This window comes from Geotrypetes seraphini, chromosome 16, assembly GCF_902459505.1.
Source record: "Geotrypetes seraphini chromosome 16, aGeoSer1.1, whole genome shotgun sequence".
Taxonomy (NCBI): domain Eukaryota; kingdom Metazoa; phylum Chordata; class Amphibia; order Gymnophiona; family Dermophiidae; genus Geotrypetes; species Geotrypetes seraphini.
Genome location: NC_047099.1, coordinates 30559059 through 30625540, shown reverse-complemented (window position 1 = coordinate 30625540; position 66482 = coordinate 30559059). Strand labels below are relative to the sequence as shown.

At 46.3% G+C, this 66482-nt stretch overlaps 1 protein-coding gene across 5 annotated transcripts; it reads left to right on the top strand.

Moving 5' to 3' along the window:
- Window positions 1-5740: 5740 nt before the first annotated feature.
- On the top strand, window positions 5741-37323 carry LOC117350893 (insulin receptor substrate 1-B-like). 5 transcript variants are annotated; one of them, XM_033925599.1, is made up of 3 exons: window positions 5741-7880; window positions 24127-26820; window positions 37183-37323. In XM_033925599.1, the coding sequence occupies exons 1-3, from the start codon at window positions 7535-7537 to the stop codon at window positions 37188-37190; spliced, it is 3048 nt and encodes a 1015-aa protein (XP_033781490.1). In that variant the 5' UTR covers window positions 5741-7534; the 3' UTR covers window positions 37191-37323. The 5 variants fall into 5 exon arrangements, with proteins under 5 accessions (XP_033781490.1, XP_033781489.1, XP_033781493.1 ...); XM_033925598.1 differs by having other exon boundaries at window positions 5742-7880; window positions 24127-26826; XM_033925602.1 differs by having other exon boundaries at window positions 5745-7011; window positions 24127-26826.
- Window positions 37324-66482: the final 29159 nt, after the last annotated feature.

The window sequence follows — 66482 nt, the reverse complement described above, 5'->3', positions numbered from 1 at the left end:
CCGCAGGCGGTAGATTTTCGGCTAGCGCGGGCCATAGCGCGCGCTAATCTTCTGCATGCGCTAAAACCGGTAGCGCTCCTTCGAAAAAAGGAGCCCAAAGGCTGTGTTTGAATTCAAGAAAGCGCGGGACGGCCGTCTCAGACGGTGAACGCTGCAAATGGGCAGGCCGGAGGGACTGGAAGGCGTTGCTAGAGGATACGGTAAGAGCAGTTAATGTAGCTGGTTTTAAAAAAAAGGGATTGGACAAGCTCCCGGGTGTCAGCTCACCCTTTGGGGTCACTTCTTAGGCGCGGGCCATCAGAGAGAGCGCCGATGCTGACGCGGGCAGCAACCTCGCGCTGGGGAAGTAAGAAAGGCATGAGGGAAGGCAAGGGGCACGCGTGCACGGCAAGGAGAGGAGTGGCGGAAGGAGGAGGGGTGTCGGGCCCTTAGGGAGACCGCCTCCCGCCCCCCCTCCTTACTACGCCACTGAGTGCAATTGAGATATATAGACAGGGTAAACTGAAGGCAAATTATATGTACTTTTGTATACGATGCGCTATAGGTATTCTATGGCTCTGCCATTTGCAGAGCTGTCTTTTCATAGTATAGTCTCTGCACCCTGAAGTGGGTTCAAACCCACGCTGCTTCTTCTGACCCTGGGCAAGTCACTTAATCCCCCCCCCATTGCCCCAGGTATATTAGATAGATTGTGAGTCCACCAGGACAGACAGGGAAAATGCTTCAGTACCTGAATAAATTCATGTAAACAGTTCTGAGCTCTCCTGGGAGAACGGTATAGAAAATGGAATAAACAAACAGTGCAACAAGTTTCAGCCTGTGATAACCAGAGTTGGTATTGTGATGTCATAATGCCTCATTCCACCAATGCCTAAGAGCCAACCTCATCAGTGATGTCACAATGGCTTCATTGTCCTATACCTGGCTCACTTCTACTACATTTTGATTTCTAGAGTGGCGCAGTGGTTAAAGCTACAGCCTCAGCGCCCTGAGGTTGTGGGTTCAAACCCCCGCTGCTCCTTGTGACCCTGGGCAAGTCACTTAATCCCCCCGTTGCCCCAGGTACATTAGACAGATCGTGAGCCCACCAGGCAGACAGGGAAAAATTATAAATTCATGTAAAACTGGGGAGAACGGCACAGAAAATTGAACAAATAAATCTTCCATTCTTGAATATCCAGGTTGGAAGATTGGCCTGGGACCGGCGGCTATGCTACATGATTATATTTTCCCCCTTGGTTCCTAAAATATGGAGTGCAAAAGTTAATTGATGATATTTCCTGTAAGCTTTGCCTTATTTCTGTTTCTCTGGACGTTAATTTAAAATTGTTATAAATAATGAATGAAAAATAATCGTGAGCCCTCCAGGGACACAGAAATACCTGTTCTACTTGAATGCGCAATAGCCTTCAGACTTGCAGGTCTCTTATATATTCAAGCACAGTAGTTATTTTTCTGGAGGGCTCATAATTTTTTTTTTAAAATAAATATCTCTATTATGGCAATGAGCTATGAAATAATAGGAGGCAGCCATGACTCACGACAGAACACAAAAGAGAAAACTTAATAACAGCTCTACAAATGTATAGCACAAACAATGGAAAAGAACATGCCCGACATTTTTTTCAAATCCCTCTCTCCCCACAATCTCCATCTACCCTTTATTTATTCAATTTTCTATATTGTTCTCCCAGGGGAGCTCTAAGCATTTTTCTCTGTCTGTCCCGGCGGGCTCACAATCTTTCTAATGTACCTGGGGCAATGGGGGGATTAAGCGACTCCTCTTGAGAGTGTGCCTTCTGTGGATCCCCAGCCCTGGGGGACTCGGATGAGACTGAGCCCGAGGCTCCTGCCTCTCCTCCACGTGCTCCACCACACGCGGAAAATTGGCGCTGCTCGGCCAGCCGGCACAAACCTGGCATGAAAACAGGGTTAGGAAGACCCGAGGGGGTTCATCCCTGTTGATTTTAAGCAAAACCGAGGGGGTTTTGAGGCAGATGGAGGTTTTAGAAAAAAAGATTATTTAAAATTCAAGATGGCAGCCGCCATCAAACTTGCACCAAAAACGGCTTGTGGGGACTTCCTTGAAGCACAAAAAATGCAGGGAAAGGGATTTTAGAGGTGGAAGACTTTGGCTATAGAATCCTTCAAATTTCACTTTGAGACCCCTCCCCCAGACTATAATAGCCTTACTCACTGTGCCATGTGCCTGCCTGCTTCAGCTTAGAAGTACTGCTGCCTCACAGGTTCACGGGATGAACTTGGTCATCAGGCTGCCAGTTGGACTGAGCCTCAACCTCCGAAAAACCTCACGTCGCAACGGGGGAGAGGACCATGCAGCCAGCCCACATCCAAACAGCCTGCGCTGAAGCTCCTGATAAATCAAGAATGTGAGCAGCTACTTAGGGGACAGCCCCTGAGCTCCAAAAAATACCAATGCAGGCAGGCTAGCTAGGTGTCTCCGAGGGCTGATCCTACTAGCAGCAGACTCCTGCAATGTGAGTCTGCATCTTCTCCCAGGCAAAGGTCCCAACAAGTGGGAACTCGGGTTACCGAGCTTCCAACCAAACACTAAGAAAAAAATACCCGAAAATAAAACCGCAGAGCCGAAACACTTCTGAGCAATGTGCTTGCAGAAAAAAACTGAGGGGGGCAGGAGCAGCTGCCTGGGAAAGGGGTGGAGTTCAAAGATGATTGACAGCATTCTGCAAGCAACTTGCGGGTTCAGGACTACTAGACACATTGCACTAGAACAGTGATTCCCAACCCTGTCCTGGAGGAACACCAGGCCAATCGGGTTTTCAGGCTAGCCCTAATGAATATGCATGAGAGAGATTTGCATATGATGGAAGTGATAGGCTTGCAAATTTGCTTCATGCATATTCATTAGGGCTAGCCTGAAAACCCAATTGGCCTGGTGTTCCTCCAGGACAGGGTTGGGAACCACTGCACTAGAATAGCCCTTATGCCTGCAACTGTCATCTTTATGTAGGTTTTTAGGGGCTCAAAGATTTTGTCACTAGTATACTTCTGTGTTTCCCTGAAAATAAGACAGTCATATTAATTTTGGGTCCAATAAACACACTAGGGCTTATTTATGAGGATGTCTTATTTTTTTGTGTGTGTACAACTGTCATCTCTCACTCATCCTCTTGTGCAGCATCTTTTCATCTCTCCCCCCCATCCCCCGTGCAACCAAACTCTGACGACCCGCCAACCCATCCCCCTGCGCAGCATCTTTCCATCTCTCCCTCCCATCCCCCCGTGCAGCAGAACCCCGACGACCCTCCCACCGCAAGGCCGACAGACCTCTGTTCCAAGCCACTGGGGGAGTGCATATGGGTAGTGGGGGGATCATGCTTTCATCCCTCTAGTGGTGATTCAGTCAGTTTGGGCAGCTTTTTGGCCCTTATTCATTATTGAAACAGGTTAACAGCTGATGGTTGGAGATGGTAAGATTTGAGGTACAGAATTTGGTGATAGAGCAATTGGAGGAGAGGACAAGGTCAAGGCAGTGGCCTTTCTGGTGAGTAGATGGGCTGGAGTGAGCTTTGCCGGAGACTTCGGTAGTTGGAACCTAAGCACAGTACCGGGCAGAGCTTTGGATTCTTGCCCAGAAATAGCTAAGAAGAAAAAATATATATATATATTTTTAGATTGAATCAGGTTGGGCAGATTGGATGGACCATTCGGGTCTTTATCTGTCATCATCTACTATGTTATGTTACTATGTCTAGTCTAAAATGTCCAATATTTGCCCTGATTGTCTACAATGTTCCATTATTGCAGAAAAAGTCCAGATCATAAGTTTGCCCTAATCCCTCCCAAAACACACCTGCACTGCATATGAACTGCATTGCAAAATATGGGTTTTGAAAATAGTGGTTTGGGCGTTTTAGCAAGAAAAACATCCAAATGGCCCTTTATGCCATTTTGGAAAGTTTTTTTTTTTGGGGGGGGGGGAAATTAGCCCCGTCGGGTAAATTTTACGCACAGGCAACAGACTCCTTGGATTCCAAGCCCTTTGATTTGTTCTCCTCGCTTGCTCACTTACATACATAACAAGAAGCTAAGCAGAGATGCCAAAGTGCCCAGTTCTAACAGGGAGATTTGGGGTTGGCCTTGGATTTCGTGGCAACCCCATCTTTAGGCATTAAGGGGTCTGCGGCACCTATTTCAATGGGTTGAATCAGGGTCTACAAATCACACCAGTGACATAGATAGTGTGAGTGTGTGGGGGGGAGGGGACAGGCCCAATGTTGGGGGCAACGGCACCCCTCCTCCTTTCACCCCCTTCCCCTAGTTAAAGTTGTTGTTCGCGGTGGTCAAGAGCGCGCTCTTTGCAACCCCGTCGGCTCTCCCGCTGACGTCACTTCCAGGGAGAGCAGACAGGGTCGCGAGGGGCGTGCTGTTGATTGCCGCAACATTTCCCTGTGATAATAAGGGAGGATTCCCTGAGACACTTGTAGCAGTGGTGGCAGAGACAGACTCCCCTCATAATACCCCAAACCAGTGTCTCTCAAGCCAGTCCTGTACACCTCTTTGCTAGTGAGGTTTTCAGGATATCCATATTGAACATGCATGAGAGATTTGCATATAGTGGAAGCAGGGTATGCAAATCAATCTTATGCATATTCATTGTGAATATCCAGAAAACCTGACTGGCCAAGGCCGAATTAGTAAACGCTGCCTCAGACTTTACAACCATTGACCCAGGTACAAAATAAGGGGAAAACACCCTCCAGGGATTCAAGACAAAGTTGGACAAGTTCCTGCTAACCTGGAACATACGCAAGTGAGGCTGGACTCATTTAGAGCACTGGTCTTTGACCTGAGGGCCGCCGCGTGAGCAGAATGGACCATCGGTCTGACCCAGCAGCGGTAATTCTTATGTTCTGTCCTGGGGGACCCCCGGCCAGTCAGGTTTTCAAAAAATCCCTCATGAATATGCATAAGACATATTTGCAAGCCTGTTTCCTCCATTATATGCAAATCTCTCTCCTGCATATTCATGAGGGATATCTTGAAAACCAGACTGGCTGGGGGGGGGAGACAGGATTGGGAACCTCACAGGGGTCTCACAGTTCCTCCTCGAGGGCCGCAATCCAGTCGGGTTTTCAGGATTTCCCCAATGAATATGCATGAGATCTATTTGCATGCACTGCTTTCGTTGTATGCTAATAGATCTCTTGCATATTCATTGGGGAAATCCTGAAAACCTGACTGGATGCCAGCTCTTGAGGAGGGACTTTGAGACCCCTGATCTAATATGTAAACTGCTTGGATTATAACCACAGAAAGATGGTATCAGATCCCATCCCTTTTTCCCTAAAGAGAATCAGGTTGCTGGCTGATGCCATTGCAGTCAAAATTCAGAACGTTTCAGAAAAACTTAATGATAAAAAACATTTCATGCCGGGGACGCACCGGATCACTGCACCGCAAGTGATCTAGATCTGTGGTTCCCAACCCTGTCCTGGAGGACTACCAGGCCAGTCGGGTTTTCAGGATAGCCCTAATGAATATGCATGAGAGAGATTTGCATATAATGGAGGCGTCAGGCATGCAAACCTGCTCCATGCATATTCATTAGGACTATCCTGAAAACCCGACTGGCCTGGGGGTCCTCCAGGACAGGGTTGGGAATCAATGATTAGATCTCCAGATCAGGGACTTATGCTGTAGGCTCCCGGGGAAAAGGGAACTAGTCACAGCTGATTATCTCAAGGACAAGTATTCTGAGCTGTGGGGAGCCCATGGCGTGTGACCCACAGTCCAATTATATATATATAAAAAAGCCTAGATTCGTTGCACCTATAAAATAAGGCACCCCGAAATGCAGAATCTAGAGGGCTCAACATACCAGAGGAAACTGACAACAAGGACTGGAAATGCAAGCTGTCAGTGCAGGCGAAGGAGACACAGCAGACCTAAGGGCTTTTTAGGACCCAGCAGGAAGCAGCCTGCCTTCAGCTGGAGTCTATAAATGCTGAGAATAGCAGCCAAGAGAGGGCTGGCCAGGGGTGGGGGAAAAGGAGTGGAAAAATATTGTCAGTGGCGGTGCCTCCTGCTTGCTGTTCGCACCCCCGCCAACTAGCACCCCAAATTAACTCCTTTCTCTCTCTCTCTCTTTTTTTTGTTTTTTTTTTTTAAAGTACCTCCGGATAAAAGAAAAGGATTCCAAAATGCTTTAACAACTGGCTTCAGCCCCAATGGGCTCTTTCTCTCTCTTTTATTTTATTTATTTTTTCTTTAAGTCTTCGTGGCTTTCCAAGGGGTTCCCCCCCCCCCCTTTGCATTTCTCTGTTTTTCAGCATCTGCTGACCTGAAACCAAGAAGAGGGGAAACCACCGCAACCTTAAGTAACTGCTGCAGTCTGAAGTTGGGGGCCATGTGGCACTCTTTATGCATTACAAGAACTGACTGATTCAGGCCAGGAAAGAAGAGGGCTAAAGCATTTTTTTTTTAATGCATGTCAGCTTTGGTCAAAGCGTTCGAGTCCCCTCGAAAGCTGCTTGTTGCAGAAAGAACTAAGTCAACTAATTACTGTCTAATGACGGGTGCTTCCACCCTCCCCTCCTGTCTTTGGGAGTTTTGTTAAAGAAACATGTGTAGTACTTTTTTTGTGTGTAAGCAACGTGGGTTTTGTTTGCAGCCAGAGGACGGGGATGCATAATCTAGCAAAAGAAATCTGGAAAATTGGCTAAAAAGAAGCAAGTCAGCTTTTCCACACATGTGGCATAACCAAACTTTTAGATGCTTTTTTTTTTTCTCTCTCTCTCAAGTCAGCTGGGTGCAGGAAGAAAATTTAACAAAAAGGAGGCTGAAGGCAAGCACATGGAGCGTTTAAATGGCTTCAACTTGTGCGTTCCTCGAGTTCAGCATCCAAAAGTGTTGGGTTTTTATCGCTCCCAAACTCTGGGACAATCGAGGCACTAAAAACCTCTCTTTCCACCCGTCGGATCGGTCAGAAGTGAAGCAATAAACATGTGAACGCGCCAGGCTGAAAAGGTGGGAAAGCGACCCTCGATTCCCCATCGCTTGCAATTTGCGCGCGGACTCGTTTAGGTGCGCGTTTTAAAGAGGGGCTTTGGGGACATCAGGACAGCAAACCAAGCCTGCGCTAGATGGACGCCACAGACTGAAGAGCGGGGAGGGGGGAGAGGTAGTGGCTTTTGGGGGAATGCACGCGGACAATTTGGACGCGCAGATTTGAAAATCTCTCCCTTCTTGGGGTTTTTTTTGTTTTTTTTTTTTTTTTGCAAATCGCTGGGACTTGGACGACCCAACTCTCCATAAAACGCTGTTCATTGCAAGATCAGAACTGAAGCTCCAGAACCGGGTTCCTGTCCTACGCACCCCTTTCCCAGACTGAGGTATTTAAATGGTACTTAAAGCTGCTGATTTTTTATTAGATCTGCAAAAGGGTTGAACTTTGACGTGTGCAACAGCAGATCGGACTTATCTTTGAACGCAAGGCTGCCGAAGAGGCTCGTCCACGACTCGTTTGCTCGCTCTCTCTCCGGTGCCGGCGATGGAGGCGCCGGCGCTGCCCGCCGACGTGAAAAAGTGCGGCTACCTGCGGAAGCAGAAGTCCTCGCGCCGGCGGTTCTTCGTCCTGCGGGGCGCGAGCGCGCAGGGGCCCGCGCGCCTGGAGTACTACGAGAGCGAGAAGAAGTTCCGGGCGGGCGGAGGGGGCGGGGCGCCGCCGCGGCGGAGCGTGCCGCTGGAGGGCGCCCTGGCCGTGAACAAGCGGGCGGACGCGCGCCACCGCTTCCTGCTCGTGCTCTACGGGCGCGACAGCAGCTTCGGCGTGGCCGCCGACGGCGAGGAGGAGCAGCAGCAGTGGCACGCGGCTCTCCAGGAACTGCTGTGCGGCGGTAAGGGGCGGGGTTGGGGGGAGGGAAGGAGGTGGGGCTCGCTAGTGCTGTAATAGGGTGGGGGCGGGGCCAGCACACTAGCCAGTCTGCGGAGAGTGCTAGGAAGGGGCGGGGTTTGGGGAGGAAAGGAGGTGGGGCTCTAATGCTGTAATAGGGTGGGGGCGGGGCCCGCACACTAGCCAGTCTGCAGAGATGGGCGGGGCGAGCTAGGAAGAGGGCGGATGTGGGCGGAGCGACTGGAAAGGCGGGCGGTGCTGGTGCAGAGGCTGCGTGGCAAAACGAGGATCTCTACCGCACTGCCTTAAAATGTGCTACCTCGGGGTGGGTCCCTGCGGACCCCCCTCCAAGGCCGCTTTCATCTCTGGTGGTGCCACCGGGTAAAAGCCATTTGGGGCACTGGGGTGCAAGAACCGGGCATGACAAAAGGGAGAACCAGCCATCCCAACCTCAAACAGAAAAGAAACCAGAGGCATTTGGGGCACTGGGGTATAACAAAAGGGAGAACTAGTCATCCCAACCTCAAAACAAAAAAAGAAACCAGAATCATTTGGGGCACTGGGGTATAAGAAAAGGGAGAACCAGCCATCCCAACCTCAAACAGAAAAGAAACCAGAGGCTTTTGGGGCACTGGGGTATAACAAAAGGGAGAACTAGTCATCCCAACCTCAAAACAAAAAAAGAAACCAGAATCATTTGGGGCACTGGGGTATAAGAAAAGGGAGAACCAGCCATCCCAACCTCAAACAGAAAAGAAACCAGAGGCTTTTGGGGCATTAGAGTATAACAAAAAGGAGAACTAGCCATCCCAACCTCAAACAGAAAAGAAACCAGAGGCATTTGGGGCACTGGGGTATAACAAAAGGGAGAACCAGCCATCCCAACCTCAAACAGAAAAGAAACCAGAGGCTTTGGGGCACTGGGGTATAACAAAAGGGAGAACTAGTCATCCCAACCTCAAAACAAAAAAAGAAACCAGAGGCATTTGGGGCACTGGGGTATAAGAAAAAGGAGAACTAGTCATCCCAACCTCAAACAGAAAAGAAACCAGAGGCATTTGGGGCACTGGGGTATAACAAAAGGGAGAACTAGCCATCCCAACCTCAAACAGAAAAGAAACCAGAGGCATTTGGGGCACTGTGGTATAACAAAAGGGAGAACCAGCCATCCCAACCTCAAACAGAAAAGAAACCAGAGGCTTTGGGGCACTGGGGTATAACAAAAGGGAGAACTAGCCATCCCAACCTCAAACAGAAAAGAAGCCAGCAAGGGTAGAAGTTAAAACAAGGATCCTGTGATCCCCACGGAATTAAAAGCGCATGTCCCTAAAAAAGAAAGCGGCCATGCCGAGGGGTTGTCAGGGATTCTTGTTTTTTTTAACTCCCGTGGGCCTCGCGGATCTCGCTGGAGGGGGTAAAATGAGGATATGTGGGGTAAGCGGGAGTTAAAACGAGGATCCCTGCAGACCCCCTTGGTGTGGGGTCCACAGGATCCTTGTTTTACTCAAGTCAGAGATTTCTTTGCATGCACTTGGTTGGATATATGTGGTTCTCCAGGATATGCCTACGAAAGAAAGCTTCCCAGTTACTTGGTTCCAAGGAGACTTTGGGCCAGTAGTCCTGGCTTTTTACCATCCCCATCCTGAAAAATGTTTTCTCTAACATATTTGATGGCACATGTACACATGAAAAACATGCACAAGTTTTCAGCATATGTTCAGCAAAAATTTTGTACATGGCTTTGCACTCCCTTTCTGACTCATGTGTAGGCACACAGCTTAGAGCAGGGGTGTCAAAGTCCCTCCTCGAGGGCCGTAATCCAGGCGGGTTTTCAGGATCTCCCCAATGAATATGCATGAGATCTATTTGCATGCCCTGCTTTCATTGTATGCTAATAGATCTCGTGCATATTCATTGGGGAAATCCTGAAAACCCGACTGGATTGCGGCCCTCGAGGAGGGACTTTGACACCCCTGGCTTAGAGAGTACACTGGTCTTGATGCATTATGGGACTTGGAAGGCAGGGGTGGTCAACGAGGGCCGGAATTCAGTCGAGTTTTCAGGATTTCCCCAATGAATATGCATGAGATTTAATTTGCATGCACCGTCTTCCCATTGTATGCAAATGGATCTCATGCCATATTCATTGGGGAAATCCTAAAAACCCGACTGGATTCCGGCCCTCGCCCACCCCTGCCCCAGGCAAAATAGAGCCCCTGATTCCCCTCCCCCCATGCTTATGCTTTGAAATATAAAATTTATGTGTCTGTATAACATATATGGCCAGGGCTAGTGTTGAGACATGAGGACTCAAGGGTAGAAAAGTGAGAAGGGCCCCAAATTCTCCAGGCAGGCTGTAGCTCCTTCAGCTTCAGAGGTGTAAGGCCCCCTGTGACAAGGGGCCTAGAGCAGTTGCCCTGTTTGTATCCCACTGTTCTATATTTTGGTCAATCTGGCTGAACCAGCCAGTAAGGGGACACTGGACACTGCATGACACCTTGCGCAAGCTCCAGCAAGGAACATCTTTTGTGGTAGGAAAGGAGTTTTCCACCCCAGGGTTGTATAGTAAGGTAACATAAAAAGCCTAGCGACATAGTAAATGAGGACCGATAAAGAGACCCGAATGGCCCATCCGGTCTACCCAACCATACATGCTCCAGAAATGAATCGTTCAATGGTCCTTTTTCTTAGATATTTCTGGGCCAGAAACCCAGAGCCCTGCCCGCTAGTGTGTTTTAGGTTCTATCCGCTGGAGTCTCCGTCAAAGCTCACTCCAGCCCATCTTAACCATCCCAGCCATCGAAGCCCTCCCCAGCCCGTCCTCAACTGGAACGTCCACATAACGGGACATAGCCTGTCCAATACTGGCCTTAGTTCCTTCAATATATACCCATTATTTTCTGTTTTGAAAATTCTGCATTGGTTGTTGTAGTGTTTTTGTGCCGAAATCCCCTCCCTGGTTCCATCTCTCTATCCCTCTTAACTCCCAGCAAGATCCATAATTCTTCTGCGCCAAGTCTTTACCTCAACCTCTCATTCTCTTCCTCCTGGCTTACACCCCCGCCTTTCATTCTTTCTCCTTTCCCCAGCTACAGCTATCGCTGTATCTCTCCCCCACCCTCCCCCATGGCACATCCTCGGACTTGATCTTCCCCCTCCCCACCAATCGCACGTTATGATTTCTCTGCCTGCCTCCCATCCCCATGGTACGCCCTCAGCTTTCTCTTCTTCCCCCCCCCCAAATTTCAATGGCCCACTCTCACCTTGCTCTTTCACTCTGCCCCCCACCCCGCCCCATGGCACTGTTTTGCCTTGCTCTGCGCCCCTCTCCTTGCTCCGCCTCCCCCTCATTGGAAGCAGCTGATGCTGGCTCGCTCCCTTGCCTACAGAGATCATGCGGCCAGATTTATGTGGACCACAAACAGTCATCGGGTCTAAACTGGCAGCAGAGGAGGAGGAAGCGATCCAATGGGCAGCAGTTTACTTAATTTTCCTGTTGCTTGATCACTGCAGGAAAGGGTGAAACACTGGGGAGAGTCTGAATGGCATATTCTGCAGGGCTGGTGAATTCTGCGCTGCACAGTTGTGCAGAATTTTCCCGGGAGAAAAAAAAAAGCTTGGCTAAAGGACCTTAGTTTAGGACAATGTTCTTCAATGCATGACCCGGGGGCTCATGGCAGCCCCTGGAGACCTCTGGGGCAGCCCTCCCCACCATTGTCTGTTTTTTTAAAAAATCTGGTACTCTGCCTCTCTACTTAGGCACAGGATAGAAAGGAGAAAGTGGATGAGGTGGGGGGGGGGGGGGGGCGGAGAGACAGCAACATGCATTCTCTTGTCCATCGAGAAATGCACTGGTTTAGGAACATTAAAAAAACAACCAAGCCACCAATTGAAAGAAAAAAAATGTTACCGTATATCCTTGAATATAATCCGAGATTTTGGGGCCAAAAAATGGGGGTCTCGGTTTATATTCATGTCCTCAAGTCTGCGCGTGCTCCCCCGGACCCATTGGTACATTATAATTGAAATTATAAAATTGCAAAACCAACAAAAAAAATTAAACTAGAGAGTTATTTATTGAAAGTTCTTTAAGCTCTTTATGGGTAATTGTAACCATGGTGAAACTAAAGTAGATAGAATAGAATTGCTAATCAATGCCATGGATGTGCTTGTTTTTGAGTGCAAATTAACTCAAAATGCAACTCGATAGTCGATAAGCTAACATGCATTTCATCATCCACCATCTGCACTCATTCTTTTTTATATATACAGTGCTCCCCTGCGAATTGGCGGTCCCGGTCATTCGCGGTATTTTCCGACCACGAACCGCCGACCAGGAGAGGACAGCTGGAGAGGCAGGAGAGAGGGCAGCCGGAGCGCCGGCGAGTGAAGGAAATCGCTCGCTTTATGCTCCGACCGCCTCTTCCTGTACTAAAGTCGGGCCTCGCCAATCAGGAGCTGCTTTGACACGCAGTGAGGCCCGACTTTAGTACAGGAAGAGGCGGTCGGAGCATACCCCGAGCGATTTCCTTCACTCGCCGGCGCTCCGGCTGCTCTCTCCTGTGTCTCCCGCTGCCCTCTCCAGTCTCCCCCCCACGAAAAACCGTATTCGCGTTTTTTTCAAGATTCGCAGGGGTTCCTGGAACGGAATCCCCGCGAATATTGGGGGAGTACTGTATGTGGAATTCCTGTCGGAGCTGAAAATCCGAGTTTGCAAAGATAAGAAGATCCGAACCGTGACAAAGCCTTGATTGCTTTCCTGCTCAAGTTAGGATAACTGCATCAAAAACTCAAAATCAAATTACTTGACGTTAGTTTTCGTGGACCAATCGCGCCAAAGAATGATGCTTGTCCAGGCAGCTGTATCCTTACACACACAGACGCTCATAACCTTCTGTATGCAATGCAACGTGTCATCTATTCTAGTGTACGCTTATGAAGGGAATATATAAAATAAAGTAACATTCTGGAATCTCTTTGGGGTACACGGTTTGACAGGCACTGGACTATTGAGACGGACGTGGGGTTAGCTACTGCTTCTCATGAGATCAGTAGCGTGGAATGTTGCTACTATTTGGGCTTCTGCCAGGTGCTTTTGACCTGGATTGGCCCCTGTTGATAAGAGGATACTGGGCTAGATGGATTCTTAGTCCGACCCACTAGGACATTTTCTTATGTTCTTACTCTGTTGTAGAATGCCTCAAACTGGGCTCACTTTGTCAAAACCTTGTAGAATCACGTTTCCCATCCTTGGGATCATTCCTAGTCGGCGGGAGGAATCGGGCGAGTAGACTTCCTTCTGTAGAGGGTCTTCACTTTTTTGACGAACGAGGCCCTGTAGTTTCGCTGTGGCAATACCCTTTCTTTGTACCTCCCCACCTATAGCGTCCCCCCCACTCGCGCACTCTCTCTCTCCCGCCTAGTCTGGGATTACGACGAACCTCGGCAAAACACATTTGCATGCAAACTTGCTTGAACGGCCAATTGCTGTTTTAAAATCGGCAAAAACAGTCGGCCCCCAGCGACCCGCACAAACTGTTTTGAGTGCGTCCAGGCCAGGGAGAGGAAAAATAGTCGCAATCTGGACAGATTGAATGGAGGTTCTTGTTGGCTTTCGTCAATAGCTTTGTACTATCCGGCACTCCTTTGTAAACTGGAGCCCAGGGAATGGATCTACAATTCCGCTTGGCGCAACCTTTTTGGCGTGTGGCGCAGGGGTTAGAGCTACAGGCTCAGCTCCCCTGAGGCTGTGGGTTCAAATCCCTCGCTGCTCCTTCTGACCCTGGGCAAGTCACTTAATCCCCTCATTGCCCCAGGTACACTAGATAGAGTTTGAGCCCACCGGGACAGATAGAGAAATACGATAAAGTACCAGAATGTAAACCGCTTAGGATATAAGTGGTATATAATTAATTAATTAATTAATTAATGTGCTCTGGTTTTTGTGTGCCCGTCCCTTACATTCATTTCTTGCATCAGTATATGGCCTTTGTTTCTGTCTGTCTTCACCTTGTTTTTCTTTTCTGGTTCCTGTCTTGTAAACATATTATCAAAGTCCCTCATATTAGTCATTATAATAAGACTCTAATATCGTAGCTCACTGACTAGGAACAAATCACGTGATCTCCTTCGCATATGTGGAAAATCCATACCTCCCAAAAATACCTCTCTGTCACACTTTAAGTAACTTCAAAAATTCTCCACCAAGTTTCAAGTTTCAAGTTTATTAAAATTTTTGATTAATCGCTTAATCTTACTTCAAAGCGATGAACATACTTAAAAAATAATTAAACTTACAATATATTAAAAAGTAATACATTATTTAAACATAAACATTAAAATAAACTAGACTATATACAAACTTAACAAAACAAGAACAAAGAGGTAAAGGGGATTTGAACTACAAATTATTATAGAAAAGGAGGTCTCTGGGTGAAGAAGAACTTCCTTACGTTCGTACGGAATCTATCCCCTTTTAATTTCAGAGAGTGCCCTCTCGTTCTCTCTACCTTGGAGAGGGTGAACAACCTGTCTTTATCCACTAAGTCTATTCCCTTCATTATCTTGAATGTTTCGATCATGTCTCCTCTTTTCAAGGGAGAACAGGCCCAGCTTCTCTAATCTGTCACTGTACGGCAGCTCCTCCAACCTCGATACTAGGATTTCAGGGCGGCAGAGAGCAGGAGAGTCGGCAAGGACAGTAAGCGACTGCTCCTCGGCAGTCGCTTCATTTCGGATCTGCAAACCCAATCGGTATTTCTTCTTCTGCTTAGTGAATCGAAGGCTTTCTACTTATGAATGCCATTTCCCCTCATTGGCTTGGACGGATCGGATCGGGTGGGAGATTGATCGGGTAGAAGGTTAGTGAATTGGGTCAGGGAAAAATCGCAAACTAGTCGGGACACGATCGGTGAGTTTAGTGAATCTAGGCCATAGACAAGATCAAATAAGGACTAACATGATAACAAAAAGGGTCGGAGTAGAACTTATAGGAAATTATAGGAAAGAAATGGATATTGGAAATTCAAATTAACGGGAAATGTCTGGAACCTCCTGTGATTTATGTTTCTTTAAAAAGAAACGTTATTCAGTTGAAGATTTAATTTTCAAAGGCGTCTTTATATAGGAAGGGAGCTCTTGAATCTATCAAGATTTCATTCTCCTCTGAGAAAAGAAGGCAGAGTATTCCATAACTGCGGAGCGTACAATACTCCCCTGAAATTCGTGGGGGTTCCGTTCCAGGAAACCCTGCGAATTTTGAAAAACTACAAATGCGTTTTTTTGGGGTTTTTTTTGCCTGTCCAGAGGCAGGAGAGGGCAGCTGGGGCGCCAGCGGGTGAAGAAAATCACTCGCAGTCTACTCCGACCGCCTCTTCCTGTAGTAAAGTCGGGCTACGCCAATCAGGAGCTGCTTTGACACGCAGCTCCTGATTGGTGTAGCCTGACTTTACCACAGGAAGAGGCGGTCGGAGCAGACCGCGAATGAGTGAGTCCTTGATTCGCGAACCGCGACTTTGCGGGGGGGAAACACTGTATATTTGTAAATATTTCATTTCTTCTAGTGTTAATTATTTTTAAAGAGGGGATTGCAAGCAAATTTTGGTTCTGCGGATCGTAAGGTCCTGAATGGGATTAAGAGGTTGCCGAGGAATGCTGGTAAATTTGACTTGTCGCGTTTTTAAAACAGAGCAGTATAATTTTATACGTAATTCGATGGGAAATTGGCAACCAGTGTGCATTTTGTAGAAGGGGCGTTGACATGGTCAAATTTTTTTTTAGAGTTTGTGGTGAGTTTTATAGATGCATTCTGGATTAACTGCAATCGTCTTAATTGAATCTGGGTGATGTGTTTTTTATAATGAGTTACAGTAATCCAGTTGAAATGATAAGAGAGTGAATGAGGATGTTAAGTGTGGCTGGTTCTAAGACCTTCGCGAGTGATCTTATCATACGAAGTTTGTAAAAACAGTTTCTTTTTTGATCACAGTAAGATAAGTGGTTTGTGATCTAAGATGACACCGAGAATTTTGATGCTAGGGACCATTTCCAGAGGAGTATTGTCAATTTGAATTAGTTCTGGTAGTAAGCTTGCACTGTTACTGCCTGTTCTGTGGCTGAGTCTTTTGGATTATTGCAATACAGTGTTCCCCCGGTTGTTCGCGGTCGGAGGTTCGCCGTCCCGGTCATTCGCGGTATTTTCGGTCTGCGAACCCCCGACAAAGAGAGGGCAGCGGGAGAGGCAGGCGAGAGCAGCCGGAACGCCGCGAGTGCAGGAAATCACTCACGGTTCGCTCCGACTGCCTCTTCCTGCACAAAGTCGGGCCTTATCCAATCGGGAGCTGCTTTGACACATGCTTCGTGCAGGAAGAAGCGGTCGGAGCGAACCGCGAGTGTTTTCCTGCACTCGCCACGCTCCTGCTGCCCTCTTCAGGCTCCCCCACGAAAAACCGTATTCACGGTTTTTCGAGATTCGCGGCGGTTTCTGGAACGGAACCCCTGCGAATATCGGGGGGAGTACTGTATATAGAATTCCTGTCGGAGCTGAAAATCCGAGTTTGCAAAGATAAGAAGATCCGAACCGTGACAAAGCCTTGATTGCTTTCCTGCTCAAGTTAGGATAACTACTGCATCAAAAAATCATCAAATTACTTGCCGTTAGTTTTCATGCACCAATCGCGCCAAAGAACGATGCTTGTCCGGGCAGCTGTATCCTTACGCACAGACGCTCGTAACCTTCTGTATGCAATGTACGTGTCATCTATTCTAGTGTGCGCTTATGAAGGGAATATAAAAATTCCCAAGAAAGATATGGTCAGACTTACACTGATTCAGAATACAGTGGTTAGAATGATCTGTACTGTCAAACTGTCGTAGCCCCTTGAAAATTGTTAATGTAGAATAACTTGTTTTATTGTTCTATACTATAATGCTTTTATTATGTAATTCGCTTAGATTTAATAGGCGAACCATCAAATTTTAATAAACTTGAAACTTGAAACTATTGTCTTAAAAAGTTATGACCATGTAACTCCATTTTATTGTGATTCGAACTGGCTTCCAATGGAGGCTCGTGTTTTGTTATAAGCTGGGTTGCTTTTGCAATTCTCCGTTTTATTTAGTTAATAGATTCTCTTTAGCATCGTAGAAACATAGTAGAAGATCCCATGCCCTGTTTACTTTTCCGTCAGTACAGGGCTGTAAAAGCAAGAAATTTCTTGACCATACGTTAGCATTTAAAGTGGCTTCCCATGATGGTGAATTTCGATTGTTATTGCCTGTTCTTAAAAGCATTTCAGAACTCAATTGAAAACTCATCTCTTCTCAAAATACTTCGTCAAATAATTTTTTGTCATTCTCAAATTGTCTTTAGTTTTGTAAACTGCTTAGAACTTACGGTTACGCGGTCAAGAAGTACGATGTAATGTTATGGGTAGTATGCATGTATATGCTACCGAGAAATTTATGAACCCAAATTCTGCTCACCACATCTCGAAGATATAGCAGAATTAGAAAAGCTACAGAGAAAGGCAATGAGAATAAAAGGGATGGGACAAGTTCCCTAGGAGGAAAGGCTGAAGTGGCTAGGGCTCCTCGGCTTAGGGAAGAGACGGCTCATGGGAGATATGATAAAGAGGTCTATAAAATACTGAGTGGGATGGATACATGTGACTCGCTTGTTTACGCTTTTCAGAAATACCAGGACTAGGGGGCATGCGATGAAGCTACTGAGAAGTATATTTAAATCAAGCCAGAGAAAATATTTCTTCACTCAATGCGTAATTAAACTGAGTTACCGACAGGTCTGCAGGTTTTTTGACAAGCCTGCCTGTCTTTTTTTTTTTTTAATTCATTTTTTTTTCCATGGCACAGATATTTTGCGTGTGCTACACACGCAAAATATCTGCCCCATTTAAAAAAAAAAAATGAAAAGACAGGCAGACCTGTCAAAAACACAGCCGAGGGCCCCCCCCACCCCGACAAACACGATCCCCCCTCCAGGTGACCCACAAATAGCAGGAGGGATGCCACTACCTCCTGCCACCACCCCCCGGCACGGCATGGCTCATGCCTGGCCTGAAAACCGCCCATATCTAAAAGTTGGGAGCAGGCTTCCCCCCCCTCCCCCCCCCGCCCGACTGGACCCCTGACCTGACCTGCCGGCCCACCCCTACCTCCGAGTTGGGAGCAGGAGGGGTGCTCAGTCCCTCCTGCTCCTCCAGATTCCTGCAACGCATCTTCCTGGTCCTTAGGCCCTGCCCTGGTGCATCATGTGATACACAGGGAGGAGCCTGATTGGCTCAAGCGCCTCAGGCTCCTCCCCCTTAGGAGGGGCCTGAGGCGCCTAAGCCAGTCGGGGACGTCCGGTCCGGCCTGGGGGGTGTGAGGTCTACAGAGCAGGAGGGACTGAGTACCCCTCATGCTCCCAACTTTTAAATATGGTGGGCCGTGCCGGTCGGGGGGAGGTGGGCCGTGCCGGTTGCAAAAGGGAGGCCTACGGAGCAGGAGGGACTGAGCACCCCTCCTGCTCCCAACTTTAATGGGGGTGTCGGGCCGTGTCGGTCGGGGGGTGTGCCGTGCTGGTCAGGGAGGGGAGCGCTGTGCCGGTCGGGAGGGTTTTTTTTCCATTTTTTTAAATAGGCCTGATATTTTGCGGCCTATTAAAAAAAAAAAAAAAAAAAAAAGCCTGCAGAAGCCCTGACAGCAGTGACAGGATGCTGCTTCTCCTGTCACTACTGTCAGGGTCTCTAGCGATCCGTGCCGTGGGTGGGGGCGTGTCAACGATCGTCCCCATTTGCATGCAGGCCTTTTGTGAATTCGTCGGCCTGCATGCAGTCGGGAATGGATCGGTGACAAGACTCGGGGGGGGGGGGGGGTTATTGAATCTAGCCCTTGTTCTTGTATAATAAAAGGATATAAATGAAACCAATGTGCACTTCAGGAACAATAGAAGTAACTAATAGCATTTGTACGGGCCATTCTCTAGTGTTGTATGCTTGGATAAGCTGTTTGGATTGCATGATGATAAGCACTCGAGAATAAGGCCAAGTAAAGGTGCCTGATTTATAAGGTGCTTGGGTAAACATACTGTGAATTACAGGCCTTTTGAATGAAAGGTGGGGGGGGAACCTCTGGATGGTGGCGCTGGTGTCTGGTCCAGCGACCACAGTCGGATTAATTGTCTGAGGTCAGCGACTCAGCTGGTGACAGAGGTCAGGGTGTTTATACCCTGTCTAGCACTTCCACAGAAAACTCCAAAGGTCGTGGATAAGACCCATCTGCGTTGCAAAATGAGTAAATATGCTTTATAGAAAGCGATCTGCAGCATTGTAACAGTACGCCTGTTGAATTCTAGCTTGGAAGTTCAGGTCAATCAGATGAAAGACTGACTTTTAATAGGTAACATCTATTTTGCTTACATGCCATCTCCCTTCCCATTCCCTCCTCTCCCCCCCCCCCCACACACACATACACACACATGCTTTATCAACAACGATAAAACTACATAACTCCTTTCTCGAAGAGGTAAGAACCATTAAAATCTTAGGGGTAGCAATAGACCAGAAATGAAATGACCATGATCAAATTGGCTCGGAGGTTAAAAATAGGTGTTTTTTTTTTTTTTTCAATCTTAGGATGATAAGATCACTCTCGAAGGTCCTGCAGCCAGCGGCATTAAGTATTTTAATGTACTCCCTTGCGATTTTCAAAATTAGATTACTGCAATTCCCTTTACAAAGGTGTATCGCAAAACGAAATTAGATGCTTACAAATCACCCAAAACACAGCAATAAAAATGATTATAAAACTCGAGGAAATGTGGCCACGTCGCCCCCCCACTTCTCAAAAATGCTCATTGGTTACCGATCTCTTACAGAATCACCTACAAAATAGCCCTCCTAACGTTTAAAATTCAACAATCCAAACTACCAGCGTTCTTGGATAAACTTAAAACCACAAAACCACCTCAAAATGCGCCCTAAATGAACAGAACATAAGAATTGCCGCTGCTGGGTCAGACCAGTGGTCCATCGTGTCCAGCAGTCCGCTCACGCGGCGGCTCTTAGGTCAAAGACCAATGCCCTAACTGAGACTAGCCCTACCTGCGTACGTTCTGGTTCAGCAGGAATTTGTCTAAATTTGTCTTGAATCCCTGGAGGGTGTTTTCCCCTATGACAGACTCCAGAAGAGCGTTCCAATTTTCTACCAGTCTCTGGGTTTAGAAGAACTTCCTTACATTTGTACGGAATCTATCCCCTTTTAACTTTAGAGAGTCTCCTCTCGTTCTCCCTACCTTGGAGAGGGTGAACAACCTGTCCTTATCTACCAAGTCTATTTTCTTCAGTACCTCGAATGGAACACTCAAGGGTTTTTTGGGACACTGCAAGGCCACCCATACACCACACATAGAACCACAAGCTGAAAAAGAAAAAGACACCGAAAAAAAAAGTGGAGAAAAAGCCTCAGTTAAGCTTCATATGGCTGAAAAAGCTGCACTTGTGGGTCTCCAGTGTGTGAAAAAATGAGGCACAGAAGCAGGCCCCCCAAAAACACCTCACAACCAGCACGCCAGAATTTTTTTACACAAACATTGTGTGGAAGAAGTTTGCAATCCAAAGGCACAGTCGTAGACATTGCAACTTGAGCAAGGGAAATAGAAAAAAAACGTAGCTGTCCACGAAGTCCCAGCTGTCTCCAATCATGCTTACTCACAAGCACCACTACCCGGGCTTCGTGGCTAGTCAGCCCCCCCCCCCACCCCCCGATGGGGAAATCTCCATTTCACTCTTGCTGCATCAGGGGTGTGAAACTTCCTGCACCAAAGGCAATCCAACACGACCCTCCGTGCAAATCTTTCACATATTCCACAATTGATGCTTATAACCCCTCACACCATCCCAAGGACACTCGGATCTTCAAACCAACACCTCTTATCTATTCCATCACTAAAGATCATAAACACGAGGTGTGCTGAAATTTTCTTGATTACTGCTCCCCCCCAACTATGGAATTATTTACCGATCCATCTCAAAAAAGTTTTCTCTATATAGATACTTTTGAAAAATAAGTTCATTCTGCAAGATCTATGCTTCTTCTCACGTTCAAGGCTTGTTTGCATACAGTCGGCTCTTAATTCCCTTCTCTATGTGCTTTGCTTGATAAATTGTAGTTCTACCTTTTTCCTCACCTCCAAGTCTGTCAAGGTGTGCGCCTGTCATTTATATGTCTTAAATGCATATTTTATGTTGCAAATCACTTAGAAATTTTTTATATAAGCGTTTTTATCGAATTTTAAATAAAACTTGAAACTTTTTTCTTTTCTTCTTTTATTTATTTATAAATTTTTAATCATTACATACATATATAAAGAAAAGGAAAATTAATACAATAATATGAAAATAAACATATCGATCCAAAATTTCCTTTCAAGCCCACATCAATGAAGTGCCACACCACTAGGGACCCTGATTCAATCAAACTATTTAGGGCCAAATTATTATTCCTCTAAAATCAGTTGTAGCCAGCAGAAATTGTTGTAAGTGTATAGGATCCCAAAACACAAATTCCGAATCTTGCAATTTAACCAAACATTTACAGGGGAATTTTAAATAGAATGAAGCCTCCAGAGCTATCACCCTAAGTTTTTTTTAGTTTCAAAAATTATTTTCTTTTCAATTGAGTAGCTCTGGAGACATCCGGAAAAATTCTTACCAGGTCTCCACAAAATTTTGTCAATCTATTTTAAAAAGTATAATTTCATTAACAATATCTTATCCTTCTCACTCATGCAACTTATTACCAGGGTGGAAAACTTTAAACTTTTCATAGGTCTCTTGTATGCTACACACATCTACTGTAGAGAGTTGCACGGGGACAGAAATCCCACCCGTCCCTGCCAGGATCCTCTCCGTCCCCGCCAGGATCCTCTCCGTCCCCACCCGTCCCCGCCAGGATCCTCTCCGTCCCCACCAGGATCCTCTCCGTCCCCGCCAGGATCCTCTCCGTCCCCACCCGTCCCCGCCAGGATCCTCTCCGTCCCCGCCAGGATCCTCTTTGTCCCCACTCGTCCCCACCAGGATCCTCTTTGTCCCCACTCGTCCCCGCCAGGATCCTCTCCGTCCCCGCCCGGATCCTCTCCGTCCCCGCCCGTCCCCATAAAAAGCAGCAATTACTTCTGACAAGATCATCAATTCCACAGTTTCTTTTTGTGGAATCTCTTTGGTGGAACCCTTTTTTTGTTTTGTGTTCAGGTAATTAACTTATAAACCCCTTCTTTTACTAAGGCTGACGTGTCCATTATATTATATGGATCTACCCTGCTTCCAAAGCCTTCCATCCCCGTGGGAGACCCGTTGGCCAGAGGGGGGTCCTGTGGGAGTCCCGTGGGTTAGGGGGGATTCCCGCAGGACCCCCACGGGACCCGTGGGATTCCCGCGGGACCCTCACGGGACCCGTAGGATTCCCGTGATCCCCGTTCCCATGCAGACCTCTAATCTACTGTGCATTGGAGAGTAGCATGTGCTAGATTCAACTCTTCCTAGGGGACCCCCAGCCAGTTGGGTTTTCAAGATATCCCTAATGAGTATGCATGAGAGAGATTTTCATATAATGGAGGAGACAGTCATGCAAATATGTCTTATGCATATTCATTAGGGACGTCTTGAAAACCCAACTGGCTGGGGGGTCCCCTAGGACAGGGTTGAGAACCATTGTGCTAGAATGTTCCAGTGCTCCAGCTCCCAGCCTTGATGGTGCAAACGGCACGTTCGCAGAGCAAATCCACTCTCTCCAAATTACCGTGTCCCTTTGTCCAGATATTCTTCTCCCCCTCCCCAGGTTTAAGGAGAAAATTGCTTTCATAGGTTTTCGAAACCTCTCGGAATGAATGAGGATATTTTTTCATTTCCTTTTCTTTAATTTTCTTCACAAAATTGACACTGTTTGATAGGAGGGACCATGTCCATTTGCTATTATCAGAGACAAATAAGTAGCGAAACGTCCTTATTAATAGCACTAAAGACCTCTTCAGAATGCTTTGAGAATAGGAAAATAGTATGCTCAATAATCCCTGAGCGCATTTTTTTTTTTTTTTCATTCGTTTTAAAATCAAGACCTGCTCCGAGAAAACAGCAAATTTAAGGCCAGGATAGGTTGAGGTTTTTCTCTATTCTTAATTACTTCAGAAAGAGCATGCTAGGGCCGTGAAAGCACTGCAGAGCACAAGATCGGCTGGACTGCAGGTCTTTCTTTTCCTTCTTTTCACTTCTCTCTTCCTGGTCTACTTGCCAGCTTGTTCTGTAACCTCTGGCACTTATTTCTGCTGAGCGGATGCTTTTTCCTTCTCCTCTTATTCCCCCCTCCCCCTCCCCCCTTCTTGTTTATAGTATTAAGGCAAGGTAGGCTAGGTAGTGTTGGTTATCTGTTTGTTTCATCTGGTTTTGCATTAATGTTTGCACACACTGCATCTCTAAGTACAGAAGTTTAAACTGGGTTCTACACTTGGCCAGGAGCAGATCCTAGTAAGGCCAGGGAATGTTGTAAATGCTGTTAGAGTAGCAGGGTTTAAAAAACAAAAACAAACCACGGTTTTCACAAGTTCCTGAAAGAAAAGTCCACAAACTGTTAAGATTGGACTTGGGGTTGGGGGGGGGGGAGGAGGAATCCACAGCTGCTTCCTGGGATAAGCAGCATGGAATCTATTTCTCTTTTGGGAATCTTGCATGCTTATCGGTTAGCGTACCTTAGTGAAAGAGGGGGGATCTATCTTTTAGGCCAGAATTTTATCTTTTATGATCGATTATTAGAAAAAGAAGGATCGTTAGTAAATTTCTGAAATAAATATGTTTTCGGTACTTTACGAAAAGTGGACAGATGAGAGGAAACTCTAATTATAGAAGGAAGATCATTCCAAACTTTTACGAATAAAAAAAAGAAAATGATCGACAAAAATTGGACACAGTTTTTATTCCTACTATTAATTAATTCTAGAGTACTACCAGAGTACGCAGGACTGTACAGAGTCGCAAAAGAGACAGTCCCTGCTCGAATGAGCTTACAATCTAAACAAGACGGACAAGGATGCCAGGGGAGGAGTTACAGTTGGAGGGGATGGTTAAACTGCTAGCCAGGGTGGTGAGCAGAGGGGAGTAGGGATATGAGTTGGAAGCTCTGTTCTCCCTTCTCCCTACTTAGGAAAGAGTTCTATGTGTAGAAGAGTATATTTTAATCTACTTATTTCTCTTTCCATGCAGGTACAGGCCCTGCTGAGAATGGACAGTACGGCATCCCTGCCCCAGGGCCAGCATTTAAGGAAGTTTGGCAGGTAAGCCTGCGACCTAAAGGACTAGGGCAGGCCAAGAACTTGGTGGGAGTCTACCGGCTCTGCCTCACAGCCAAGACTATCAACTTTGTGAAGCTGAACACTGATGCGGCAGCCGTGGTCCTCCAGCTCATGAATGTCCGGCGATGCGGGCACTCGGAAAACTACTTCTTCATTGAAGTGGGCCGCTCCGCAGTGACTGGGCCTGGCGAGTTTTGGATGCAGGTTGAGGACTCTGTGGTAGCCCAAAACATGCATGAGACTGTCCTAGAAGCCATGAAAGCGCTAAGTGACGAGTTCCGCCTTCGTAGTAAGAGCCAGTCGCTTGCCTCCAACCCTATATCCGTGCCACCTCGTCGCCACCATTCTAACCCTCCTCCTAGTCAAGTGGGTTTTTTCCGAAGGTCCAGGGTGCCACCTGAAGCCCACAGTTCATCTCCAGCCCTCAAGCATGATGCCCAGAGGGTGAGTATGACCACTGAGGATAATGGTGAATCCAGACTAGCCTCGGAAGAGGAAAGCCCAGCTAGCTCTACACCTACTCTTTGTGCCAAGTCCCTAAAGGGAAGTGGAGGAACTAAGCTTCACCTTCCTGTGAATAATAGGTCTACTCCAGTGCCTTCAACTTCTTCAGCCTCCCTATCTAGCCCAGTCAGGACTAACAGTCTTGGTCCAGATTGCATCTACACCCAGACCTCTAACATCTCTGTTTCTGAATCCCCCAATGACTACAGCTTTATATCCTCGGATGAGTGTGGATCCAGTCCCAGTGACTACTCCAGGCCCTCCTATGATCCGCTGAGCTACCTGCCTTTATCTTTGGAAGACAGTAACCTCAATTACATTAGTATGACCATACGAGGCTCCCTTTCTCAGGAAGGACAGTGCCATAGGCGATTGTCAAAGTGGACACCTGGCAGAGATGGGAAAACGGAGCGGAACCTGAACAGGCAGGCATCTTTGGGGAGGGTAACATTGAACATGCCTCAGAGACAAGACAGCGGAGAGTACACCAGGATGGTGCGGACACCGAGCAGGGAATCCTTCACACCTCCTGCCAAACTAGTGTTGCCATCTGATCCAGATTCTGTAGATATGAGTCATGGGGAGGCTCAGCAAGAGACTGGCAAGATTGGCCTTACAGATAATGGCTACATGGCCATGCTTCCAGGCATCTTGCCTGTTGGCCAAGGCAAGAGTGATGACTATATGCCGATGACGTCCAACAGTGTGTCTCCTCCCCAGCATATTGAAGGTACCAGGTCAGAGGTCAGTGGCTACATGGTGATGTCTCCCAATGGGAGCTGCTCTCCAGACATCATCGCCTACCGCCGCAGCTGGGCTCATGCGGATAAGTTCTCCGTAGGCAGCAACGATAGCAAAATGTCTGGTAGTGACTATATGAATATGTCTCCTCTGAGCCGCTCAGCATCCAGCACCCCACCTGATGTCAGCCCTCACCTGGCAGATGATGCCCCTAAGATGGTCTATTCATGCTACTCACTGCCATGCTGCCACGAGCACACCTCGGTTGAGATGATGGCCTGTCCTTCCAACCCATCCACCAGCTCCTCTAGTCAGTTCTCCTGCTCTTCATCCACTAGTAGCGACAGCCTGGATGAACCAGATCACCACCACAATTACAGCCAGTCGCGGCATTATCTCGCCCAGAAGGGTGGAAGCTGTGTGCCCAAGAATGGGAAGGCACACCGGCCGGTCAGCCTTTTCGTTGATGTCTCTAAAGCTAACACACTTCCCAAGGTTCGGGGGACCCCACTACCTCCAGAAACAAAGAGCCCAGGGGAGTACGTTAGCATAGCTTTCAAGGCAGCAGCTCCCAGGCGACCTCTCCCACGCCCTGTTTCCTGCATTGGAGGCTTCCACGATTTGCCCACAGTGGCGCTCTCTTCTGAATATATGAACATGGATTTGGGCCTTTCCAGCAGCTGTTCTCAAATACATGGAAAATCGATTACGGACAGTAAGCCACAGAGAAAACCCTATGGGGCTATGGTGGAGGAATGTTTGTGGCAAGAAAACGCTGAATCCTGCCTTACCTTAATCAAGTCACCCACATTGAGTGACTACACAGAGATGGCCTTCAGTGCAGGGGCTGAAACTCCCAAGTCCTCTTCACCTAAAGAATCGGAAACCAACCTGATGGAACACCTGGGGCCCCTTTCTGCCCAGAGGCTCAGCCCCAACCCCAGCCAGGGTCCAAAATTGATTCGGGTGGACTCTCAGAGTCGGAGGCGCCACTGCTCCGAGACCTTCTTGTCTGTGCCGGCTGGCACGGTTACCCTCTCGGTACCTTACGCTGATCATACCAAGCGCCACAGCTCTGCCTCTTTTGAGAACGTTTGGTCCAAGGCCGAGTCGGGCGCCACGCCCACAGCGGCAAGCGAACGATCGGGAAGCGTCCCGCGCTGCGTCCCTGCGGTCCTGGAACATGGCTTGAACTACATAGACTTGGATTTGGCCAAGGACAGTTTCCAGGAGGGCCCTCCTATGCAAGCAAGGGTCCAGCTTCACAGCAACAGCTGCGGGGTTGCTGGTCTCAACTCCTATGCCAGCATTGACTTTGACAAGTCAGAAGAGCTCCGAAGCCAGAAGAATAGCAAGGATGGTACAGGTACCTTTTTGCTTTTGGGCTGGTTTTTTTTTTTAAAGTAGAATTGGGGCATGTCAGCGTTTTGAATTGGAACTTGGTTGCAAAGAGGGAGAGTTGGCTTAACTAAGGTACTGCCTCACCTTTTAAATCGCTAACCCATTGTCCCAGCATGGCATTATGGGGGCACTTTTTTTTTCTGGTTGAGCCAGTGCTTGCCCAGCGGGTTGTTTGGAGACCTTTAACCCTTTCAGGACCATAAGGATCGTAGGCCAATTTTTGTGGTTTTGACGACATTTTTATGGTAAAAAGGGCTTGCAGATGCCAAAAAATTGATTTTTTTTGTGAAATATCGTTATTTTTATTTAAAAAAATCACACTTCTGGCTTATGGACAGTGTGGCAAGTGAATCTTCTCGTCAATCTAGCAACGACGCTAATGAATGAATGTCGGAACCAGTTTGTTTACATAAAGGTAGTATCATATGGAATCCGTACATATCAAATTTAGAACTGTAGACTATCCCAATCAAAATTTATAGGATTTTAAAGTTATGGGACAAATATGTCCCTTGGTCCTGAAAGGGTTAAATGATTTATACACTATATTAACTTGTTTTGAACTGCACTATGGCCTGGATGCACTAAATGCTCTGCTCGTCTACCGACCCAGATTTTGCTGACCCGATTTAACAAAACGGCTCACCGCGTGGTTTTCTGTCCGTTCGTACATACTCCAGCTTTGCCATGCCAACAACCTCATTACTATTAAAATGAGGTCATTAATATTTAAATGAGCCATCTGATTGCTGGTCTAACATCACAAAAGCACACATCAACCAGTAATGCTGACCCCCCCCCCCAAAAAAAAAAAATACCCGAAAAAAAGCAACACATCTGTGCCATTAAAAACTTTTAAAAAATCTTCCTGCCCCGAACAGCTGAGTGGCAGGGGTTGCTTTGGGGCGTCCCCTGCCGGCTTCTAAATGATTGATCGGATGGGATTACGGCAGACCTCTGCAAAACTCATTTGCAGGGGAAACCGTTTGAACATCGATCGCCGTTTAAAAATTGGTCCACAGCGACCCCGCACGGTCTTAACGACCATTTTTAGTGCATCTAGCTCTATATCCTTCCTGTATCCCTGCTTTGCCAATAGTGATAGGTTTTCAGGACCGAAATAACAGTGGGTCGGTGTTGACACTTTAGGTCCCAACTGAATTCTCTCCAGCACTGTGGCTTTAATGCAGTCTGTGTAGGCTAGTGGTTCCCTGTCCTGGATGATCACCAGCCAGTCGGGTTTTGGGGATCGCCCTAATGAATATGCATGAGAGAGATTTGCATATAATAGAGGCATGCAAATGTGTCTCGTGCATATTCATTAGGGCTTTCCTGGCTGGCTGGCTGGTGGTCCTCCAGGACAGGGTTGGGGACCACTGGTGTAGGAGGTAGGGTAAAGGGTTGACTGGCAGGTGGCCCAGCACAGAATTCCTCTTGTTTTAAATAAAGCAGTGTAATTCTGTTTTCTTAACTTGGCATAGCAACCTGCCCTGGCATGCTTCTGGTACAGGAGGCATGTTCTAGCAGGGCAGTTAAAGGATCGTTATCTGATTTACCCTTGTGATACAGGATATCGGTTATTTAGACTTTTTTTATGGGAGTTTCTGCACTTTCCATACTATGGCCTACAGACACACATCTGTGTGTGTTATTTTTTGTAGTACGTCGAGCTCATTGTCAGGAGTGAGGTCCCTGACGTATTTTTTTTTTTTCCAACTTCTATCCTCTTTCTATCTCTCTTCTCTACCTCAGCAATTAATGGTGGTGGTGCTGTGTTAATGGGTGACGGGACAAAAGCGTGCGAGACTTCAGTGTGCCGACATTGCATCGCCAACGATTCGGCGCAAGACACCAACGCGCCGCCTAAAAAGTGACTTTTAAAGAGTTCCGATGGGGGTGTTGGGGGTGCAACCCCCCACATTATAGAGAAAACTTAACTTTTTCCTAAAAAATCGGGAAAAACTTAAGTTCTATAATGGAGGGTTCCAACCCCTCCCAATGGCAGCGCGAAGAGTATGAAGTAAACTTGGGGGGGGGAGGGGGTTTCCACTCACACCCCATGTCGGAGCTCTTTAAAAGTCACTTTTTAGGCGGCGCGCTGGTGTCTTGCGCCAAAATGTCTGCGCGCTGAAGTCTCGCGCGCGAATGACTATGAACCGTCTTAATGTGTAGGGCATTGATTCTACAGGGGTAGGGTTACCATATTTTTACAAAGAAAAACCCCGGACACATAGCCCCCCCCCCCCCCAGCCCCTTCCCCCCTGTATTGGGCGGGAAAAGTAAATCAAATCAAAAAAATCAATTCAGTAGGCCAAATCGAATCAAACATGTTTTCCCTGAATTGGGCAACGTGACTACCTGCTGCTCGCGCCAGCCCTGGCTCTCCTTCTGATGTCACTTCCTGGTTACGGAGCAAAGGAAGTGACGGACAAACCATAGCTATCCTTGAGTTATCTTTCAGAAGGACTTCTAAGTGTGCGTGCGCTTGAAAAAGGAGATGATGGGGGGGGGGGAATATGACGTTCTTGGTGGGGGGGGGGGGTGGAGGACCTGTGATTGGTGTCAGATGCTACTGTGGGGCTCTCCTCGATACTGTGTGGCTCTTAAGACGCTTTTATGATGTCTGGGCCCATAAGTGGAAGCGGGAGGAATTTCCAGGAAACTGTCAGTGAGCTAAAGTTACACAGGCCCAAAAAACTGCTTCATCTCTGATCATACAATTTCTCTTCCCCTTCTCTGGGTTAGCTATATATATGCTCCCAAGAAAAGCAGAGAGGCCAAACCTCAGCTTTGAACAAATGTTATGTTAAAAAACTTCTTTTTTAAAAAAAAAAAATTTTAAGGAATCTGTGGTTAAAGAACTTTATGCTGGTTAGGCACAAAGCAGCCTGTATTAAAGGATCAGTTACACATTGCACAAGCAAAGAAGAAGTGGCAGCTGTCAGCCCCCTGCCAAGACTGTGGAGCAGCCTGGGACTGCGTGGCGCTGTTGGTGGTGGTGGGGGGGGGGGGACCATCAGGGGAGCCGCTGAACAAACTAAAGAGCTCGGGCAGGGAGCTTTCTCTTGGGCTCCCCCTTCCTATTCAGGCTCGTAGACTGACTCGAGAGTGACCTGGAGTCCCTTCAAGCTTGGCACACGGGGTAGTTGTCCTTGCCCACCCTTTGGTGGCTGTAGAAGGGTGGGGGGGGGGATTGTAGTGGACGCTGGCACTTCCCATCAGTCTGGCAGGGAGGATCTGCTGAGCTTATGTGCAACAGGACTTGCTCTTGCTTCAGTTCCTGATAGCGGCAGAAGTTGGCAGTTAACTGTTAACAGAATTTGAATATTTCTTATTTAAGTACTTAGGGGAGAGCAGCTGTTGCTCGGGGCCCTTCTTGTCTATCATTATCTTTTAACTGTCCTAACACTTACTCTGCCACCATTGCGTAGGCTAAGAGCCCTGAGGATGATGTGCTTTAGCCCTCGGTAATTAGACTGAAATTTAGAAGTTCCTTTGGGATATTTTTCAGCTTTTGTAAGTGCTTAAAGTTCTCCTGGAATGAGATATCTGGGATAATAGTTTCTAGTGCAATAGGCACCTCATTCTTGAACACTCAGGTAGTCAATCCCTGGTTGCGAGATCCTGTGTAGAGAGCCTCATTGTACATTTTTCCACTCCACTCCACTGCCCTGCAAGTTCCTAGTTTCTCTCTCTACCCGCGAGATGGTAGGAGCCTGTCTCTTCTGCTCATGTTTGTTTTTCTTTGATTTTGGATATTATTATCCGATTGTGAGGCTTTTTAGTGCTGTAGAGGCTCTCGGTTTCGGGACATCTCTGGCCGTGGAAGGACGCAGACTCTTTTTTTTTTTTTTTTTTTTTTTTTTTTTAAGGGTAGAATTCTATAGCCAAGGGACAGCCTGCATTAACAGTTCCAAGTGCTCAGGAGCCGTTCCCTTGAGAGCAAGGCTCACTCCAGGTTTTGTCTGCAGAGAGCTTGAACGCAGATTGAGGAGCTCCATGGAGGTTTTCACCGAGATCAGGGCTGACTGTTTCCTCTCCCTGTTCGTACCTGCACCAGCTTCAGTGGGGGGTTGAGGTTCCAGTCTGGTTGGGGGACTGTTGAGCAATCTGAAGAAACGAGCGGTCAGCTTTCCAGGCTTGTCTGAAGCAGAGCTGCTTCTTTCTGTCTGTCTGCAGTTCCAGCCTAAGCAGCTCCCAGCACAGCACTAAATGCTGAAGAGCCTATCAGACAAAATTGGATGTGTGTGTGTGTTTCTAAAATTGATTTTGGGTGGTTTCTGTAGGTAGGGACAGGGTCCCCCCACCCCTAAAATCATAATTTCTGAATTTTTTGAGTCCCCATTTAGCTCCCACGGGCTGGTTTTAGTGCCAAAATTGCTGCTGTTGTGGTGGCCATCTTGAATTTTCCAATTTTGAAATAAAAAGCCTCTGTCTTCCTTAAATTGACTCAAAATTGTGCTAGATGGACTCCTCTGTCCCATATACAGTACCTTGGATTCATGCCAGATTTGTGCAAACAAAAGGGGGGGACGGGAGCCACTGGCTTAGCTTCCCCTAGTCCCTCTGGAGGTATGGGATTGCAGATAGCCTGAGGGCCAAGTCTGGAATCCCAGTCGGAGTGGGGAAATGGAGAAAGTGTGTCCCTGGCGAAGTGCAGCCATGCATCTGTCGGCAAACCCCCAGAAGCACCCGCAGGGTCCTTATGAGCACCCTGGACAGCGTTTTGCTCCAGAATTTATCAGTATGATGTACGAAGCATATTTGAATTACAGCGGCCACAGTGACTTCTCGGGAGTCACAGTGCTGGTTGTACCAGGGGTTCCCCACCCTAAGAGCATTTTATTTTCCCCTCAGCAGAGCCCTGTGCAAGAGGCAGGGATCCAGTCAAAGGAGACCGGAGATGACGTGAATTCTGCATCTATTTTCTGTACTGACCCAGTCTAGGCCCTCAGTCAGGGATTCTTGCTTCTCACCTAGTAGACACAGACTTCGATCAGGGGCAGCCCTGGATCCTAGAGAGGACCTGACTATGTGCAGGCTATTTTAAGCCGGCAGCGCTGCTGAAGTTAATTATGGAGTCTCTTCATGAATTAAAGAGGAGAGAGACCCCTCAGTCCTCTACTGCTCAGTACTCCAAATTGGACTTAGACTTTTTTTTTTATTATTCCCCTCCACCTATACAGCTATTCAACAAAGCTGGTCAGTCAACGAATGTTGATGCAAACCAGCTATGTTGCACGACATAGCCAGTGACCAAGCTAGCTGCTAAACTCTGATATTCAGCTACCATCTCACACTGAATAAGCACTATTTAACCAGTCAGGAGTCATTCCTTGGCGGTTAAATAGCGCTGAATGTCCGATGGTCTAACTACAAGTCCATAGATGCACTGGAAGAGGGATGGGTAACACTAGGCTGAGCTCGACCTGTTCTGATGAGCTGAAATCTTGGTTACCTTACAAGAGGACGATCTTGGGCCAAGGGCTGTGGACTCTTTCCAGCAACATTGGAAAATTGTGCTTTTGTATTCTAGACGGCCCTGTCTCGCAGACCTGCCTGTAGCTACTTGCACGCTCTGGATCTGTACCTTGGAACAAATGATGAATACATAAATTTAATTATATAACATGTTGCTGTTTTTGCTCTCATCGCCCATTACAGCTCGCTATGGTTTGAGGCCGGGGCCAAGATGCCAGACTGGGCTGAATCCTTTAAAGTCAAAGACTTCTTGTCTTTCCCTGGGAGGCTTGTTAATTAGAGGTCTGTAAGGTAAAAAAAATGTAATGTGCAGAGAAGTCAGATGTGGTTTTGGGTTAGGGACCGTAGTAAGTCTTTCTTTGATATCATGGAATAATATGCTAGTTCTGTAGAGGACATGCGTCCAACATTGGTCTCCCTACCTAAAGAAGGATATAAAACTGCTGGAGAGGGTGCAGAGACGAGCAACAAAACTGGTGAAGGGTATGGAGAAACTGGAATACGAGGACAGACTTATAACACTAGGATTGTTCTCCCTTGAGAAAAGGAGACTGCGTGGGGATATGATCGAGACCTTCAAAATACTGAAAGGAATCGACAAAATAGAGCAGAGAAGATTATTTACATTGTCCAATTTGACACGGACTAGAGGACATGAAATGAAGCTAAGGGGGGACAGGTTCAGGACTAATGTCAGGAAGTTCTGCTTCACTCAGAGAGTGGTTGACACCTGGAATGCCCTCCCAGATGAGATTATTGCGGAATCGACCGTCCTAGGCTTCAAGAGCAAACTAGATGCATATCTCCTTAAGAGAGGCATATAAGGATATGGTGGACTATAAATTATGACAGGTGTACACCTGGCAGGGCCTCCGCGTGTGCGGATCGCCGGACTTGATGGACCTAAGGTCTGATCCGGAGATGGCATTTCTTATGTTCTTATGTTCTAAATACCCCAAGAGCAATTAGTCATACGGTTTGATTAGACATGGGGGCTCTTTGAAGGTGCCTCAGTTCCCCGATAAGAGTACAATTTGGGCCTTGTCTCGTATAAACAGGACGTTTGTCGTACAGTGAGAGATTAGAGAAATTGGGCCTCTTCTCCCTTGAAAAGAGGAGACTGAGAAGGGACATGATTGAAACCTTCAAGATAATGAAGGGAATAGACTTAGTAGATAAGGACAGGTTGTTCACCCTCTCCAAGGTAGGGAGAAAACGTGAGGGCACTCTCTAAAGTTAAAAGGGGATAGATTCCGTGCAAACGTAAGGAAGTTCTTTTTCACCCAGAGAGTGGTGGAAAACTGGAACGCTCTTCCGGAGGCTGTCGTAGGGGAAAACACCCTCCAGGGATTCAAGACAAAGTTAGACAAGTTCCTGCGGAACTGGAACGTACGCAGGTAGGGCTGGTCTCGGTTAGGGCTCAGGTGCTTGGCCCAGGGGCCGCCGCGGGAGCGGGCTGCCGGGCATGATGGACCACTGGTCTGACCCAGCAGTGGCAATTATGTTCTTATGTAAGGTTTCGGTTCTAGCAGCGGCATTCTGGCTTTCTACTTTTCCCTTCCCTGGGAACTGCAGGCTATTTTTAGCCTTCCCTATACGACTTTGACTTCCTACCCGCTAAATAAACCTTCATGGAAATCATTTAATGGAACTTTTCATTTATTAGATATACGAGAGCTGATAGAAAAGTAGGTAGCGTCCTTTGCATTCAATACATTAAAAAAAAAAAAATTTTTTTTTTTTTTTTTACAGCGTTTCAAAAACGATTCATCAAAGACGTTTTGCGACATGACTTTCAGTGTTGTGGCTGTGGCATTTTTCACTTCTTTCCGTGAGGTTGTTTTTTTTTTTTTTGGGGGGGGGGTTTCCCCCAGGGTTGGGACGTTTCAAGAGTTTTATTGCTGCTCTTTTCAAGTTTAACACAAAATTCAATCGCATACCTCTGGCATACTTTCACAGACAACGTTTTCCTCATCTGCCATGAAACCTATGAAGTTCTTCTGTACTAGGCTCAGGAGTGGAATGGAATTGTTTAAATATCTACGTGGTGTAAATGCACATGAGTCGAGTCACTTTCGTCTGAAAGGAAGCTCTGGAATGAAGTTAAGAGGTGATAGGCTGAGAAGTAATCTAAGGAAATACTTCCACGCATCTACCACCCTTTGTAAGTCTCCTGGAATAAGTAGTGGAGACAGAGACTGTGTCTGAATTCAAGAAAGCCTGGGATAGGCATGTGGGATCTCTTAGAGAGGAAGCGATAACGGTTACTGTGAATGGGCAGACTGGATGGACTATTTGGCCTTTATCTGCCATCATGTCTCTATAATCATAAAGTTCTATGACATCACAATGCAGGTGTAAAGAGCCTTGGCCAATAGGGAGAGGAGGAGATAATGCTTACTGCGCATGGGCAGACTGGATGGGCCATTTGGCCTTTATCTGCCATCATGTCTCTATAATCATAAAGTTCTATGACATCACAATGCAAGTGTAAAGAGCCTTGGCCAATAGGGAGAGGAGGAGATAATGCTTACTGTGCATGGGCAGACTTTTATCTGCCATCATGTTTCTTTAACCATAAAGCTCTATGACATCACAATGCAAGAGAAAAGAGCCTTAGCCAATAGGGAGAGGAGGAGATAATGGCTACTGCGCATGGGCAGACTGGATGAGCCATTTGGCCTTTTTGTGCCATCGTATTTCTATGTCTTGTATTGGGTAGGGCAGGGTCTCTTTATGCTGGGTTACATGGATCTGTGTGCTGTTCCGTGGTGCTGGTACTTTGCCTGGTACATAGTATTTGGTGGTCCCCATAAGAGTCACAACTACGCTGTGTGAGCTCTTTTTGTTTGCTATAATTTTAGAAAATGTAACTTTTAATTTAAGCTTTGAACACAAAGGCAGTGTGTGTAAATGCTCCTTATTACTGCTCCGACTACCGTCTGCTCCCAGGCTTTCTAATTTAGGAAAGTGAACCTGGGAAACTAGCCCAGATTTTGTGGCGCAACCTCCTCCTTCCTTTCCCCCGTCTCTGGCCATTTCCTCCTTTTGCTTGTCCCTTTTTTTTTTCCCTCTCTCTGTGCATCTCTCTCATTCCGTCTTCCTTGCCGTGAGCTCTCATCCCGCCAGTGCTACCAGCACGGATCCCTCAGTCTTCCACGGCTCCTCCTCACACATGGAAGTTGAGGGGAAAAAAAAATCCCAACCCCCCGTCGTGGCCAAGAAATTGCATCAGTCAGAGCTTAGGCCTTGTGGCACTGATCCTTCATGTTCACACCATCACACCCTAAGCAGACAGAATTGCAAAGTGGGTTGTTGATTATGAATCGGTCACTTTATATAGAGGTGCTTTGCCACACGCTTCCTGCAGTCACTGTTCTTTGTTGGATGCCTGATGGAGATTACGTAAAGGAAGCACGGTTGGCCATCTCCAAATTACTCTTTAGAGCTGAAACCCAAACCCCACGAAAAGACCCTATAGCCTGCCCTTGCTTATAAATGTAACTGCTCGGGAAGCAAGGAGGCCAAGGGTGCCAGAGCTCTGATTAGGTGCCTGAGCTGTGATTTATTGCAGCAGCAGCTGCATTATCCGAGTGCCTTGCTGGGAGAGCCATTCATTTCTCCTGTTTCTGTAGTGCAGCCTGGAGCTGAGCTGTAACACTTGCCGGCCCAGCTTCCAGGCTCCTTGCGTGACCTGCCAGTCTGTAGCATAGAGACCCCCGTTAAGAGAATGACAGGGAGCCAAATTTTTCCCCCATCCCCCGCAGGAACTCAATTTCCCCGTCCTGTCCCCATGAGTTTTGTCACTGTCCCCTGTCCCGTTACTGCAAGCGCTGCCTTAACCGCACAAGCCTTGAAAACACCTATGATTTTAAAGGGTTTGAGGCTTGTGCGGATGAGGACGGAGCTTAGGCATTGGTGGAATGGGGCATTATGACATCACAATCTCAGCTCTAGAATGTTGCAATTTAGGATTTTAAAGGGTTTGAGGCTTGCGCAGATGAGAACGGAGCTTAGGCATTGGTGGAATGAGGCATTATGACATCACAATCTGAGCTCTAGAAGGTTGCTACTTAATGATTTTAAAGTGTCTGAGGCTTGTGCAGATGAGGATGGAGCTTGCAGGACTAGGACGGGGACGAGGAAAAATTTGTCCCCGTGTCATTCTCTAATCCAGATCCAATGCGGATACACAAAGCTGCCTCTGCTCTTGCACCAGGATAACGAGCTGTCTCTTAATTAAAAACTCATGAGTACCATTTGCTTAGTGTGCAGAGATTTCAAAATAAATTTATGGTTCTCACACCTCAGGGCTCTGCCCTCCTGTACTGTTTGCCTCCCGCTGGTTGGTTTCAGAGTCTGGCCTTGTTCTGGTTGGGTGGCTAAATTGGAAACACTGGCGGGTGCAGACAGTTAGGATGGAGGGCGTCTGTGACCAGGTGCTTCTGCGAGATAAGAAGAGGGACTATTTTATTTTTCTCGGAGTAGCGCACCTCCTACAGCTCCGCCAGTGCACCTTGGGAGTCTCGGCACCACACGGCAGCAATCCCAGGACAGCAGGGTCAGAGGAGTGCAGTTTGTGCAATGGCTGTGCTGTATTAGCTGGGCGGGGTGCCTAGTGTATTTTGGCAATATCTTCTCCGTCTGTCTGTCTGCCTGACTGTTTTGAGCTGCTTTTATTAAAGGCTGCCAGTGCTCAGGATGATTTCGTCAGATCCGTGTAATGTGTTATTAGAAGCCTATCAGCTTTAGTTCATGTGCTAAATTGCAGTTCTATAAATTTCTCTTTGGTATCCATGCTAATCGATGATTATTATTTTTTTTTCTTCTTTCTCTGAAGAATGCTGATTTCCTTCTGCAGAAAATTGTCGGCTGCCTGCCTGCCTTCACGTCGGTGATGATACCGGAGAACCGTGCAAAACAGAAAAGTCGGTGGGGGAAGGGATGCAGCCCACCCTCCTCCAAGAGAAAGAAGACAAGCCTCTGAATTTGGTTCTGTGCCTTTCCATCTTCTTTGTGAATTTGTTTTCCTTTGATAATTTTTGTTCACTTTTTTTTTTTTTTTGCCTGCGCTGAGAGCTTTTCCGTTGCCAAGATCTGTGCCTCGAAATGTTTTCAAAGGCCAAAGTGTTGGGTGTCATAGCCCACTTTTGAACTTAATCATTTTCATTTGTGTATTATGTTGGTTGGTTTTTTTTTTTGGTTTTTTTTTTTTTGCAGGGAAGTGCCTTTTATTTCTTGCAAATTGAAAGCAGCCTTTTCTGGAATGTTCCCTTTGATGCTGTCTGGACTCTTTACCCTCCTCTCTTACGGACTAAGAAATTGAGGGGGGGGGGGGGGGAATCTGTCCAGGGTGGTCCTTGAGGGAAGTGTCTTCCCTCGCTTCTGGAACTGATGTGTTGTATACATTTCTGCAAAACTGTAATGTTCTCAAGAAAAGATATATATATTTTAATGTTGGAGATGGGGAATAAAGGAGTAGGAGACGGGAGTATTAGCTGCCCCCCTTAGATAAAGTTGTAGCCTAGGATGCGAAGGTTAAAAAAATGTTTCTTCTAATCTGGCTCTCATTTTTAAGAGTTTCAACCATATAATCAAACAAATGTGATTCTTCTGTGAGATTATTTGGAACTGGCCGTTAATAAGAATATGAAATAGGATTCTCCCATTCAGTCTCCTACAGCGGGCTCCTTTTTACCTAGCTGCGGTAGCGATTACCGCCGGGCAAACGCGAAGTTCCTGTGGCCCGTGTCGCATTTGCCAGGCCGGGGACTCCCTACCACGACTTTGTAAAATGGCCCGATGTTTGCTTCACCCGTTTCCTCTTCCTCCTCCTCTAACCCCCCCCCCAACAAAAAAGACACACAAATGATGAATTATAAGATGTATTTAGAGATGGTTGTTCAACTTTGGGCCTGCTGAGGTCTATTTTGATGATTTGGAGGGAAGATTAGAAAAATAACTCGCACCTTCTACCAAAGGTATCTAACTGTATTTTCAGTGGTTTTGCCTTAAAACTGCTGCTGAAGTCCTAAAGACAAAAATAATGTGAAAAGGAATAATCTCACTTGATGATTTTAAATGTATTTCAGAGTGATCAACTCTCTGAAGTGTATTACTTTATATAAGCTAACAAATCCACTGAAGCAGAGAGACTGGAGTCAATAAAGTAAACAGAAAAATCAATAAACAGCAATACTGTATTATATTTGTTGGGTATAATGCCACTTGCGACCCACTCACTATTGCCAGAAACTTCCAAACCGTCAACACTTTAACTCTAGAGCAGACATGGGCAACTCCGGTCCTCGTGGGCCAATCGGGTTTTCAGGATTTCCCCAATGAATATGCGCGAGATCTATTTGCATGCAAATTCACTGGGGGAAATCCTGAAAACCCGATCGGATTCCGGCCCTCGAGGACCGGAGTTGTCCATGTCGGCTCTAGAGTTAGTGCTCACGGTTTGGAAGTTTCTTGCAATAGTGGGTGGGGTCGCAAGTGGCATTATACCCAGCAAATATCATACTGGCATGTATTGATTTTTTTTTTCTGTTTACTTTATTGTCTGTCCCTTCACTGAAACTACCTCCATTGATAAGGCTGAATTATACCCCCCACCCCCACCCCATTTGAGCTATACCAGGGGTAGGTAATTCCGGTCCTCGAGAGCCGGAGCCAGGTCAGGTTTTCAGGATATCCACAATGAATATGTATGAGATGGATTTGCATGCACTGCCTCCGTGAGATGCAAATTCTAGCTTGTGCATATGTACTGTGGATATCCTGAAAACCTGACCTGGCTCCGGCTCTCGAGGACCGGAATTGCCTACCCCTGAGCTGTACGCTCTCTAGGTCAGTGGTTCCCAAACCTGTCCTGGGGGACCCCCAAGCCAGTCAGGTTTTCAAGATATCCCTAATGAATATGCATGAGAGAGATTTGCATATAATGGAAGTGACAGGTATGCAAATCTCTCTCATGCATATTCATTAGGGATATCTTGAAAACCTGACTGGCTGGGGGTCCCCCAGGACAGGTTTGGGAACCACTGCTCTAGGTGGTTCCATCTTGGCTACATCCAGGCTAAGCCAGGCCCGTTTTAACACCAACATCTTTTGCATTATGGGTCTTGGAGTCCCCTTGTAGTAGGCAAATTAGAACTGAAGTGTTTCAGCATGCAGTAAAGAGCCTCCTTCATCCTGCCTTCACAATGGCTGATTCAAGCACTTTTTCTGGCTCTGGCCCGACTTTGGCACCCTAATATTTAGGGAGACTCATAGGAGACTGATTATGTGTCCAGTTCTAAAACATTCCTTTGCTGGTCGGAAGGCTCTAGTGCAGGGGTAGGGAACTCCGGTCCTCGAGAGCCGTATTTCAGTCGGGTTTTCAGGATTTCCCCAATGAATGTGCATGCACTGCTTTCAATGCATAGTCATTGGGGAAATCCTGAAAACCCGACTGGAATATGGCTCTCGAGGACCGGAGTTCCCTACCCCTGCTCTAGTGTTACCCTGCTCGAATGCGAGTGCGATGCCAGTTTCTCAGTAGAGTCCAGAGAGAGAGAGAGCCCTTTATGTGACTTGTTGCCTTGGCAAAGTCTGAAAATATTGGTGCTAATGGCTTGTTTCCAGTCAAGATGCTACAGAAAACATGCGAACTGTTCATTTATTGCAGGGCTGCCCAAGTCCGGTCCTCGAGATCTACTGGCAGGCCAGGTTTTCAGGATGTCCACAATGAATATGCATGAGAGAGAGATTTGCATACCAAGAAGGCAGTGCAGGCAAATCTCTCATGCATATTTATTATGGATATCCTGAAAACCTGGCCTGCCTGCAGATCTCAAGGACCGGACTTGGGCAGCCCTGATTTATTGCATCTGACTTTATGCTGGGAATTGTTCTGGGAGAGGGGGAAGCGAGGAGAGGGCTGCCTGGTACAAACTGCTTCCCAGTACTCTGTTCTAATGAGGGAGCTACGTGTTAATATTACTCAGTTTTGGGGACCTTGAGAGAGCCTCGGAGCTACATCATAAAGCTTTAAAATACTTTTATAACGTGAATTAAAAACTATAAAGGTAGACCCTCTAAGTCTGCGGTTTGACCCCTGTCCTAGTCACTGATTGACCAGGGTTAGAGAAGTTTGGCTCTGGAGTGCCATGTTGCTTAATCATTGCCAAGGAAATAATGTGATGGGGTGGAAAATTATGTTTGCTGTTTAAAAATTATGGGCCCAATTCAGCCAGCGGCGATCCCGGCGTTTTGGCCGACAGCTAACGGCGGTGTTTAAACACAGACATTGAAGGCTGAGCCCTGTCTGGGCACCTGCGTTGAATTTCCAGGTTTGAAGAGCCAGCTCAAGGATAACTGGTTCAGAGCACTTTTAACTGGTTACAGATTACCACATAAAGATAGGACTGACTTGTTATGTGGTCCTATTTATGTTGGTTGACCTAGCTGTTTAAATACTGAATATTGGCACTTAACCTTCCAAGTGCCAGCTGTGGGCCCCCCTTCCTGGAACCCCTCCAAAATAGCTGGTTTTCAATACTCACTGGTTATTTTCAGTGGCTCGATCTGGTTAAGTGCTACTGAAAATTAGCGGTTAGCCCTAAGTGGGGGGACTTTTAACAGCCAGGAGCCATTTCTGGCTAGTGAAATCACGTTGACTTACCAACCCGTGTATGGTTTTCAAAAATACGTATAGATGTATTTTTATACTTGTAAAAGAAAGTACTTGGGTACCATCATGGCTGCCTCTGCTTTACAAGGGAGGATGAATAGTATTTTGGGGTTTACTCTCCTTGTCCCTTACCATTGAGATCAAGTATATAGTGTGGTGTTAGGGGGATATTTTTTTTTTTTTTGGGGGGGGGAAATATAATGAAAGAAATAAAATATTTTCACCCTGTAATTCAAGCCTTATTACTTCTACCTCTAAATATCAGTTCCACTGATCAGTGTTTTGGTTTAGCTGACGCTTTTCAGGCTCTCTCGTACCTACTAAATACCAGGCCCCCAGGGAGCGCGCCATATTGAAGGGAGGTGCAGCTGAACAGATTAAGGGCAGAATGGCTCGGGTGGGGTGGGGGCAGACTGAACAACTGCCTGTTTTAGGGTTACCAGAGGTCCAGGAAAACCCAGACGGACTTTCCGTTTTGGAAAGCCCCGGCCAGCTCCGGCTGCATCTTGAAGGGTCTCCGAGCATGCGCCAGTGACACCGCACACATCCGTGCATGCTCAAGGCCCTCCAGAAGCGGCCGGAGCTGGTCGGGGAAGAAGAGATGATGCTCTGCGGGAATGGGGCTGCAGATGGAACAAGATGGAGAGGGGGATGCGGCCGGGGTCATGCGTCTGGGTTTTTGCTTCTGAAAATATGGTGACGCTGGCGTGCGCCGACAATCCTGCGCTGACTAATGCGCACCGCCATTTCTGCCAGTTTCAGGCCTTCAGGTTTGCGCTTTGAGAGGGGGAGCCCCCCCCCCACTACACTTAGAAGTCCTGGTGCTCCCGTTGAGGGGGGTTGTGGGGGGGGAACTCCCTTTCTTCTTTCTTCAGGAGTTTTCAGTGTAGGGGGGGTTCTCTCTCCCCCCCAAGGGAGTGCCAGGACTTCTAAGTGTACTGGGGGGCTTTCCCTCCAACACCCCCCCCCTCAGAACGAAATTCTGAAGACCTGAAACCTGCTGTGCGCATTAGTCCTGAGCAGAAATGTCGCCGTGGGTTTGTTGGTGCGCTTTAGTTATGGTACTGAAAATATGGTAGCCCTATTTGGACAAATCTCAGTTCTCTTCAAATGCACAGCGAGAGTCCTCTGGCCACACTTCTCATTTTCTGTTGCTTTTCCTAATACTGAAAGCTAGTCTTGCACCCTGCCAATATCTTTTTAGCATTCAATATCACAAAACCAACCAGCTACTATCCCCTGCAAGGGCTGAACTCGGAGCAGAGGATAGGCACTAGCGGTCCCCAAAGCTTTCTGGCATTTGTGGTTGGCTGTACTCGCAGCAGGCAGATCCGGTCTGTCTAGCATATCGCTGTGTAAATACAGATACTGGTTGTTTCATAAGTGTGTCACAGGGCTACTCAGTCCTTTGCATTAGTCTCTGCTATTCAGTGGTAAGATTTGTTTTGTTACTTAATCTACTTGTCTTGGTTTAGCACTTGATCAAGGTTGGCAACTGCCATTAAACTTATTTTAAAGTCAGTAAGAGCAACAACTGAGTGTCCTGTAAATAAACCAACAACAACAAAAAAAACACCTTCATTTTGTGTCAGGAAAAACATAAGAAGCAACTGGGCTTATCTTTGGAATCATAGATTCAGTCTCTGTGAGGTTGGAATACTCAGGTGAAGGGAACTACCGTATTTACCCCAAAATAAGATGCTCATAATATAAGCCCTATCCCCAAAATAAGTCCCAGTTAAGATTGACCCCCGCAGCCCCCCTGAATGTCCAAGGGAGGAGGAGTGCCTAATTCCTTCTGCAACAGCGAACCCTCCTGCCATAGTCCAAGGCAGGAAGGATGCCTACTCCCTCCTGCCACTAGCCCCATCAAACACTCCCCGACTCCACCCTGACACCCCAGCATTCCCGAACATCCCGCGTACCTTTATCTGATGGCCGGCAAGAGGGATGCCCACTCCCTCCTGCCAGCAAGCCCGCCACTGCAACATGGCGGGCTTTCTCGGCAGGCCCTGATTGGCTCAGATGCCTAAGGCCCCAACCGGAGTTTTAGGCCTCTTTCCCAGTACATGACTAATCGGAGTACAGACACGATGCATTTGATTTAATAGTAGAGTTAAAGGGAATAATACCGGTATTTTGACCCCCCAGAAAAAAATAAGACATCCCCTGAAAATAAGCCGTAATGTGTCTTTTGGAGCAAAAATTAATATAAGACCCAGTCTTATTAAACGGTAGGAAAGAATGAATCTTGGCATAGGAAGTCCAAGTATGTATAACATTATGCTCATTCATTCTACACCAGGGGTGTCAAAGTCCCTCCTTGAGGGCCACAATCCAGTTGGGTTTCCAGGATTTCCCCAATGAATATGCATGAGATTTATTTGCATATGCTAATAGATCTCATGCATATTCATTGTGGAAATCCTGAAAACCCGACTGGATTGCGGCCCTCGAGGAGGGACTTTTGACACCCCTGTTCTACACAGTTCCAGCCATCTCTTGGCAGGTGCTCCTGCAGGAACATCTAGTTCTTGTCCTTGACATATTGTGCTTGGTTTATTAACTAAACATTTTCTTCCCAAGAAACAAAACTTTAGGGAGATGTCCCTGTTCATCCCCTTCATCTGCAGTGTCACCTAGATTACAAATTGCAAATCATAGGAATGGTATGTGTTAACGATTGCTTTCTACAGGTTCTGGTCATGTTGGGTTTAGGGACTCTAGGAGATGCATCGATGGAGAAATTCAAGTTTGTCGGCACATTTTATCCTCTGGACCTGTACCAAAGCCATCTTGAATCTGAATGCTAGTCTTTCACTACCATCATCTTCAGAGAACGGACAATCAATTAGAACATAAGAACATAAGCAGTGCCTCCGCCGGGTCAGACCATAGGTCCATCCTGCCCGGCAGTCCGCTCCCGCGGCGGCCCAAACAGGTCACGACCTGTCTGCATCACCAGAAGGGGCTCCCTTGCCACCTTGGTTTCCCATTTAAGTCCTATCTTCCCATCGTAGTCCTAACCCTCCGGTCTTGCACATGCACGACCTGTTGGGTTTCTATACTTATTTATTACCTGGTTAGCTTTCTATACCTGTGTTACATCCCAGCACCTCTCTCAGTATCCCACGATCCCTTTATCCCTCAGGAATCCGTCCAATCCCTGTTTGAATCCCTGTACCGTACTCTGCCTGATCACTTCGTCCGGTAGCGCATTCCAAGTGTCCACGACCCTTTGGGTGAAAAAAAACTTCCTTGCATTTGTTTTGAACCTATCTCCCTTCAGTTTCTCCGAATGCCCCCTAGTACTCATTGTTGATGGGGATTTTTGTGTCATTAGTTCTGTTGGTTTTATTAATGGGTTTCTCTCTTAATAAGGGGTCCCTTTTTTAAAAGCAAAACTAAAACACCCATTTTGCATCTTCAAATGACCCTTGCTGCATCGATTCGCTATCATTTTGGCGTGGGGGATGGGCTCTGATGTGCCACTCCCAGTTTATTTAATGTCCTAATAGCCGAGCCAACGAACCAGGAGAATATTCAAACTTTCTTAAAACACTAACATTTCTTAGACCATGGTATGAAAGCGAGTCTCGATCAATTTCTTGACTGCCAAAATTAGAATTTGTGGATTACGTGTAGACATTTTCACAATGCTGCTACTTCTGAATTTTTTTCCATAAGTCCACTCTCTTTTTCTGTATCCTTCCCTTCAGCTTCTGCCCTCTCTGTGCTTTGTTTAAATCGTTAAACCAAAGACTTGTGGAGAGTTGATGCCCAAGATGAAGGCTTTATTAAAGCAAAGAAATAATCCACATAAAAATGTCTAGGGCCTGAACCACTAGAAACATATGGAGCCAACACAATTCGTGTTTCGACACTATTGTCTTCTTAAGGGGTCCCTATTAGTTCTATAAGGAGGCTTGTGGATTAAACAGAAACCTCTGTGCTGGGGAGATGAACTTGATAGCACAGAGGGTTTTTTTTTAAATTAATCCACAAGCCTGCTTATAGGACCAATAGGGAACCCTGAGGAAGACAATAGTGTCGAAACACGGACCTTGTTGGCTCCCTATGTTTCTAGTGATTCAGGCCCTAGACATTTTTATGTGGATTATTTATTTGTTTTAATAAAGCCTTCATCTTGGACTTCGACTCTCCACAAGTGGAGGGATTGGGGTCAATTTTCTTGTTGTTCTTTGTTTATATCGTGCCATTGGGGCCAGAATGTGTTGATATTGCTTTCTGCACTACCACCAAGCTCAGATGCTTGAACGCCAGCCACAAGGCTGAACCAATGCCAAAACCTGAAAACTACCCATGCCTTAAGCCAGCTGCCTCATCTCCTTTCCCTGGTTATTTTGGCAAAAATTGCCTCTTGCTTTGTTCTCTTGCATTTCTTACATCCACCCCATTATCTGTGTCTAGTGCAAACCTGGGCAACTCCGGTCCTCGAGGGCCGGCATCCAATCGGGTTTTCAGGATTTCCCCAATGAATATACATTATAAGCAGTGTATGCAAATAGATCTCATGCTTATTCATTGGGGAAATCCTGAAAACCCGATTGGATTCCGGCCCTCGAGGACCGGAGTTGCCCATGTCTGGTCTAGTCCAGGGGTAGGCAATTCCGGTCCGCGAAAGCTGGAGCCAGGTCAGGTTTTCAGGATATCCACAATAAATATGCATGAGATAGATTTGCATCTCAAGGAGGCAGTGCATGCAAATCCATCTCATACATATTCATTGTGGATATCCTGAAAACCTGACCTGGCTCCGGCTTTCGAGGACCGGAATGGCCTACCCCTGGTCTAGTGCAGTGGTTCCCAAACCCTGTCCTGGGGGACCCCCAGCTTCAAGATATCCCTAATGAATATGCATGAGAGAGATTTGCATACCTGTCACTTCCATTATATGCAAATCTCTCTCATGCATATTCATTAGGGATATATTGAAAACCTGACTGGCTGGGGGTCCCCCAGGACAGGTTTGGGAACCACTGGTCTAGTGTATAATTACTAAATAAGTTGGAGATCGGGGAAGAGAACATCTGGTTGAAAAACAAAATGGAGGCTTCTGTCCAGGACTTTTATTATTTGGGTTAGAAATTGAAATTACTGCTGCACTTTTGCTGGATGTGGAGTGCTTAGTTGGGTGTCTCATATGACGGCTGTTGCTGCTGGTGTTTTTGCTGTGTGTTGACTGGTCACTGCCGTTCCTTGCTTTGTGGTATGTTGATGGTACTGTTTTGTGTTGTATGCTAAAGGGATGCTTCGGGGGGGGGGGGGGGTGAAAAAAAAACACTGTGACTTTTTTTTTTTCCTTTTGTATTTTGAAAAGGGCAGAGAGAGAATCAAGGATGATAAAGAGCAGGAGAATGTTAGCTCTTATAAAAACAGTTTACCCTTCGGTTTACATTTAAAAAATCTGGTTTTGCTTTCAGTGGAAGACTTAGGATTTTATATGTAGCCATACTGGGCAGGTCTAAAAATGTGGGGACCATCCATTGGCACGATACCCATGTTTGTATGCCTGCCTGTGATTTCCAGCTAAGATCTGTGTCACTGCTTTGTAATATTTTTTTTTATGCTTCTAATAGGCTAAAATTCACTTCTTGGCTATAATAGCAACCAATGCCTACTCAATGAGGCTAGGCGAGGAACTGGGCAAATATGCTAGGCCAGGGGTAGGGAACTCCGGTCCTCGAGAGCCGTATTCCAGTCGGGTTTTCAGGATTTCCCCCAATAAATATGCATGAGATCTATTTACATGCACTGTTTTCAATGCATATTCGTTGGGGAAAATCCTGAAAACCCGACTGGAATACGGCTCTCGAGGTCCGGAGTTCCTTACCCCTGTGCTAGGCTTTGCATTCGTGGACTGTTAAACACTTAAAATTTTCAAACTACTAAGTCCAGAAGCCAGAATGGTGGCGTGCGTATATTGCCTGATGGTTTGTAGGCATGAAGAAGTGCGTTTGTAAAGGTCAACAACCTCTCTATGCTAATTGAGGAGTGGCGGAAAAATCCAACCCTCTATCACCTAACTCTCCCCACTTCTTGTACTGTGTTTTGAAGATGTCTGCCCAGACAAAAGAAAAAGCCTCCGATCTCATGTGAACCACTGTGTGTTTAGTTCAGGGGTGTCAAAGTCCCTCCTCGAGGGCCGGAATCCAGTCGGGTTTTCTGGATTTCCCCCAATGAATATGCATTGAAAGCAGTGCATGCAAATAGATCTCATGCAGATTCATTGGGGGAAATCCTGAAAACCCGACTGGATTCCGGCCCTCGAGGACCGACTTTGACACCTGTGGTTTAGTTCTACCTAATCGATATAGGCATAAAAAAATCTTTTGCCTATGGCGTGAGTTCAAACACCTATGTGAAATCGCAAATCTAACTTAAATAAAGGTCCCTCCCGTTCCCGCTAACGTTTCATGGAAATAAGACCACTTCTTCAGGGCTGTTGGACCTCTAGTTTGGTAGTCACAGTTCTGTGGTTTCACGGGTGCTGAATTTCTGCAAGAGCCATCAAAACCGGTCACAGAAATTCAGAAATAGCATCACATACAAAGTCCACGTTCGATCGCCTTAGTCTTTTTGCTGGTACTGATACTAACGTAGGAATGTGGACTTCTGAGTCGCCTAAGCTATTTTTGACGACACTGTCGCTTTGAGCCAGTGTGTAGTGATATTACAGGCAGCCCCTAGCTGGAAATTTATAAAAATTAAACACTTGAAACTGGCATTGGGAAGGCAGGGACGCTCGTTACGGAGGTAGAGAATGACATGGGGCCAAATTTTTCCCTGTCCCCCGCAGGAACTCATGTTCCCCGTCCCGTCCCCGCACGTTTTGTCGCTCTTCCTGTCCCATTCCTGTAAGCTCTGCCTTAACCGCACAAGCCTCGAACACTTATGATTTCAAAGTGTTTGAGGCTTGTGCAGATGAGGACGGAGCTTGCAGGAATGGGGAAAAAATCTGTCTCCGTGTCATTCTCTAGCTGGAGGCCCATTCCATTGAAATCAGGATAAGGCGACATCTACATGGGCTGGTCCTTGCCTTCTGAATGTCACAAGTTTAATTTTGTCAGTACTTAATTGTGTTGTGGAAAATCCTAGCCACCTCTTGCCTGTGGTGAAGTCTTTTTATGAGAATTCTCAGAAAATGTCTCCTGATGGTTCATTTTGTGTTTTCAGTGCTGTTTTAACATTCTTTCTCTCGTTATCCTGGGTGAATGTTGTGGATCTCAAGGGCTCTTATCTTTGGGTTGGGACCCAAAGTTGGGTCAGCGAGACTGTACCAAATGATTGTTCCAGTAAATGCAAGTGCTCACAGAGTGTCTGATGGAGCTGAGAAACTGATTTCCCTGTGTGTTTGGTTTGATGTGAATGGCGAGGAGGACCAAGGCTTTTGACTCCAAATGGACTTTTAATAACAGTGGACCCCCCTTTGATTCTTGATGGTCCTGGCTTATCTAGCCTCCAATTTAACTTGGGATGAGTTTTAAGCTGGATTTCTGCTTGACCCCAGGGTTGGTCATGAATGCCATAACCTTCATTTGATTTCTGAAGGCCCTTTCAAGTGCCATCAAACTGGAAGAACTTCCCTGTATTCTTTTAGCATATTAGCTATGTAAAAATACTCCTGAGCTGTTGTAAAGTTGTTCACTGTTACTCTCTGATGTCCTCGCCTTCTGTATGACATTAAACCGTTGGCAAAAAACCAAATATGTGGATCATGTCACTTTGTCTTGGTGAGTACCTATATTTAATAAACACATATCCCAGAAGGTCTTTCAAACTAGTCAACAAGCTTACCGTATATACTCAAATACAAACTGTGATTTTGGGGCCAAAAAATTGGCCCAAAAATGGGGATCCAGGTGTATATTCGAGCCAGCACCCCTTTGCAAGCCACTGCCAGGCTCTGCACCCTGCTCCCCCGCTCTACTCTTTCCGTCATACCTGCTCTGCCGATCCCTGGTGGTCCAGAGATGCAGCATCGACCAACCAACCGCGTTAGCAGCGGGGCAGGAGTGGGGAACGCTCGCTCCTGCTCCCTGCACCTTTGCACCACCAGAGATCGGCAGAGGAGGGGGGCAGGGGGCTGGGTGCAGAGCCTAACAGGGAGGGAAGGGAAGGAAGGGGGCTGAGTGCAGAGTGCAGAGCTTGAAAGGGGGGAGGAAGGGAAGGGGTCTGGGTGCAGAGCCTGACGGTATGGAGGGAAGGGAGCTGGGTGCAGATCCTGGCAGGGCACCTGAATATTAAGCCGCCCAACTTATATTGGAGTCAACCATTTTTCCTCCTTTTGGGGGGGGAAATGGGGGTCTTGACTTATATTCAGATCGACCTATATTTGAGTATATACAGTAATTGCAGTGATGTCTTTATGAAAACAGCTGTGGCCTGAACAGACAGATGATGGAATACTAACAAATTTGGCAACACAGCGACAGGAGATGATTTCAATTACTTCAATACTGACTGGGCAAATGCTACAGTAGGACGTAGCCAGGGAGGGAAACTTTTTCGATGAAATAGCTGCTTTGTGCAGCAACAGGTTCAGGCCCTGAGAAGATCTCTGTAGTAGAGTGCAAGTTAGGTGTTGGGGAGCCAGTAGTGATCAAAATTGATTTAATAGCCGGAGGGGAGATACTAAGGACATCTCCTGTGCTGGCATTTAACATTCAAAAGAGAAACTAGGCTAAAATTAGGAAAAGGTTCACAAAAAAACAGCTGGGAAGGTTGTGTTTACCAACTTGGATCCCCAGATGAGATGCATGTCACCGGTGGTGCAGAGCATCCTGGGTACTGTCTTGGCGGAGATGCTGGCATCTCTTCACCCCCCCCCCCCCCCCCGTGATCAGGGTGGGGTGTTTCTTAAATGCACTCCGCTGTACCTCTTCTAGGAACGGAGATCATCGTCCGGCTGCGGTCCGGCTTGTGGAGAGCAGGGAGGCTGCGGGGAAGAGAAGGGGGTGGGTGGCAAAGGAGGAACGGAGATCGGCGGCGGCAGGAGGAACGGAGATCGTCATCTGGCTGCGGTCCGGCTTGTGGAGAGCAGGGAGGCTGTGGGGAAGAGAAGGGGGTGGGTGGCAAAGGAGGAATGGAGATCAGCGGCGGCAGGAGGAACGGAGATTGTCATCTGGCTGCGTTCCGGCTTACATAGAAACATAGAAACATAGAAATAGACGGCAGATAAGGGCCCACGGCCCATCTAGTCTGCCCACCTTAATGTCCCTCCCCTACCTTTGCCCTGTGAATAGATCCCATGTGCCAATCCCATTTGGCCTTAAAATCAGGCACGCTGCTGGCCTCAATCACCTGTAGTGGAAGACTATTCCAGCGATCAACCACTCTTTCAGTGAAAAAGAATTTCCTGGTGTCACCTCATAGTTTCCCGCCCCTGATTTTCAACGGATGCCCTCTTGTTGTCGTGGGACCCTTGAAAAAGAAGATATCTTCCTCCGCCTCGATGCGGCCCGTAAGATACTTGAACGTCTCGATCATGTCCCCCCTCTCTCTGCGCTCCTCGAGCGAGTATAGCTGCAATTTGTCAAGCCGTTTTTCGTATGGTAGATCCTTGTGGAGAGCAGGGAGGCTGGGGGAAGAGAAGGGGGTGGGTGGCAAAGGAGGAATGGAGATCGGCGGCGGCAGGAGAAACGGAGATCGTCGTCTGGCTGCGGTCGGGCTTGTGTAGAGCAGGGAGGCTGTGACGTACTAAGCGATCAGGTGGTGGCGTAAAACCCGCGCATGCGCAATCGTGTTTCCGCGACGGATCAGGGAACACGATTTTTTTTTGTGCGCATGCGCGGCCTATCATTTTATTATATGAGATAAGAAATAAGCTTAACGGGTTACACTTCATCTATCTTTCTTTCAATCATCCCTTCTTAGAATCCAGAAAGTCCTTAAGCTGCTCTGGAGCAAAAAAGACATATTTATACCAACCTATGTAACTAGACATTTGCTTGGATAGCTCAACAAAAAAGTAGCCCCCGATGCCTTAACTTCTTGTCTCATACTCAAAAACAATTTCCTGCGTTCTTGAATGGATTTAGTCACATCTGGAAAGACCCAAATTCTCTGCCCAAAAAAATACAGCTTGGGAAAACCGAAAATACATTCGCATCATACAACATATTTGGCATCAAATCGCACAATCCGTTTACATGGAAAACGTAAAAAGAGAGCACCATCCAGCTGTGTAACACCTGGGGCTCCTTTAACTGAGCTGCGCTAAATTGCCGCGCGCGCCGGACGCTAAAGCCGGCACTGAGCTGGCGTTAGTTCTAGTCGTGCAGCGTGGGTTTAGCGCGCGCTCAAAATGCTATCGCAGCTTAGGGCTCCTTTTACGAAGGCGCGGTAGCGGTTTAACGCGTGGAATACCGCGCGCTAAGCTGCCGGCCACGCCAGCCGCTACCACCTCCTCTTGAGGCAGTTTTTAGGCCAACGCGGGGGGGGGGGGTTAGCGCGTGATGAAAATTCACGCGCGGCTTTGTAAAAGGAGCCCTTAGTAAAAGGAGCCCCTGGTTTCAATAAAAGAAATTGACTTCTACGATTTTGAGTTTCTTTACTGACATCTGTGAAAACCTGAATTTTCAAGCCCAGAAACTCCTTGAATTTATTTTTAAAGAACATTTTTAATCTCCATTCTTTATCTGGCAAGAAGAGTTGCTGGTTTAGCCAAATCTTTGTCAGAAACTTCCGAGACTGCGGTCAAGTCTAACTGCAGTTCCTGCTGAAGCTGGTTCTGATCATCCACTTTCAGCTCTAATACTTTTACAGTCTAATTTAGACAGGACGTTACAGGGTTGGGGGGAGATTATTGGAGAGGAAACGATACAGTGGGCAAAGGTATCTGACAGCAGTGAGTGGGAGTTAAGAGTTGAAGGCAGTTTCCAAAAAGTGGGCCTTTAGCTTGGATTTGAACGCTGCCAGGGACGGAGCACGGCGTATTGATTCAGACTGCCTGTTCCAGGCATACAGCGCCGCAAGAAAGAAGGGACGGAGTCTGGAATTGGCAGTGGATGAGAAGGGTACAGATAAGAGGGGCTTGCCCGATGAGCGGAGATCATGAGGGGGAGCATAGGGGGAGAAGCGAGGAGAGATATCGGGGGAGCCTGAAAACCTGATTGGCTGGCTGTGTCATAAGTGCTGGGTTGAGAGTTACTGGTCTGCCGCCTGCCATGGATTGCATTATAAGTGCATCTAAAGTTTGAGTAAATCTTTCTTCATGAAACAAGCAGTCGTTATTCTTATGCTCATCCAAGACTTTTCATTGCCCGAGAATGGAAAATATTCTTTTGGGTTAGTTATTAGTTACTACTGTTTTTTTAAATCTAGGGCCGTGTTTCTGAACTCGGTCCTGGAGTACCCCCTTGCCAGGTTTTCCAGATATCCGCAATAAATATGCACGAAAGACATTTGCCTAGAATGGAGGCCGTGTACGCAAATCAAGTTTATGCAGATTCAATGTGGCTATCCTGAAAACCTGATTGGCAAGGGGGTATTCCGAGACCGAGTTGACTAGGGTTACCATCTGGCTCCAGAAAAAGGAGAATGGATTGAGACATCCAGATTTTACATCCGTGGAATGCAATGAGAGTAAAAACCCGGATGGCTCGATTCGTCCTCCCTTTCCGGGAGCCATATTTATATGAAAACAGCGATCTCGGGAGGGAGAAGGGCTTAAGGGGGGATTGTGAACTGGATTCTTAAAGGCTTTTAGAGAAATGAGAGACGAGCTACTGTTTAATATTAGGGCCAGTGAAGTGCAGAGAGTGTGACTCTGCCTAAGAGGTAATATATGGAGTGATTGACAAAGCTGTGGATTAGATAAAAAGCAGGGGATTAAAAGACTCACCTGAAGACCCAGGGAGAGAGAGAGAGACATTGGGGATTAGAGCTGAGGAACAGGTGACAGAGACGACATCAAACAAGTATGATGGAGTCAGTGATGTAGAATAATTGAATAGATTAACCTTCTGCTAAGTTTCACTTGGTATTCTCACCTAGTGACCTCGTACACTGTCAAGACCCAATGTCAGCGAGGCAACCATTATGTATATGGAAAAACAAGAAACTTGTACTCACTAGCTCACTTTTTCGAGACTGCTTTTAACTCCTCCCACTCCCCATAAGATACCTAGGCCCGTCAACCCTTCTGTGTACTGTTTGTCTGTCTAAACTAGATTGTAAGCTCTTCCGAGCGGGGACTTAGAGAAGACATGATAGAAACCTTCAAGATCCTGAAGGGCATAGAAAAAGTAGACAGGGACAGATTTTTCAAATTATGGGGAACCACAAGTACAAAGGGGCACTCAGAGAAATTGAAAGGGGACAGGTTTAGAACAAACGCTAGGAAGTTCTTTTTCACCCAGAGGGTGGTGGATACATGGAACGCGCTTCCGGAAGCTGTGGTAGGCAGGAGCACGTTACAGGGCTTCAAAGAAGGTTTGGATAGGTTCCTAGAGGACAAAGGGATTGAGGGGTACAGATAGGAGTAGAGGTAGGTTATAGGGTAGCAGTAGAGGTAGGTTATAGAAATAGTCAGGGACCACTGCTCAGGCAATAGGCCTGATGGGCCGCCGTGGGAGCGGACCGCTGGGCGAGATGGACCTTTGGTCTGCCTCAGCGGAGGCAACTTCTTATGTTCTTAGGTTCATGTACATGTGGGTCAGCGGTGTGGGCAGACTCGATGGGCCTCGGCCTTTTTCTGCCGTCACTTTCTATGTTTCTATGTTTCTATGTACATGCTGCGTACGCCTTTCAACGCTTTAGGAATGAGAAATAGTAGTGGTAGTAATGTCTGCCCGTCACCGGTTTAAAATAAAAGGACAAAGCATTAGAGCTGGCGTTCGTGGCCCAGCGAGGGTGAAATCCTCAAATGAAGATAAAGCCCCCTGCCACAGTTAATAAGTCAGGGTGAACTTGTTCAGCGCCCGCAGCAAAACAGACCAGAGCAGCTAATGAACGAATAAGAGGCCTAAATATAGTCATATGAACTCTGAAGAGATAAAAAGGAGATGATGCATTGCCATTTTTATGCAATAAACCCTTCCCTTGAGAGTAGTCAGAGACTACAGCAAAAAAAAACTGGAAGAAAGAGCAAGAGAATCAAATGAAAAGCTGCAAAAAGAAAAAAAAAAAGAGACGGTAACGAGTTCTCTGATTGTAAAAAAAAACAACAACAACAAAGAAGTCTAGTAAAACCTTGGTTTGCGAGCACAATTTGTTCCGGAAGCGTGCTCGTAATCCAAAGCACTCGTATATCAAAGCAATTTTCCCCACAGGGCAGTGCCTGGCAAACTTTTTCGAGCCGGGGCGCATTAAACCCTAGCGCCCCCCCGGCTCGAGACACCCGGGAGTGCGCTGGCGTCGGCGTGACGACATCATGCGTGACAGCGCGCCACCGTTGGCGCATGCGCAAGGGTCCTTCAAACGGGCCTTGCGCCGAGAGAAAGACCCGCGCTGGAGAGAAGGGCTGGCCGAGAGAATAATAATAATAATAACAGTTTATATACCGCAGGACCGTGAAGTTCTATGCGGTTTACAATGATTAAGAACATAAGAAGCGCCATCTCCGGAACAGACCCTAGGTCCATCAAGTCCGGCGATCCGCACACGCGGAGGCCCCACCAGGTGTACCCTGGCATAGTTTTGGTCCCCATATCGCTCTAAGCTTCTCGTAAAGAGAAGTGCATCTAGCTTACCCTTAAATCCTAGAACGGTGGATTCCGCAATTACCTCTTCTGGAAGAGCATTCCAGGTGTCCACCACTCGTTGCGTGAAGCAGAACTTCCTGATATTTGTCTTGAACTTGTCCCCCCTTAGCTTCAGCCCATGTCCTCTTGTCCGTGCCAAATTGGACATTGTAAATAACGTTTTTTCCTGCTCTATTTTGTCGATTCCTTTCAGTATTTTGAATGTCTCGATCATATCCCCTCGTAGTCTCCTTTTCTCAAGGGAGAACAACCCCAGTCTCTTAAGTCTTTCCTCGTAATCCAGGTTCTCCATACCTTTCACCAGCTTTGTTGCTCGTCTCTGCACCCTCTCTAGCAGTATGATATCCTTCTTTAAAAGATGGTACAACTTGAGTGGAATAAACAGAGTTAAGAGCTAGTGAGTAACAGTTATTTTGGAGTAAGAATTGTACAGGTCAGGTGCCTAAATACTTCAGAAACAGATATGTTTTTAGGTGTTTCCTAAAATTCCCCATAAGTAGTAGGCGTAAGCAATTGTTCTAGGCTTCAAATAATACAAAATACGGCTATAAAACTCATCCATAATGCCAAAAAATATGACCGCGTTACCCCCTTACTGATTAACTCTCACTGGCTTCCAATCAGCCATCGCACTTACTTTCAAAATACTTCTTTTAGTCTTTAAAACTTTAATCTTTAATGAACCTCAATTTGTCTCCGGAATGCTCATTCCTCATAATACTTCCAGGCCTCTTCGCTCAATGTCTCATAATCTTCTAACTGTTCCATCTTTGAAAATTATAGGCACCAGAAGACCTGATATTTTTTTTCGGTTATGGCCCCTCAACTGTGGAATTCACTCCCCCAACACATTAGAGAAGAAAAAGGCCTCAATTTTTTTAAAAAAATCACTGAAGACTCATCTTTTTAAAGATGCATTCAACATTTAATTCTAAACCAATACTTTCTGATTTAGTTTTTTTACCTTTCCTTTCGTTTTTCCCCCAATTTTGTTTCTTCTCTCTAACTAAGAACTGTAACTTTTTCCATTTATCCGTCACCAGTCATGTCGGTCCTGGAGTTTGAAGTCTTAAGTTATTTGTTTGTCCACACATCCCCGTCTTTATGACGTTGTACATCGCTTAGAATATTGAATAAGCGATTCATCAAGTATTAATAAAATCTTGAAAATCTTTACCCCATAATGCTGCCTGATGTGAGAAAAGATGTTGATGGGGTCTTTTGAGTTTACATCCTCTAACTGGAGGGGAAACGAAGTTCAAGTGTGACCTTCTCTTATGTCTGTTGGCTGAGAAAGAGAAAAGGTCGGTTATATATTTAGGGGCTAGACCGAATAGTGCCTTAAAGCAAAAACAACCGAACTTAAACTTCACACGCGCCTCCATCGGCAGCCAATGCAGTAGGCGGTAGGAAGGTGTTACATGATCGGACTTCTTCAGTCCGAAGATCAGTTTAATCGCCGCATTTTGCACCAGTTGTAATCATCGCATATTCTTTTGGGCAATTGCCAGATAGGCGATATTACAGTAATCAAGTTGACTTAGTACGAGGGATTGTACCAGAATTCTAAAAGGCGATATTACAGTAATCAAGTTGACTTAGTACGAGGGATTGTACCAGAATCCTAAAAGCTGACCTGTCGAAATATGCTCTAATGGGCCGAAGCTTCCATAGAGTGAAAAAACTTTCTGATTACGGAGTCCACCTGGTCTTTCATGGTTAGGCTCTGATCCAATGCTACACCCAATATCTTCATAGTAGATTGAATAGGGTAACCAAGTTTATTGATGCAGAGTGATGTTTTGGTGTCAAGTTGAGTTGAGTTTCAGTCTGAATTCAGTCATCCACTGTGCCGGCGTCATGAGAAGAGAGGCACGTCCTGTAGACAGTCAGCCGGCACCTCTCCTCTGCCTCAGTGTACCGCGCGGCACACTTGGAATCTTAGGCTTCACACAATTTGCAATACACTGCCGTAGGAAATAATGGAAACTCGAGACGATTCGTTCCACGACCCAAAAACTTTAATGCAAAATACTGCATGCTGTGAGCGCTTGAGCTTTGGGTAAATTGGGCGTGACGCTTCTGTTGCGTTCAGCCGCACTCGGCGTAAGATGCGTGTAGGACGTGCGTGCTTGAACTGCGGGTAAATTGGGCGTGAAGGGTATTTTCCCTTATAACAGACTCCAGAAGAGCATTCCAGTTCTCTACCACACTCTGGGTGAAGAACTTCCTTACGTTCGTACGGAATCTATCCCCTTTTAACTTCAGAGAGCGCCCTCTCGTTATCTATACTTTGGAGAGGGTGAACAACCTGTCTTTATCTACTTTGTCTTGAATCCCTGAAGGGTGTTTTCCCTTATAACAGACTCCAGAAGAGCATTCCAGTTCTCTACCACTCTCTGGGTGAAGAACTTCCTTACGTTCGTACGGAATCTATCCCCTTTTAACTTCAGAGAGCGCCCTCTTGTTCTCTCTACCTTGGAGAGGGTGAACAACCTGTCTTTATCTACTTTGTCTTGAATCCCTGGAGGGTGTTTTCCCCTATAATAGCCTCCGGAAGAGCGTTCCAGTTTTCCACCACTCTCTGGGTGAAGAACTTCCTTACGTTCGTACGGAATCTATCCCCTTTCAACTTTGGAGAGTGCCCTCTCGTTCTCTCTACCTTGGAGACGGTGAACAACCTGTCTTTATCTACTTTGTCTTGAATCCCTGAAGGGTGTTTTCCCTTATAACAGACTCCAGAAGAGCATTCCAGTTCTCTACCACTCTCTGGGTGAAGAACTTCCTTACGTTCGTACGGAATCTATCCCCTTTTAACTTCAGAGAGTACCCTCTCGTTCTCTCTACCTTGGAGAGGGTGAACAACCTGTCTTTATCTACTTTGTCTTGAATCCCTGGAGGGTGTTTTCACCTATAACAGCCTCCGGAAGAGCGTTCCAGTTTTCCACCACTCTCTGGGTTAAGAACTTTCTTACGTTCGTACGGAATCTATCCCCTTTCAACTTTGGAGAGTGCCCTCTCGTTCTCTCTACCTTGGAGACGGTGAACAACCTGTCTTGTAGAGCTATAGAAATGATTAATAGTAGCAGTAGTAGCTGATTTTCTTGCTAATAATGTATTACTAAGGTAGCTATTGCTTTCAAAACATCAAGGAGGTCATCTCAGGAGGCCTTAATCGACCATGCACGGCATGAGTCCAAAAGCAGGCTTAATTTACCCAGGTTGAAAGTACAGTATTGACACAGTGAAAAACCAATATTCCTCACAAAGGAGATGCCAAGGACAAAAGCCGAATCCCGAGACTTCTAAGCCGTACCCATGGAAGCAGAATTATTGCATTGTGTCTTATCTCTATTGCCTGATGGCGAAATTGTATCAAGAACAGGTTGAACAACTGTGGCACGTTGTCCAGAGGGCTTATTAACAGGTGAAATATTAGCCAGTTTAAAAAAAAAAATTTAAGCAATTTGGAATACATGGTTGGTTTGAAGTAAGATGAAAGAATTTGCTAGGAAATCCGTTTAGATATTCAGTACTCCCCCGATATTCGCAGGGGTTCCATTCAAGGAAACCCCGCGAATCTTGAAAAACCGCGCCTACGGTTTTTCGTGGGGGGAGACTGGAGAGGGCAGCGGGAGAGGCAGGAGAGAGCAGCCGGAGTGCCGGCGGGTGAAGGTAAATCACTCGCCGTACGCTCCGGCCGCCTCTTCCTGCAAAAAAGTCGGGCCTTACCAATCAGGAGTTGCGTCAGAAGAGAAGCTTCTGCCCACACACGCATGCGATGCACGAAGGCTCCGGCGACTTTCAGCAAGTACTCTGAGACCTTAAAACGCGCAGCCAAGGTAAGGGGGAGGGAGGGAGATAGATTCGTAGGAAGATAGAAAGGAGGGAGGGGGGCCAGGCGTAATCGGTGACCGTGCGCGTTCCTTCCTTTAACTGCGGGGACAAGGCCATTCACTGCTCCACGGGGCAGTGGATGGCCTTGTCCCCGCACCTGTGGTGAGCACCTTTTCCCCCCTCCACCGTTTTGGCGGGTTACCCTCGACTACTCGTGGCTAGCCGCGGGTAACATTCACCATGTCATGCTCTAATACATAAGAACATAAGCAATGCCTCCGCTGGGTCAGACATGGGGTCCATCTTGCCCAGCAGCCCGCTCACGCGGCGACCCAACAGGTCCAGGATCTGTGCAGTAATCCTCTATCTATACCCCTCTATCCCCTTTTCCAACAGGAAATTGTCCAATTCTTTCTTGAACCCCAGTACCGTACTCTGCCCTATTACGCCCTCTGGAAGCGCATTCCAGGTGTCCACCACACGTTGGATAAAGAAAAACTTCCTAGAATTTGTTTTGAATCTGTCCCCTTTCAACTTTTCCGAATGCCCTCTTGTTCTCTTATTTTTTGAAAGTTTGAAGAATCTGTCCCTCTCTACCTCTCTATGCCCTTCATGATCTTGTTTGTCTCTATCATATCCCCTCTAAGTCTCCTCTTCTCCAGGGAAAAGAGTCCCAGTTTCTCCAATCTCTCCGCGTATGAGAGGTTTTCCATCCATTTTATCAGACGCATCGCTCTCCTCTGAACCCTCTCGAGTAACGCCATATCCTTCTTAAGGTACGGCGACCAATATTGGACGCAGTACTCCAGATGCGGACGCACCATTGCCCGATACAACAGCAGGATAACTTCTTTCGTTCTGGTAGTAATACCCTTCTTGATTATACCTAGCATTCTATTCGCTCTCTTTGCGGCCGCTGCGCACTGTGCCGTCGACTTCATTGTCATGTCCACCATTACCCCCAAGTCCTTTTAAGGATGGGAAAGAGAAAAAAGAGCGGCCCCCGTGTGCGGCGTTCATTACCTGAAAGTCTGAAATGTTTCAACATGTAACATGGTGCATTTCCAAATAGAGTCCTAGAACTCATTGGGCCATTCAGCGCTGCTCCCCGCTATCGCAGATTCTTAAAAGAGGGGGTATATCTTTTAGGCCAGAATTTTATCTTTCATGACTGATTATTTGAAAAACAAGGATCATTAGTAAATTTCTGAAATAAATATGTCTTTAGTACTTTACGAAAAGTGGGTAGATGAGAGAGAATTCTAATTATAGAAGGAAGGTCATTCCAAATTTTTACGAATACAAAAGAAAATGATCGACAAAAATTGGCCATAGTTTTTATTCCTTTAACAGTGGGAAAGCCAAGTTTATATTTCTGAGAGCTCCTAGAATTAGAGATTTCTTGTGAATTAAATGAGACAGGAACCAAAGGAGAAAAAAAATACCATATAGGATTTTGAAAATTAGAGTTGCACATTTAAATTGGATCCTCCAGTAAACAGGAAGCCAGTGAAGGGATCTCAGGAAAGGTGTGACATGGTCATATGTACGTTTGTTTTATATTGATTTATAACTGTTTATTGGTTTTGTAAAAACAACTTATCCCAAGTGCAATAATTAACATATCTAAAAATCAACAAACAGCACTTACATACTATATACATTGAAAGCAGCGCATGCACATAGATCTCATGCATATTCGTTGGGGAAATCCTGAAAACCCGACTGGATTCGGCCCTCAAGGAGGGACTTTGGGGACCCCTGGTCTCTAGCAATTGAAAACAGAAATAGTGAAGCAGCAATGCAGCTGGAAAATTCCCCTTCAGCTTAGAGCAGGGGTGTCAAAGGCCCTCCCCGAGGGCCGCAATCCAGTCGTGTTTTCAGGATTTCCCCAATGAATGTGCATGAGATCTATTTGCATGCACTGCTCTCATTGTATGCTAATAGATCTCATGCATATTCATTGGGGGAAATCCTGAAAACCCGACTGCATTGCGGCCCTCGAGGAGGGACTTTGACACCCCCGGCTTAGAGGGAACAGTGCTGCCAAGATAGGCCGTTTCAGGAGCGAGGCGTTTTGGCCCCTAAGCGGCTTGGCCCCTGATTTTGCCAAATGAAATCAACGCAGCAGGTCCTGTAATGCATCCGGATGGAGCGAGGCTTAGCCTTCTGAAACTGGGCAATTCTGCAGCTCTGGCCAGATAAGAGCGCTAGCGGTAAATCTGAGCAATTGAGACTGGTTTATACATCTGAGCATATTACTGCTCTCTTTTTCAACTTTCTTCCTCTTTTCTTCCTTCTCTTCTTCTCTTTGGCCTCTGGGGGATCTCTCTTTTTCCTCCTCCCCTTTTTCCCTTTTTTTCTTTCCTCTGATTTAAGATCCTCTTCCTCCCCTTCGGCTTTTTCTTTATCACTCTCTCCTCTCCCTTTCTTTCCTCTTCCTCTTTTTTTTTATCACTCTCCTCCCCTTTCTCTTTTTGATTATCACAAGAATCCAATGACTATTATTGTTATATATATACTCATAATTTTTTTCTTTTATATATATTTCTGGAATTCTTTTGTCTTATGGTAAGCATTTATCGTTGACCTGTTCTGTTTATTTTTTATTTCTGTATTTTTGAAAATCTTCAATAAATTTTCAAGCAAAAAAAGAAAAAAAAAAAAGATTGAGGTTAATGCTTGTGACAGTAAACACAGAACGAAACCATATGCAGACACTGCCCCCTATGAATCAATGAAAAAGCAGTGGATTGTCAATCTTGGCTACTGCTTTGCTCTTTTCCCAGGATCCTCTTCTGCCAAGAACTTAATGACTTCCTGCCAAGCTGGGCCTGCAGCATTCCCAGGAAGCCATTAAAGCGCAATCACTGATTTGCTTATCCGGCTCCAGTCTGCACCCTCTCTCCCCTCCGCGATTTCTTGTCTCTGCTTTTCACCTTCCCTCCCTCCCTCCCTTTAGCAGTTTTCATATCTCTGGTTATTAGTAGGGTTAACCTATGGCTCCAGAAAAAGGAGGACGGACTGAGACACCTGGGTTTTACTTCCATTGAAAGCGATGGAAGTAAAACCCACAAGTCTCAGTCCGTCCTCCTTTTTCTGGAGCCATAGGGTAACCCTAGTTATTGCCCCCTATTTTTCCCCTCCTGCTGGTCTCGCTCCCTTAGCAGATCTGGTATCAGTTTAATGCTTCTTTTTCCATCCATAAGCAGGATTGAATCAGAAATAGAAGAGCTCTTGCCACCTCCAGAGTAGAGAATGACATAGGGACAATTTTTTTCCCCGTCCCCGTGGGAACTCATTTTCCTATCCCATCCCCATCCCTGCAAGCTCCGTCCTCATCTGCGCAAGCCTCAGATACTTTAAAATCATTAAGTAGAAACATTCTAGAGCTCAGATTGTGATGTCATAATGCCTCATTCCACCAATGCCTAAGCTCCGTCCTCATCTGCACAAGCCTCAGACACTTTAAAATCATTAAGTAGAAACATTCTAGAGCTCAGATTGTGATGTCATAATGCCTCATTCCACCAATGCCTAAGCTCCGTCCTCATCTGCACAAGCCTCAGACACTTTAAAATCATTAAGTAGAAACATTCTAGAGCTCAGATTGTGATGTCATAATGCCTCATTCCACCAATGCCTAAGCTCCGTCCTCATTTGCACAAGACTCAAAACGCTTTAAAATCATAAATAGTGACATTGTAGAGCTCAGATTGTGATGTCATAATGCCTCATTCCACCAATGCTTAAGCTCCGTCCTCATCTGCCCAAGCCTCAAACCCTTTAAAATCCTAAGTAGCAACATTCTAGAGCTCAGATTGTGATGTCATCATGCCTCATTCCACCAATGCCTAAGCTCCGTCCTCATCTGCACAAGCCTCAGACACTTTAAAATCATTAAGTAGAAACATTCTAGAGCTCAGATTGTGATGTCATAATGCCTCATTCCACCAATGCCTAAGCTCCGTCCTCATTTGCACAAGACTCAAAACGCTTTAAAATCATAAATAGTGACATTGTAGAGCTCAGATTGTGATGTCATAATGCCTCATTCCACCAATGCTTAAGCTCCGTCCTCATCTGCCCAAGCCTCAAACCCTTTAAAATCCTAAGTAGCAACATTCTAGAGCTCAGATTGTGATGTCATCATGCCTCATTCCACCAATGCCTAAGCTCCGTCCTCATCTGCACAAGCCTCAGACACTTTAAAATCATAAGTGTTCAAGGCTTCTGCGGTTAAGGCAGAGCTTACAGGAATGGGGTGGGGACAGAGACAGAACTCGTAGGGATGGGACAGGGAAATTGAGTTTCTGCGGGGATGACGCAATGACATCACCGTGTTGCATCCGGGTTTTGAAAAGCCATCAGGACCCCCCGGACATGTCTTTGAAAAGGAAGACATATCCGTGGAAATCCAGACGTATGGTAACCCTACATTTATGCCATGTAGGTATTTAAATGTCTCTATCATATCTCCCCTCTCCCACCTTTCCTCCAAAGTACAGTGGTGCCTCGCATAACGAACGCCTCGCACAGCGAACGCTGCGCACATCGAACTTCATGTCTTGCTTCCTACAACGAACTTCGTTTCACACAACGAAGTCGCCCGAGCTGCATCCTTCCGCGCAGGCACTGCGCTTAACTGCCCTCTCTCCGCCTGGCTCCCTGTGCAGTGGCGGACCGTCGGCTCGCAGGGGCCCGGCGCCTACTGCTGATGCGTTGGGGGGGGCGGAGCTACTCTCGCCGCTTCCCCGATGCTAGAAAAAAAAAAAAAAATGAACAGTTAAGTCCCAGTTTTTGCCGCTGAGACTCTGCCCTCTCTCACTGTAAAATTAGACTCTACTTAGTCTGTCTTTAAATTTAAAAAATGTGTGTTGTTTTAAAAAACAATTATGTTGTTAGATGTATCTAAATAAAAATAATAACCAAAAATTTATCTTTTTTTATGTCATCTTAGCATATTTTATGCTACAGAACGAATTATTTTTTTTAACATGTATTGTTATGGGAAAACGCGTTTCACATAACGAACTTTTCGCATAACAAACTTGCTCCTGGAACCAATTAAGTTCGTTGTGTGAGGCACCACTGTATACAGATTGAGATCTGTAAGTCTGTCCCCATACGCCTCTAGACCGACTCCATCCTTTTTATATCTTTTTGAAGGTGCGGCCTCCAGACTTGTACACAGTATTCTAAATGAGGTCTCACCGGAGTCTTATACAGAGGCATCAATACCTCCTTTTTCCTACTGGCCATACCTCTCCCTAGGCAACCTAGCATCCTTCTAGCTTTCGCCCTCACCTTTTCAACCTGTTTGGCCACCTTAAGACCATCGCATACAATCACACCCAAGTCTCGCTCTTCCGTCGTGCACATAAGCTCTTCACCCCCTAAACTGTACCGTTCCCTGGGATTTTGCAGCCCAAATGCATTGCAATTTTTGGCATTAAATCCTCTGAGGACTCGCAGTCACTTTGGTATTTTTGTAGTGTGTTATTCACTGCCTTTTGTATGTTTTCACTAAATTGTTTTATAGATTAGTTCAGTAATTCAGTTCTTATTTTGTTTAGACATTGCGCTTATCTTTTTCATGTAACGCTTCACATGATTACGAGTCTCCTGTTGTTATCTGTTTGTCCTTTATTTGTTGTCAGTATGTCTAACGATTCTTATTTATGATTTGAATATATTATGGCTTTTATATGCTCTTAAGTTATCGTTTGAATAAAATTTGATACATTTTTTAAATTATCTTGTCTTTACATAATTGTTTATACTGATTTATCTATAGGGGTTCTTGGTTTTTGTATTAAATCTTAGCTGCCAAATTTCAGTCTAGGGGTCCTGGTTAGAAGTGATATTCAGTCCACTAACCAGATTACCACCCAGGTAAAATTAGAACGACAAAAAGGCCAAATACCAGTCTGAATATCTAGGTATAAATTTAAGTGCCAAGGTAACACCAACCATAGATTCTAAATGTCGCAGGATTTGTCTTTTCTCTCCACCGCACAGAAATGTACAGAGCTGAAGGGTCATCAGGTCTTTATATTTTCCCAGCCCAGTGGAAGTTGGAAATAATTGCATAAAAGTGGCTGACAACATTTCACTGCTTGTCTGTCTGCCTGGAACATAAACATAGGAGGAAACTTGGCATGTAGGAAAACTGGTAAAATTCCCGAAAAACGACCCCCATTCCGCAAAATACCCATACCTCCCAAAGCTACCCCCACAACTGCCCCATCCCCAAAACTGCCACCTGAAACTATCCCCACCATTCACAAATTGCCCTACCCTCAAAAAACCACTCCTGCAACCATCCCATACCCAAACACTAACTCCACAACCCTCTCGTTAGGGTTACCATATTCTGAGACACAAAAACCCAGACCTGTTCCTTCCCCAGCCCCTCCCAGTTCTGCCTCAAGCCCCGCCCTCAGAAAGCCTTGTTTCTTCTTCCCCGAGCATGCTGAGAGGCCCCCCCCAGATGTGACTGAAGCTCTTCGGGGCTTTCCAAAACCCAGATAAATGGCCGGGTTTTGGAAAGTCCGTCCGGCCACCTGGACAATCCTCTAAAAAGTGGACATGTCCGGCTTCTCACGGACATCCTTGTAACCTTGCATCTCATCAACTTGCAAACTACCCCCCAGGTAAGTATGAGTCCTCAGGTAAATGAAGCATTACACACAAATAGGAAAAAAGAGCAGACATCCAGACTTCCCCAGATATGTCCTCCTTTTCGACAATTGGGAGCCTCTATTTAATCACCCTAAAGCCATGCAGTAGAAGCCTATGCTGTAAGAGAACTTGTGTGTCCAGGCTCTCTTACAGAATACAGGCATAACCCAGTATCTGCGTGCCCTGAGCGTTCACAAACCTTAGTTTTCTGATAAGTCCTTTGCTACCATCTACTGCTAGTCTGTGAAATTGCAGCACAGGAAAATGGCATAGGCCATAAGACTATATACGGTATACTAGGTCAGACCCAAATATCCATCTAGCCCAGAATCCTGTTTCAACAGTGGCCAATCTAAGTCACCTGACAGAAACCCAAATAGTAGCAACATTCCATGCTACCAATCCCAGAGCAAGCAATGGCTTCTTCCATATCTTCTCAATAGCAGACTATGGACTTTTCCTCCAGGAACTAGTCCAAACCTTTTTTTTTTTTTTTAAACCCATCTATGTTAACTGCTGTTACCAGCAGACTTGAATGCATCAACCACACTGCTTATGTTACAGGGCAATACTTTTAAAACCAATAGGAAGAAATATTTTTTTTTGTACTTAGAGAATAGTTAAGCTCTGGATCGCGTTGCCAGAACATATGTTAAGAGCTAGTTTTTAAAAAAAGGTTTGGACAAGTTCCTGGAGGAAAAGTCCATAGTCTGCTGTTGAGACAGACATGGGGAAGCCACTGCTTGCCCTGGATCGGCAGCATGGAATTCTGCTACTCTTTGGGGTTTTTGCCAGATACTTGTGACTTGGATTGGCCTCCGTGAATACGGGATACTGGGCTAGATGGACCCATTGCTCTGGCCCAGTAGGGCTATTCTTATATTCTTGTAAATATTATCAGTTGATTTCTCCTCCCCCCAATCAGAAGAATGGACTATTAAATCAGCGACGACCATTTTAATTCCACGTTTAAAAAGCACGAAGTGTCACCGTCTTCAGCATATGGATCCATCATTGTTTCTTAAAGTTTAACAACTTTTCTAAGTTACCACCCTCCCTCCCAACTTTACTTGATTTGTAATAGAGAATGACACGGTGACAAAATTCATCACTGTTCCCGTCCCCGCAGATAACCGCGGGAAATAATCCCATGTCATTTTCTAGTGTCTATTTCATCCTCAGTCCTTCAGCACCAGCATTCTTCAAAGCAAAGCT

Excerpts from the sequence above, each read along its gene's own strand:
- LOC117350893 (XM_033925598.1), top strand. The coding sequence starts at position 7,535 with ATGGAGGCGCCGGCGCTGCCCGCCGACGTGAAAAAGTGCGGCTACCTG. Across the intron at positions 7,881-24,126 it reads CCAGGAACTGCTGTGCGGCG|GTACAGGCCCTGCTGAGAAT; the intron begins GTAAGGGGCGGG and ends CTTTCCATGCAG.